The sequence below is a fragment of the Asparagus officinalis genome, chromosome 3 (assembly GCF_001876935.1).
Source record: "Asparagus officinalis chromosome 3, Aspof.V1, whole genome shotgun sequence".
Lineage (NCBI taxonomy): Eukaryota > Viridiplantae > Streptophyta > Magnoliopsida > Asparagales > Asparagaceae > Asparagus > Asparagus officinalis.
This window is the reverse complement of record NC_033796.1, coordinates 61,400,693-61,472,781: the sequence shown is the minus strand read 5'-3', so window position 1 is coordinate 61,472,781 and position 72,089 is coordinate 61,400,693. Positions and strand designations below refer to the sequence as shown.

The 72,089-nt window shown below is 37.8% G+C and overlaps 1 protein-coding gene and 1 pseudogene across 1 annotated transcript; both read right to left on the bottom strand.

Moving 5' to 3' along the window:
- LOC109835188 lies at window positions 47,302-61,572 on the bottom strand (annotated as a pseudogene).
- LOC109834231 (lysM domain receptor-like kinase 4) lies at window positions 63,737-68,566 on the bottom strand. Its single transcript, XM_020402210.1, has one exon. The coding sequence runs from the start codon at window positions 68,412-68,414 to the stop codon at window positions 66,492-66,494; it is 1,923 nt and encodes a 640-aa protein (XP_020257799.1). The 5' UTR covers window positions 68,415-68,566; the 3' UTR covers window positions 63,737-66,491.

Here is a 72,089-nt window from a genome sequence, read left to right as displayed (position 1 = left end):
GTTTCCTCTTTACGTGTTGCGTTTCAGCTTAGCACGTATCTGACCCTTGAGTCTACAGCGTTGAAGTGCATCGCCGACGTTCCTACGTGTAGTTATTCTTTCGAAGTTGGTTGCTGTTCGTCTGAGTCGTTCAGGGCTTTGGCTTTCTTGGGATTCTTATCATGCAGCTCCGATTTAAGAGAGGAAACAGAACAAAGGCAAACGTGTTCACATTTGTCCTTTTGCTTCGATGTTCTCATCGCAACTTCGTTACTACTTGTCTAAAACAAACGCGAAGGAGTAGATAGAAAGCCCAAAGGTCGAAGCCACAACCATCACGTTTCCTGACATTAAACATGACATCAGTGATCAGTTCTGTGTACACATAAACAATTTTTATTCCCCTCTTCATAATTGTACTTCTCCGAGTACCTGCCAAATTTTCGGTTTATTCAAAGATGTGGAGGAAAATATGGGTTAATTTAGCACTTAAGTAATACCCCCACTTTATACTTAACATACGTTCACTTGTTTTTGGCACATCAGTACCTCTTATTATGCAAACATGGCAACATGCCTCTGGATGTTCCCATTTTACACCACATACTAATATATCGTATTAGAGCTTGCTTTTGTCCAACTTTCGTTGAATTTACTACTACCTACTTCAATTATATTTTAAAATAAAATTAGTGTAGGTTTAAAACAAAAATCGAGTAGTTTTCTTAGTAAATTCAACAGCATTAGCATTGACATGTGAATATCATATGAGAAAATCTGAGAGAATATTCTCACGTTTTCCTAATCATACTTCCCTTTAAAGGAGAGAGTTAGTGGAAAATTTTTTCAGTGACTATATTACCCCTACTCTTTTTTAATATTACATTCTAATACTAATTAAACTAAATTAATTAACAATGTCACTTTAAATTTGTATAATTTGGTCTTTAAAACTTCCAACGTTTTTGTAAAATTCTACATCATATTAATTATTAGTAATGTATAATAATATATTAATGGATAATTGCATGTTAATAAAGTATTTATGGAAAGAGTAGAAAACATAAAATTATCCTAAAATTATACCATGACGCTCATATAGGAGACCTACAAAGAGCATTCTTATGTTTAGGTAACATGACAGAAGATACAAACATAAAATTCTAGAAAACATTAGGATATTTAAATGCAGCAAGATACGCTATCTAAAATAAAATAAAAATGTGCAGCAAGATACAAGTGGAGGTATATAAATATAACTTTGGTAAACTATAAGGTATTTAAGTTCAGTTATGTAAAACCCCAAAAATTTGAATATTTTATGATAAATAATAATAAATATGTTATATATTTATAAATAACATATTATGATATTTGAGTATGCTAAGAATTGGTTTGAGATCAATTCAATGTATAAATGTATATATATAAGAGCAAATGCACAACTCATGCTCGATGTATAAATCTGGAAATTTATGATTAGCGGAGAGATTTTGTTTTTTTTTCTCACAGATGTAGTTAGAATTTGGAAAAACTTAAAAGACAAAAGTTATAGGTATCTTCAAGAGATTTCCAACAAGTCTTAGATCACCTCATTCTGAGGTTGGATGCGAAAGTTATGACCAAAATACTGAAGGTTATTTTCTAGTTATTTTTTTCAGTTTCGGGTCTGTTCGGATTTCAGGTTTTATTTCGGGTTTGACCGCTCATATATAACATCTTCTACCCGAAAACACCCCTTTTTCTTCTGTTTTCTAAACCTTAGCAGCCCCCCTCTTCTCTCCCAAACCCTAGATCTTTTCTTGGCGATTTTGGAGGAGTTTCGAAGGATTTTCAGCGGATTTTTGGAGGGATTCAGCGAAGGGGATTGTTCTCCTGCAGATTCAGGACCCTTGTTCCCATCAGAGGCGAGTAACTTCTCGCCCAACTCCACATCCCTTTTGTTTTCATGCAAAATTTGAGTTTTTACTTGGTTTTATGAGCCAAAAAATCGTATTTTTGTAGATACAATAGATCCCTTATGACACATGATATAAAAGATAAATGTTTTCAGTTTGTAAACTCACCGACGAATTTTATGATAGAGATCTAGATCTGAATACGTTTTAAAAGGAGAAAATTTCTGTTCTATTGTTTTAACTATACATAGATCATGTTTAATTATGTTTGGGATCTTGGTAATGATTTCTAAATGTGTAAGCTTCCTTTATTTATCTGTTATATGACAATTTAAATATGCTATGTTGCTGCTTAACTCAAGGGAGAAAAGAAATTTTTAGGTTTAGAAGCTGACAGAAAACCCAGATCCGGGTTCTGTCTGCCTCGCGGTCGACCGCATCGGTCAACCGCTGGGCGCGCAGCAAGGGCAGAGCCCGTCTGCTCTTTGCGCGGTCGATCGGGGCGGTCGACCGCGACATCTTGGCGGTCGACCGCGCCGGTCGACCGTGAATGTATCTGCTGAACAGTGAGGTTCATATCCGTATGCGGTCGACCGGGTCGGTCGACCGCCGCCCAGTTTTGTGCACTGTTAGATTTGCTGTATGTTTCATGTGCTCGGGGGTTTTGCCTCGATTATCTAATACTAGTTTTGGTTTTTGCCATATATCTGAGCATGATAGATGACTTGAGAGTACTAAATTTAGAATCACATGCCGAGAAGCGTGTGAGACTTGTATAAGTATAACTTTTCACATATCTCCTCGATAATTGCTATTTGGTCCAGGTATCGGGCAAAACTACATTATTTCAGTCCTCGTGTTGGACTATAATCCATTAAAGTCCTCGTGTTGGACTATAATCCATTAAAGTCCTCGTGTTGGACTATAATCCATTAAAGTCCTCGTGTTGGACTATAAACTGTATTTTCATATACAACGAGCCCTATCCCTTGGGGTTGGTTGTGATGTTGCTCGCTAGCGCTTTGACGCTCGTTGTCCCTCCCCCTTTCAGGTAACGAGCCAGGAGCCCGGAGAGTCGCAGGTTGAGGGCGACACACTTTAGTGTCCAGTTGCTTATTTTTAGCTATGTTTTATTTGGAGCTCCACTTTAGATTTTTGTTGGTCATTTGAGAACTATGTCATAGATGTTGTAAAGGCGGTGTGCCTTGCTTTCCTTTGTTCAGATTTTATGTATTTGAATATTGTGGGAACTCCAGTCTATTTATTCAGACATTGACTATGTATTTCGATTTGTTGGATGATGAGATATTTATTTGATCATTATCAGTTCATCAGTCCTTTGTGTATTACTTTTTACTTGCTTTGTACCTACACCTGTTGTTGATTCAATTAGAGTGATAGTAATTGTGATGGTGAAACGTGTTATTGCACGGTGTGGTGCATGGCAGGTTTGATATTCCTGGTTTCACCTCGGACTGCAGCCTTGTGTGAACCCAGGGGCGTCATAGTTGGTATCAGAGCTCTAGTTCTAGTATCCTTAGGATCATCCTGTGTCGAGTCGTGGAGCTAGGATAGAGTTTCTTAGGATTCATGTATAGAGTCCGCTAAGGATTTCCTAGTATGAGTGAGGACGGTATATGCGTATATCTCAAAAAATTGAGAATTTTTTTTATGACAACTATTTTATGTTGATTGGAAAGGCTAATTGCGCTGAATTGATCTATGTTTTAATGAATTCGTATTGTGTAACGCTTTATAGATATATAATATATTATATAAATACTATATATATTTATATATATATATGTGCTGTGTGTGTGTGTGTGTGTGTGTGTGTGTTATGTGTGTGTGTGTGTGTGTTGTGTGGTGTGTGTGTGTTCGTGGTATTTTTTCTATTCACTTACTGTTGAAATTAATGCCTCTCCTTTTGATATTATAAATATCAAAACGAGGATGTGGTCGAGGTAAAACTCATACCTGGAGAGCTGGGCATGCAGAGCCGAGCCACAGCAGGCTCCACAGTATTTGATCGACTTCATGGCGCCGTTAGCAGCAAGATCTTACAACAATCGAGGAGCAAGAAGTGTATCCGTTTTCGTCAGCAACACCACTTTCAAGAGATTCATTACCGGTTGTACCCGTCGTGGAAGTAAAGATGAAATACCAATGAGTACACCACCACCACAATCAGTTGTTGATAGAGCCGCAGAGCAGGAGATTTAACTCTGAAAGGATAAGAAAAATATCAGACAGTATGAGCACCAAAATTTCAAGGCACACCAGTTTCAATTGCAACCTATAAGGAAAAGAGTATATGAAAGTTTCTTGAACATCGGCTAGGAACCAAGCAGAAGTCAAATATATATTCAGCATTTAGGGCCATCGCCGGAGGATAGCAACAACATCCAGATTTTTGACGAGACAACAATTATCACCTATTTGGGAGAATTTAGGTCGTTTCTTCATCAAACAATTACCACTAGTCTAAGTGAAGCAGGGAGATATACCCATAGTGAAGGAAGAAATCAAAATCCAGAATAGTGACAATGACAATGGCAAGAGAACCATTTCGAAAATCTAGAGAAACCTAACAACGGGAGAATGATTTTACCCCAGCAACAAGGACAAGATAAGAAAGGAGCACAATGTGATTATTTAGCTCGGATCTAGTTTGATTTAGAAATTCGCTTATCTCTTATCTTTCATACCTTCGTTGATAGGTTTCAGCTTGTAGCACATTCTTTAGATATTCCGTTGTAGGTCTCTACTCCTCTAGGGGGAGTGTCCCTTCTATCTGTAGGAGATGTGTCATCAGACTAGATGAGTCTGAATTAGTCATCGAGTTGATCGTGTTGTTGATATCAAATTTTGACATTCTTTCTTGGTATGGATTAGCTATCATCATACCATGTTAGTATCGACTATTTTACTAAAATAGTCAGCTTGTGAGCATTCGTTGGATTTGTATAGATAGTAGCAACCTTACAGGGTGACCGGAATGTGGAGTTATTTCTGGTATACGTCGAGTAGGTGATGCTGAGGGACCGGAGTACTGATTCATGTGAGACCGGAGTTGTCTCAGAGTATCAGGATGTATTTTAGGACATACCTAGATTTCCTTCAGTGAGAGAGGTTGTTTTCTGCATCGAGTTGTAGCTGAGCACAGTACCGATATCCCGAGCACCCTATCGTACAACACCTGCTGAGGTGAGGGAGCTACAGATAGAGCTAGATAAATGAGTTATTATCTTAGAGTATTACTCACTGGAGTATCTTTTATTTATGGGAACACTTATCCTCTTTGGGAGAATGAGGACGGTAACTTATGATTATGTGTAGATTTTTATAATGTGAACAAGTTCACTATCCGGACTTGATAGGATTTATGACTTGTTCGATCAACTGCGCGAAACGCAACATTTCTCGAAGATTGATCTTCGTTCTGGTTATCATCACTTGCGGATTCGGGAGATGGATATTCCCAAGACCGATTTTCTGACTCGATATGGATCTTTCGAGTTCATGGTCATGTCATTTGGGTTAACTGATGTACCCATGGTATTCATGGATTTGATGAATCGGGTTTTCCGTCCCTTCTTGGATCAGTTTGTGATTGTCTTTATCGATGATATTCTCATATATTCGAGATCGGAGGCAGAACACGAGTAGCGTCCCCGGTTAGCTTTGCAGACTCTACAGGAGTATCAGTTCTATGCCAAATTTAGCAAATGCGAGTTTTGGCTTTCAGGAGACAGATTTCTCGGCCACATCGTCAGCAGAGAGGGCATAGCAGTGGATCCGGCTAATGTTACAGCAGTTCTTAATTTGGAACCGCTGAAGACGGTGACAGAGATTCGGAGCTTCTTGGGTTTAGCCGGTTATTACAGGAAGTTCATCCAGGACTTCTTGAAGATTTCGACACCACTTACATGCCTTACGAAGAAGGGTGTACAGTTCATTTGGAGCACGGGGTGCCAGAAGGCCTTTGATACTTTAAAGGCTAAGTTGACTACAGCGCCGGTTTTGACTATTCCGAGCAGCGACAGGACATACGTTGTTTACACAGATACATCATTAGCAGGTTTAAGATGCGTCTTGATGCATACTCAGAGGGTAGAAGTATATATCTCATGGAAATTTAGGGTGCACAAGCAGAACTACCCCACTCATGATTTGGAGTTAGCAGCAGTGGTATTTACACTGAAGTCACGAGACATTACTTGTATGGAGTGCAGTTTGAGTTGTTCACCAACCACCAGAGTTTGAAGTATCTTTTCCCCCAGAAGGAATTCAACCAGAGACAGCGGCGGTGGATTGAGTTTATTGAGGACTATGAATTCGCGATTCAGTACACCCAGGAACAACTAAGATGTACAAGTACCTAAAGAGACACTTTTGGTAGAGTGATATGCGTAGGAAGATTTTAGAGTATGTAGCTAAGTGTCTTACCTGTCAGCAAGTGAAGGCGGAACATCAGAGACCGACAGGAACACATCAGCCTTTACCCATTTCGGAGTAGAAGTGGGCGGACAATTCTATGGACTTTATTGTAGGGTTATCGAAGTCGAAGAAAGAGAATAATTCGGTTTGGGGTGATAGTTGATAGACTGATAAAGTCAGCACATTTTATTCTAGGGAGGATATTTATTCAGGAGACTATTCAACTTCGTGGAGTTCCAGATACAACAGTATCAAATTAAGATGGATTGTCAGACGGAGAGAGTAAATCAGATATTCAGCTTCAAGGTAGCTGGGAGGATCATATTTCATTGATAGAGTTTGTTTAGAACAATAATTATCAAGTGACAATCGGTATGACCCCGTATGAAGTATCGTTCGGGAGGCCTTGCGATTGCCTGTATGTTGGGTAGAGCCGGAGAAGAGTTTAATGCTTGGGCCAGAGCTTATGAGACAGATTACTGAGGAAGTAATATTTACCAGAGATCGAATTCTAACCGTTTAGGGTCGGCAAAAGAGCTATGCTAATAAGAGATGAAAATCCTTGGAGCTTCAGATTGGAGATTCGGTTAGGCTGAAGGTATCGCATGTGAAAGGTGTTTAGCAATTCGAGAGATAGAAAAAGCTTACGCCGAGATACATTGGACCGTATCAGATTTTGGAGAGCATTGAAGCTGTGTCATACAGACTAGATCTTCCAGCATCGATGTCTAGTATACATAATGCATTTCATTTTTCTATGCGTAGGAAGCACTTTCATGATGTAGAACAGCAGCGAATGATGAACGTACTGAAGATTTAGCTTTAGAATGATCTGACTACGATTGAAATCCAAGTTTGTGCGCTTGCTAGAGAAGACAAGAAATTTAGAAACAAGATGTTTTCCCTTTGTGACAATTCAGCGAAACCGGAAAGGAGTTGAGGAGGTTTTTTTTTGGGAGCGCGAGGAGGGAATACATCGCGACTACCCACACCTGTTTGATCTAGTAAATTAAATTTTTGTATGACTTGTTTATGGCTTATGGTTGCATGTATGGCGATGTTTATACTTAACACTAAAATGAGAGTATTACCACTTATCTCCTAAGTACTTGGAACATATGGTATATATATGAGGGGTTCCTTGTTTGGATTTTTCACTCGATGTACTTGTTCCATTTAGTTAGGTGTTAAGTGGGGGGTATTTACATTTTAGATGGATAAGTGTAGACATCGAAGATGATTTTCGGGAGCGCAAATATGTTAGGTCGCGTGACTTTCTGCACCTATTGAGGAAGTGGATTGATTTATGTGTGCGATTATTTGTGTGGTTATATTTAGATTTAATGCTAGAATGAGGATATTTCTGCTTAATTCTTAATTTATTTTTGGAACACATGGTATATATATGGGGGGTTCATTGTTTGGATTTTTCTTCCAACGTACTAGTTCCATTCGATTAAGGGTTGAGTGGGAATATAGTCATCCTAGATTGTTAAATATAAATATCCCTATATGCTTATCAAGAGTAAATATTCTGAGATGTTTATGTTTGTGGGTTAAATTAGACCCTCTACGTGCTTTTCTACTATTATTATTTGCTGAAGTATGATTTCTGAATTTCGAGGACGAAATTCTTTTAAGGGGGGAAGAATGTAAAACCCCAAAAATTTGAATATTTTGTGATAAATAATAATAAATATGTTATATATTTATAAATAACATATTATGATATTTGAGTATGCTAAGAATTGGTTTGAGATCAATTCAATGTATAAATGTATATATAAGAGCAAATGCACAACTCATGCTCGATGTATAAATCTGGAAATTTATGACTAGCGGAGAGATTTTGTTTTTTTGCTCACAGATGTAGTTGGAATTTGGAAAACTTAAAAGACAAAAGTTGTAGGTATCTTCAAGAGCTTTCCAACAAGTCATAGATCACCTCATTCTGAGGTTGGATGCGAAAGTTATGACCAAAATACCAAAGGTTGTTTTCTATTTTTTTTTTCAGTTTCGGGTCTGTTCGGATTTCAGGTTTTATTTCGGGTTTGACCGCTCATATATAACATCTTCTACCCGAAAACACCCCTTTTTCTTCTGTTTTCTAAACCCTAGCAGCCCCCCTCTTCTCTCCCAAACCCTAGATCTTTTCTTGGCGATTTTGGAGGAGTTTCGAAGGATTTTCAGCGGATTTTTGGAGGGATTCAGCGAAGGGGATTGTTCTCCTGCAGATTCAGGACCCTTGTTAATGTTTTCAGTTTATAAACTCACCGACGAATTTTATGATAGAGATCTAGATCTGAATACGTTTTAAAAGGAGAAAATTTCTGTTCTATTGTTTTAACTATACATAGATCATGTTTAATTATGTTTGGGATCTTGGTAATGATTTCTAAATGTGTAAGCTTCCTTTATTTATCTGTTATATGACAATTTAAATATGCTATGTTGCTGCTTAACTCAAGGGAGAAAAGAAATTTTTAGGTTTAGAAGCTGACAGAAAACCCAGATCTGGGTTCTGTCTGCCTCGCGGTCGACCGCATCGGTCGACCGCTGGGCGCGCAGCAAGGGCAGAGCCCGTCTGCTCTTTGCGCGGTCGACCGGGGCGGTCGACCACGACATCTTGGCGGTCGACCGCGCCGGTCGACCGTGAATGTATCTGCTGAAGAGTGAGGTTCATATCCGTATGTGGTCGACCGGGTCGGTCGACCGCCGCCCAGTTTTGTGCACTGTTAGATTTGCTGTATGTTTCATGTGCTCGGGGGTTTTGCCTCGATTATCTAATACTAGTTTTGGTTTTTGCCATATATCTGAGCATGATAGATGACTTGAGAGTACTAAATTTAGAATCACATGCCGAGAAGCGTGTGAGACTTGTATAAGTATAACTTTTCACATATCTCCTCGATAATTGCTATTTGGTCCAGGTATCGGGCAAAACTACATTATTTCAGTCTTCGTGTTGGACTATAATCCATTAAAGTCCTCGTGTTGGACTATAATCCATTTCAATCCTCGTGTGGACATTTACCCACTTGACCATGTGTAAACCATTTGTTAAGTTATGAGTATGACACTTATCTGACTCAGGACATGACACTTATGAAGTTTTAGACCTTTGGCACTTATTTGGTTATGATAGGATGCAGTAGCTTATGTTCTGAGACGGGTTACTTTTCTCTTTATTATTGTTTCTGTATTAGACTTTGGGTTTGGTAATTAGGGGTTTACAATTTGAGATATAAGGTATATACATGAGGGTTTCCTTGTTTGGATTATTTCGTTCGACGTACCTATTCTCGTGTTGTAAATTTCTAAATACTAAAACCCTCTTTTAGTTAGATCAATGATTTTAGATCTATTATGTATTATCTGTATTTTCTCATACAACGAGCCCTATTCCCTTGGGGTTGGTTGTGATGTTACTCGCTAGCGCTTTGACGCTCATTGTCCCTCCCCATTTCAGGTAACGAGCCAGGAGCCCGGAGAGTCGCAGGTTGATGGCGATGCATTTTAGCTTCAGCTGTCTAGCTAGTTATATATTTTCTTTTGGAGTTCCACAGTAGACTTGTAAAGGCGGTGTGCCTTGCTTTCCTTTGTTCAGATTTTATGTATTTGAATATTGTGGGAACTCCAGTCTATTTATTCAGACATTGACTATGTATTTCCATTTGTTGGATGATGAGATATTTATTTGATCATTATCAGTTCATCAGTCCTTTGTGTATTACTTTTTACTTGCTTTGTACCTATACCTGTTGTTGATTCCACTAGAGTGATAGTAATTGTGATGGTGAAACGTATTACTGCACGGTGTGGTGCATGGCAGGTTTGACATTCCTGGTTTCACCTCGGACTGCAGCCTTGTGTGAACCCAGGGGCGTCACAAGTTAAGCCTATAAAAGATTTAAAACTTTTGTGATCCACAAACAATAGTATATGATCCCATTGATAAATAATATTCGTCATACAATACGAGGCCAGATGCTTAGCTTATAATTATATAGTAGAGGAAATGTGAAAAAAAAATTAAAGCACCATATTTTGAATGAGTTTCAAGATTTTGAATTATTTCCTGAAATCATATATTTCGCTTAGAAAACTTTAGAAGTTGCTTTCGAAGGATTGCTGCAAAGAGTCGGACATTAGATAAATATTGAACAAATAAATTCCATGATATCGAATTGAAGAAATCAGGGATAGGTATATAATATTGGGTGTCATATGAGATAATATTCATACAAAACATGACATTATAATATGAAATCTAACATATTAATGAATTTTAAACATAAGAATAAGCATCGAGATATATGCTTAAGATTTGGGAGAGTCGAGAGTGGAGAAATTTGGGAGAAGAATTGTGGCCTTTGTGGGTTTTGAGGGTTCTGATTTTGTTTTCCAAACACGATCCAAACACGATCCAAACCCGAGTCCATAATCAAATTAAAAATAATACGATTTTCTTGATATCTTCAAAGGGATATATCAAATCTTATATTCGGTAATGGTCGATGTATCAAAAAAATCACCAAACAAAAAAAAATATATAAAATATTATCGAGATAAAGTCCTTAACCTGATATATTGGCCGATATAGCAATATATCACTCGATATTTAATGCAATGCCTATAAGTACAAATATGTAAAGATTATTTAGCTATTAGTCCTTTGATTTTAAATATTCAATAATTCTATGTTGTTCCCTCAAAATTTTGTAATTACTCATAATTTTAAGGACTAATATTGAACTACTAAAATTTTGAGGGAAAGATTATAAATAAGCCATATTTAAAATAAGAGTTAATTTTTTAAAAAAACCTCTCTACGAGGGTTGTCTTAAAAAGCCCACTCAACTGATTCAATTTGACAAAATCCCTTTATTATGAGGGGTTTTATAAATAGCCCTGTTTGGTGGGAAATTTGTAGTGAAAAGAAAAATTAAAAGAAATATATTCGATTTGTATTCTCTCAATCTCAATTATAATTTGGATTTCCTGATTACAAAAGTGAAGATAATTGATTTGAATTCTCTCCTTTTTTTAATTCTAGGTTCTTCACGATCGCGATGAAGTGTCTCCCTCGAATGCCCACGTCGAGTTTGCTCTCCGTTGACGATCCAAACATCTTGATTCACTAGAACGATATCTTTTCCTCACGATTTGACGTTGTGAAGAACTTGCAAAGCAAGTTTGAAACTCTTAATGAGTTGATAACTCTGAACAAGTTTAAAACTCTATGAAAGAGTTGATTTAACCGAAATCGGTTTATAAGCCAAGGGAATGCTCCAAGAACTTTGTTGCTGTAGGAAGCTCAAAGATGATCTGCTGCAGGAAGCTCAAAGATGATCCGAAGAAGCCGATCTCTAGATCTCCCAGATACTCTAAGATCCAAAGATCCGAACTCAGTTGAGTTTACTCCTATTTATAGGGGATTAAGGGGTGTAACTGCCTCCTTAATTCGCTCCTAAGTGGGGCTGAATGGGGTGTAACTGCCCCCTTAAACTGTTCCCTAAATAATGGGAAAAACGATTTTGAAACCGTTCAGTTCGTGCTTTGAACGAGTCAAATGCTGAAAAATAGCATCTAGGGCCCGAACTCTGCGTTTTAGACTAAAAACACAGAGTTGGGCCTATTTTTGTGGGTAAACGCACAGGTCGCGCTGCGTTATAAATTTGAAACGCAGAGTTAGGACGCAGAGATGAACTCCACGTTTTGGACCTGAGACGCAGAGTTAGGCTCTGCATAAACTCTGTGTTTTGGACCTGAGATGCAAAGTTGGAACGTAGAGATGAACTCTGCATTTTGGACATGGGACGCAGAGTTAGGCTCTGTATGTACTCTGCGTTTTGAGTCCACGAACTCTGTGTCTGGACTTGAATGCTGGGGATGACCTTTACGTTTTCAACTAGAATGTTGGGCATGATGTGACGCCCCTGGGTTCACACAAGTCTGCAGTCTAAGGTGAAACTAAGAATGTCAAACCTACCATGCACCACTCCGTGCAAAAAAATGTTTCACCATCACAATTACTATCTCTCTAGTAGAGTCAAATAACAGGTATATGTACAAAAGCAAGTAAAAGATAATACAAAAGTCAACTGATGAAATAATAGAGATCAAATTAAATACTTTATCATCTAACATACTAAAGTACAAGTCAATGTTTGAAGTGAATAAACTGGAACTTCTCAATAAGTCTCAAATACAAATGTCTGAATAAAAGGAAGTAAGGCACACAACCTTTACAACTTCTAAAATAAACTCTCAAAATGTCTAAACAAATCCTACAGTGGAGCTCAAAAGTAAAATATAACTATAATAGAATAGCTGAAGCTAAAGTGTCTCGCAATTAACCTGCGACTCTCCGGGCTCCGGGCTCATTACCTGAAAGGGGGAGGGACAACGAGCGTCAAAGCGCTAGCGAGCAACATCACAACCAACCCCAAAGGAAAGGGCTCGTTGTATACAGAAAATACAGTTATAACATATATATAAAATCACAAATCCTATTTAGGTAATTACAATGTGAGCATAAGTACGTCGAGTGAAATAATCCAAATAAGGAAACCCTCATGTATATACTATGTAGCTCAAATTGTAAGTACCTATGTATAAGAGGATTTTAGTATTTAGAAAGTTACAACACGAGCATAGGTACGTCGAACGAAATAATCCAAACAAGGAAACCCTCATGTATATACCTTGTATCTCAAATTGTACATCCCTAAATACCATATATACCTTGTATCTCAAATTGTACATCCCTAAATACCAAACCCAAAATCTAATACAAGAAACATTAAAAAAAGAAGGCAAACTCATCTCAGACTTAATTACGGTGTCGTGTCACAACTCGAATAAATGTCGTATCCAGCCTATGTAAGTGTCAGTGTAAACTCTCAAGGTATAAACTGATGTAATTAGTATCCAACACATGGAGTGCATATGAAAACTGTCCAACACATGGACTGAATGTGATAAATATCCAACACATAAACTACACATCATAATTGCCCAACACATGGACTATATGAAATATATGAACAGGTGCATATTCACTAATCTCACACGTGACTCGGTGTGTAAACCTAAACTGGTGTCCGCATGACATCTCACATGAAGAGATGCGAAATAAAATCTAAAATGTTGAATGCCATATATTCGAGGTGACTCTTCATTCACATAAGAGCATGCAATAACAATAAACATACATAAGTAGTTTCAGTTGAACTGAAACAGACCAAACCATACCAAACAGATCCAAACCGAGGAAAACTGGAAAATTTCCTCGTCAGTCGACTCATGAGTCGACTGGGATTATTAGTCGACTTATCGATCGACCAGACAGAACAGAAAAACAAAAAAAAGGTTGCTGGAAATTTCCCGTCAGTCGACTCATTGGTCGACTAATAAGTTGACTGATTGGTCGACTGAGCAGGAAATCCCTTGTTTTCTACATACATAATTATTTGTAAAAAAAAATTAACCTAAAGATCATCTTCATCAGTCTTAGCAATGTAAACACGATTCTTACACACATGTATTAAACTAAAAGGAAATATTTGCATGATTATCTTGCATTAAAACCCTAAACATATTCACTCATGTTTAAAAACATTTTGAAAACAATATATCACAAGAAACCATGTTTAAAATGAATTCCAGATTTGGATCTAGGTTACAAAACATTGGTGAACTTTTATTAATTAAAACAATTGATTTCTCGCAGCAAATACTATAGAGATATACTTTTATACGTAAAATATTGATTTAGGCTTAATAAATCCAAAAAAAACTCAATAAGATATACAAACAGTGGGTGTAGGGTTGGGCGAGATGTTACTCGCCTTTGGTATGTTGACCAACTCCTGAATCCGAGAGAGAAAGATCTCCTATGCTGCACCTCGTCAAATTCCGCTGAAATCCTCCAAAAAATCCCCCAAAAATTGCCAAAAACAAACTAGGGTTTTGAGGGGAGAGAGGAGCTAGGGTTTCTCTGATAACTGATGGGTTTTCGGGTTGGTTTCGGGTAGGAGAGATTTTATATAAGTGGTCAAACCCGAAACAAAACCAACCCAACCCACAAATAAAAGAAAATCTGGAAATCAGCCCGTCAGTCGACTCATAGGTCGACCCATCAGTCGACTCATTAGTCGACTCATAAGTCGACTGAGCAGACACTTATTTCCAGATTCGTGCATGTTTTGTTATTCAGCCAAAACCAATGCACGAACTCTATGAAACCACACTTATACATGCCTAGAAACTTGTTACCAAGTATATCCATGACCTCAAGTCATTTACCATAAATAGAACTATTTATCACTAATATTTCACATATACTTCTAAAAAATACAGGGTTTTACATTCTTCCCCCCTTAAAAAGAATTTCGTACTCAAAATTCAGAAATCATAATCAAATCAATACATTACTCTAGATAGGCAAATAACGATATTTATATTTAACAATCCAGAATAACCATATTCCCACTCAATCCTTAATCAAATGGAACTAGTATGTCGGGCAAAAAATCCAAACAAGGAACCCCCCATATATATACCATGTGTTCCATGAGATTAGGAATAAAGCGGAAATATCCTCATTCTGGCGTTAAATCTAAATATAACTACACATATAGTCACATACATAAATCAATCCGCTTCCTCAATAGGTGCAGGAAGTTGCACGTCATATATATTCGTGCTCCCGAAAATTATCTACGATGTCTACACTTAACCATCTAAAATGTAAATATTCCCACTTAACCCCTAACTAAAAGGAACAAGTACATCGAGCGAAAAATCCAAACAAGGAACCCCTCATATATATACCATATGTTCTAAGTACTTAGGAGATAAGTGATAATACTCTCATTTTAGTGTTAAGTATAAACATCGTCATACATGCAAATCATAAATTATATATATAAGTCATACACAAATTCATTTTACCTGCTCAAACATGTGTGGGTAGTCGCGACGCATGTCCTCCTCGCGCTCCCAAGAAATCTCCTCAACGCCTCTTCGGTTCCACTGGACTTTTACCAAAGGAATTACCTTGTTTCTAAGCCTCTTGTCCTCTCTGGAAAGTATAGCAACTGGAATCTCAATAGTAGATAAATCATCCTGAAGCTCAATCTCAGGTGCATCCAATACTCTCTGCTGCTCCTCATCATGCAAGTGCTTCTTGAGCATAGAAACATGAAATACATTGTGTATACTAGACATCGATGCTGGGAGATCTAGTCTGTATGACACAGCTCCAATGCGCTCCAAAATCCGGAAGGATCCAATATACGTCGGTGCAAGCTTTCCCGCCTCCCGAATCGCTAAACGCCTTTCATAGGCGATACCTTCAGCATAACTGCATCTCCAACCTGAAACTCCATGGGTCTTTGTCTCTTATCTGCATAGCTCTTCTGCCGACTCTGGGCAGCTAAAATCCTCCCTCTGATCAATGCTACCTTCTCAGTAGTCTGTCTCACTAGCTCTGGTCCAAGCATTAAGCTATCCTCCGGCTCTGCCTAACATATCGGTGATCTACAAGGTCTCCCATACAATGCCTCATATGGGGCCATACCGATCGTCACTTGATAACTATTGTTATAAGCGAACTCTATCAGTGGAATATGCTCCTCCCAGCTACCCAGAAAGTCAATGACACAAGCTCGCAACATGTCTTCCAACACCTAATTCACTCTCTCCGTCTGACCATCTGTCTGTGGGTGGAAAACACTACTGTAAGATAGTCTCTTGCCAAACGAATCTTGGAAACTCCTCCAAAAATGCGAAGTGAACACTGAACCTCGATCCGACACGATCATGTCTGGAACTCCATGAAGCCGAACTATCTCCCGAATAAATATCCTCGCATATGCCTCGACGGTATAAGTAGTCCTCACTGGAATAAAATGTGCTGACTTCGTCAACCGGTCTACTATCACCCAAACAGAATCATTCCCCTTCTTCGACTTTGGAATTTCCGCTCGGATGGGTAAAGGCTGAAGTTTTCCTGCTGGTCTCTGATGCTCTACCTTCACCTGCTGACAGGTAAAACACTTAGCCACATACTCTGTAATCTCTCCACACATATCACTCCACCAGAAGTGTCTTTTCAAGTCCTTGTACATCTTAGTGGTCCCTGGATGTACTGTGTACCTAGTACGATATGCCTCATCAAATAACTCTCTCTTCAGCTTGGCACTGGATGGCATAATTAGCCTACCCTTCATTCGTAGACCTCCATCTGCTCTAATGGTCCAATCAGCCTTAGGCTCTTTGGAAATCTCCTCCTTTCGGATTTGAATTCAAGAGTCTTCCATCTGAGCTCTGACTACTCTGGTACTCCAATATAGCTGAACTGACACTGCTCCAAAAAATGCACTGGCTCCACCAATCTCGGGTCTAAAATCAAACTGGCTAAGAGTAAGAAGATCTCTATACAATGAACACCTCAAAGCTGAAACTCGATATCGACGCTTCTTACTCAAAGCATCTGCTACGACATTCGCTTTCCCCGGGTGATACTGAATCGCGAACTCGTAGTCCTTGATAAACTCAATCCATCTCCTCTATCTCTGGTTGAGTTCTTTCTGAGAGAAAAGATACTTCAGACTCTGATGGTCTGTGAACAGCTCAAACTGTACTCCAACTTCAGACTCTGATGGTCTGTGAACAGCTCAAACTGTACTCCATACAAGTAGTGTCTCCATGACTTCATGCAAATGCTACTGCTGCTAACTCCAAATCATGAGTGGGATAGTTCTGCTCATGTACCCTCAACTGCCGTGAGATATATGCTACTACCCTCTGAGCCTGCATCAATACACCTCCTAAGCCTACCAACGATGCATCTGTGTAGACGACGAACGTCCTGTTGCTACTCGGAATAGTCAAAACTGGTGTTGAAGTCAACTTAGTCTTCAAGATATCAAAGGCCTTCTGGCACTCCGCACTCCAAATGAACTGTACACCCTTCTTTGTTAGGCGCGTAAGTGGCATCGAAATCTTTGAGAAATCCTGGATGAACTTCCTATAATAACCGGCTAAGCCTAAGAAGCTATGAATCTCTGTCACCGTCTTCGGCGGTTCCCAATCAAGAACTGCTGTAACATTAGTCGGGTCCACTGCTATGCCCTCTCTACTGATGACGTGGTCGAGAAATCTGACTTCTGAAATCCAAAATTCATACTTTCTAAACTTGGCATATAACTGATGCTCCTGCAGAGTCCTCAAAGCTAATCGTAGGTGCTCCTCGTAGTCTGCCTCCGATATCGAATAAATGAGGATGTCATCGATAAAAACAATCACGAACTGATCTAAGAAGGGACGGAAAACCTGGTTCATTAAGTCCATGAATACCGTGGGTGCATTGGTCAGTCCGAATGGTATGACCATGAACTCGAAAGATCCATATCGAGTAAGAAAAGCGGTCTTGGGGATATCCATCTCCCGAACCCATAACTGATGATAACCAGAATGAAGATCAATCTTCGAGAAGAACTGTGCTCCCTGCAACTGGTCGAATAAGTCATCAATCCTAGGTAATTGGTACCTATTCCGGATAGTGACCTTGTTCAACTCTCTATAATTAATGCACAATCTCATACTACCGTCCTTCTTCTTTACGAAGAGAACTGGCGCGTCCTACGGAGAATGACTCCGACGAATAAATCCCTGAGCTAACAACTCGTCCAACTGGGTCTGAAGCTCCCTCATCTCAGCTGGTGCCATGAGATAGGGTGTGTAGGATATCGGGGCTGTGCCTGGCTGCAACTCAATACAGAACTCAATCTCTCTCATAGGAGGTAATCCAGGTATGTCCTGAAAGACATCCTGATACTCTGAGACAACTCTAGTCTCTAATAAATCAACACCCTGATCCCGTCACATCACCTCCTTGATGTACGCCAGAAATGACTCCGCAAAACGGTTGCCCTGAGAGGTTGCCACAATCATCTCAGACCCATTGGACGCCGTCAAATTGACTGTCTTCGCAAAGCAGTCAATACTAATATGGTAGGAAGATAACCAATCCATACCAAGGATGACATCGAACTCAGACATATGCAACACTATCAAATCGATAATGAACTCTGACTCATCTAAACTGATAGTACACCTCCTACAAACGCTCTCCAGAAGCGATATCTCACCTAAAGGGGTGGAAACTGATAAAGGGGTGTCTAATGGCTGAGCTACAAGCTGGAGTCTAGACATAAAATCATACGAAATAAAGGAATGCGAAGCTCCCGAATCGAAGAGAATGCGGGCGGGAAAAGAATTCACAAGAAACATACCCTCCACTACTGCTCCGCTAGCTCCATGATCACGAGGTACTACCGCATATACTCTGCCTGTGGTCGGAGACTGCTCTGCTACTAGTACTAGATAATACTGTACTATCTACCCCTGAGGAACCTCCTGAACTGCCCAAATCTACCCCTTAGTCTTTTGTGCTGCTGGCGATGCCTCAAGTCTCGCCTGCTGGCCCTGAACTCTGCCCTGCTGTCGCTGCTGCTGCTAGTTCGGGCCCTTGCCCTACTGAGCTCCTACTGGTACGTCGCGACACTCCGATGCCTTATGCCCGACATTGCGGCAGTTATAGCAAACTCCCTGGAACTTGCGCTGCTGATGCGCTCTCTGATCATGCTGGGGTCCCTTCTTATGAGGACCTTGCTGCTACTGCTGGGATCCAGAAAAAGGTCTCTTGTTCTTCCCCTTATCCCCGGTCTATCCTGCCTTGGTCTTCCCTTCTTTATCCTTCTAGAACATGGTAGTCTCAATCTCCTGTGAGGTGGCGGCTTCTACTACCTCTCGAACTGAATAGAACTTCCCCGAGATGAGGTAACGACGGAGATTAGGGCGGAGCCCTACTAAGAACATCTGAGCCTGGCGCTCTCCCGTCTGCCACATGCCCGTGAAGTGCAGCAACTCCATAAATCTACTCTAAAAATCTGCCACTGACATATCCCCCTGAGTCAGCAGGGACAACTCAAGCTCCTTCCCAGTCCGTGCTGTAGAAGAAATATACTGCCCATCGAAGAAATAAACAAAGTTCTCCCACGTGAAGGTCATCCGGTGCTCTGGAGTGAACTGAAGCCTATACCATCTCCCGATGTCTCCCTTCAGACTGTAGGACGCCAATCGCTGCTTCTGGACTGAATCCACATTAAGTATATCGAGGATGTTACTCACATCCTCCTTCCACTTATGGGCTGTAAGAGGATCTGCTGACCCCTGGAACTCCGGTGCTCTCATCTTTTGATACCTCTCAACCATACGGAGCCAAGCCTCCTGTTCTGCTACTCTATCTGGGACTGCTGATGGAATAACTACAGGTGCGGTCTCTGGGGGTCTCTCACTGATAGAATCTGCTGGTATCCCCTACGGCTGATCTGCTGCTGCTGGTGGTGGTGTCGGTGGTGGTGTCAGTGGCGCGATATGACTCACCACAAGCTCCTCAATTGCTGCCATCCTAACTACAATGGGAGCCATAAGATCAATAAGATACTAGGGAGCCTGCTGCGGCTCAGGTGGTGCCTGCTGTGGCTCGGGTTGAGCTTGCTGTGGCTCAGGTAGAGCCTGCTGCGACTCTGCTTGTCCAGCTCTCCGAGTACGAGGTCTATCACGTCCTGCTATCTCTCTCTGATCATAAGAAAACAAGAGTTTATGAGTCCAAATAAACATATACACATACATAGCATATCATAATATGATTTTCACAACAATTTAGTATTCACTCAAATACTTTAAGTTTACACAAAATAGTTGTCATAATAAAAAAAATATCCTTAAATTTTGAGATATACGCATATATCGTCTTACTCATACTAGGGACTTCTTACGGACTCTATACATGAATCCTAAGAAACTCTATCCTAGCTCCACGACTCGACACAGGATGATCCTAAGGATACTGGAACTAGAGCTTTGATACCAACTGTGACACCTCTGGGTTCACACAAGGCTGTAGTCCAAGGTGAAATCAAGAATGTCAAACCTGCCATGCACCACTCCGTACAATAACATGTTTTACCATCATAATTACTATCTCTCTAGTAGAGTCAAATAATAGGTATAAGTACAAAAGTAAGTAAAAGATAATACAAGAGTCAACTGATGAAATAATAGTGATCAAATTAATACTTCATCATCTAACATACTAAAGTACAAGTCAATGTTTGAAGTGAATAGACTGGAACTTCTTAACAAGTCTCAAATACAAATGTCTGAATAAAAGGAAGTAAGGCACACATCCTTTACAACTTCTAGAATAAACTCTCAAAATATCTAAACAAATCCTACAGTGGAGCTCAAAAGTAAAATATAACTATAATAGAATAGCTGAAGCTAAAGTGCCTCGCCATTAACCTGCGACTCTCCAGGCTCCGGGCTCATACCTGAAAGGGGGAGGGACAACGAGCGTCAAAGCGCAAGCGAGCAACATCACAACCAACCCCAAAAGAAAGGGCCCATTGTATACAGAAAATACAATTATAACATATATATAAAATCACAAATCCTATTTAGGTAATTACAATGTGAGCATAAGTACGTCGAGCGAAATAATACAAACAAGGAAACCCTCATATATATACTATGTAGCTCAGATTGTAAGTACCTATGTATAAGAGGATTTTAGTATTTAGAAAGTTACAACACAAGCATAGGTACGTCAAGCGAAATAATCCAAACAAGAAAACCCTCATGTATATACCTTGTATCTCAATTTGTACATTCCTAAATACCAAACCCAAAATCTAATACAAGAAACATTAATAAAAGAAGGCAAACTCATCTCAGACTTAATTACGGTGTCGTGTCACAACTCGTATAAATGTCGTATCCAGCCTATGTAAGTGTCAATGTAAACTCTCAAGGTCTAAACTGATGTAATTAGTGTCCAACACATGGAGTGCATATGAAAACTGTCCAACACATGGACTGAATGTGATAAATGTCCAACACATGAACTACACATCATAATTGCCCAACACATAGACTAGATGAAATATATGAACAGGTGCATATTTACTAATCTCGCACGTGACTCGGTGTGTAAACCTAAACTGGTGTCCGCATGACATCTCACATGAAGAGATGCAAAATAAAATCTAAAATGTCGAATGCCATATATTCGAGGTGACTCCTCATTCACATAAGAGCATGCAATAACAGTAAACATACATAAGTAGTTTCAGTTGAACTGAAACAGACCAAACCATACCAAACAGATCCAAACCAAGGAAAACTAGAAAATTTCCTCGTCAGTCGACTCATGAGTCGACTGGGATTATTAGTCGACTTATCGATCGACCAGACAGAACAGAAAAACAAAAAAAAGGTTGCTGGAAATTTCCCGTCAATCGACTCATTGGTCGACCCATCAGTCGACTGATTGATCGACTGAGCAGGAAATCCCCTGTTTTCTGCATACATAATTATTTGTAAAAAAAGAAATTCTAACCTAAAGATCATCTTCATCAGTCTTAGCAATGTAAACACGATTCTTACACACATGTATTAAACTAAAACGAAATATTTGCATGATTATCTTGCATTAAAACCCTAAACATATTCACTCATGTTTAAAAACGTTTTGAAAACAATAAATCACAAGAAACCATGTTTAACACGAATTCCAGATCTGGATCTAGGTTACAAAACGTTGGTGAACTTTTATTAATTAAAACAATTGATTTCTCGCATCAAATACTATAGAGATATACTTTTATACGCAAAATATTGATTTAGGCTCAATAAATCCAAAAGAAAACTCAATAAGATATACAAACAGTGGGTGTAGGGTTGGGCGAGATGTTACTCGCCTTTGGTATGCTGACCAACTCCTGAATCCGAGAGAGAAAGATCTCCTATGCTGCACCTTGTTAAATCCCGCTGAAATCCTCTGAAAAATCCCCCAAAAATCACCAAAAACGAACTAGGGTTTTGAGGGGAGAGAGGGGCTAGGGTTTCTCTGATAACTGATGGGTTTTCGGGTTGGTTTCGGGTAGGAGAGATTTTATATAAGTGGTCAAACCCGAAACAAAACCAACCCAACCCGCAAATAAAAGAAAATCTAGAAATCAGTCCGTCAGTCGACTCATAGGTCGACTCATCAGTCGACTCATTAGTCGACTCATGAGTCGACTCATAAGTCGACTGAGCAGACACTTATTTCCAGATTCGTACATGTTTTGTTATTCAACCAAAACCAATGTACGAACTCTATGAAACCACACTTATACATGTCTAGAAACTTGTTACCAAGTATATCCATGACCTCAAGTCATTTACCACAAATAGAACTATTTATCACTAATAGTTCACATATACTTCTAACAAAATTACCACAAATAGAACTATTTATCACTAATAGTTCACATATACTTCTAACAAAATACGGGGTTTTACACATGACCTCTGTGTTTTGACTCTGGAACGTGGATATGACTTCTGCATTTTGATGTTATAACACAGGGATGACCTCTGCGTTTTGATGGTGAAACGCAGGGATGACCTCTGCGTTTTTGATGTGAAGAGACCATCAATTTATGGTCTCTTTTGCTAGAGTGTTGCAAAGACCTTCATCTTGTAATCTTTATCTTGGCTCCTTGAAAATATGAGAGTCGTTAGATTGTAACTCTCGATGTTGATTGTGAAGGCTATTGAACTAGAGCTTTCATCGGTTGTTGTAAAGGTCGCCAGATTATAACCTTCATCGATCTACGTAAAAGTCTTTAAATTATAGCCTTCTGAAAATCGTCAGATTATAACTTCCACCATCGGTGTTTGATGGGAGATCAACTATCTGTTGTGATTTTTAGACAGTCTACAAACTCCTCTAAATTTTGGTGCAATTTTAAAAAACACCTTTCAACTATAGCGTGTCTCATAAAAACTCCTCTAATATTTAATACTTCCGTCGACAAACCCCGTTAACATAGTTACTTGAATATGTGATGTGGACAAAATGTCCTCTTAAAGAAAGAAATTTTTGTTAAAAAGAAACTCTCAACTGATAATAAAAGGACCATAATTTACAATTCTTTTTCCCTCTATATCACCTCTTTTTCTTTCGTCTGGCAAAAATCAAGGTAATTCTTTTATAATTGGATATTTTGGTCTTTCCAAGTCAAGTAATTGTCACATAATAGATAAAACTCAATGATATTAATTTTTAGAGGCTAAATTTAAGTGAGAAAAGTCCATAGGGGTTAAATTAATTTTTTTAAGTTGAGATAGATTACCTATAGAACACCCAAAACTTGCCAGAAATTTACTCGATTTTATTTATTTATTATTATTATTATTTTCAATCCCCATAGTTGAGGGGGGAATTTTCTAAAATTAACCCTTAAACAAAAGCACAACTTAAGGCACATATGACATCAATTTTACAAGAGTGGAGTTTATAGCAAGTCTATCACTTAGTGAACTGGTTTGAGTTATTTGTTCTTAAATTTATCCTACACATCAACTCTGAAAACCTTTTGCTATAAGATTCCTACGAGAAATTTAATATTTATTTGGGATATATATGTGATCCTTCTGATTCCCCTTGTCTTTCATAATTTGTAATAAATTATTTGACAAGATAAATTAAGTTGTCATTTTACATTACTCACATTCTTATAAATTTATGAAGCTCGTAGCTTGGATATGAGTATTGTTGTGGATATTGAATTCTTGTAACTCCTTAAGCTAAAATTTTGGATGTTGTTTGACATTGGATCGTTATGAATTATTTTGTTAAAATACAATCAATATAAGTGCATAATATGTATACATCATTATCAGACTATATTTTATAATTTTCTAAAACTAGAGAGTAACCGTTTTGACAGATCAATTAGTAGTTGGGAAGATGTAAAAAGAGTACAATATCAGATTTTGGAACTGATCACATAATTCATATTTTCTTTCTTGATTGAATTTGAACATTCTAACTTAGAAAATTCTAGAAAAAAGTTCTTGAATATCTATAGTACTCAGTCGTCGGATAAAAAATAAGTGGAAGTAAACATTAGGTGAAAGTGGTTTTTTATAACTGGACAAAATCCTTAATGACTAGATAAAACATATTCTTTTTCTTTGACGAATTCAAGAATTTATTTATTTAGTTAATAATAATATTTTTTTCGTATAGGGTCACTTACATTATTAATATTTGAAATGATACAATCAAATTACTAATTAATCTTAAATCATTAATATTTTAAAACCTTAGACGTCAATATTTATTTAAAAGACAAAATGTTAAAAGTAACAAGGTTTTACATATGGAAATATCCAAAACAATTTAATATAATATGATAATTATAAAGTTTTTTTGTAACCATGTTATAGTAAATAAATAAACTTAAAATAAATAATTAAATATTTAATCACGACACACGCATTCCAACTAGTATGAAAATAAGGATAGGATCAATATACCTAGAATTTTTGAACGAAATAAATAAATTATATAGTATATCTGAATCATTGAGTTGCACAGATGCAGAGTAAGCAAAGAGAAGTCCAATAAGAAGGGAACTCAGCAGATTCTAAGAGAGTGCCATAATCTTGATTTTGTGTAAGTTAGTTGGGTGTTTTTAGAGCTCTATATACCTCGTCTACTAGTTTGAGAAGATTCCAAAGGCAACGACTTCTTTTTTTTCCTGGATCAGCCAAAGTCAACGGCTTCTTGTTGGTGTAAGTAGGGATTGCAATTGGACCCTATTTACTCTCGAATTTTCCTGAGACTAAATTATTGGCTGAAAGCCAAAATGAGTCCCAACAGAAATAATAATTATGAAAAAAATACTATGTGTACTTATCATGATAAGAGAATATGATACAAAATATACAGACAAGACATAATTTCTAGTTGTAATAGAACTCACACTTCTAGACAAGACACGAGTCTGAGTGGGCCAATATTGGACCTGCACATACCTAGATATGAACTATCTTAAGACCACCTCGTAAACTTTAACGTGGATCAAACACTAAAAGTTTGAACAAAAAATAAAGTAGTTGAGTAGTAGTTTGTACCTTAATGAACATTCCCTAAGTTGATCTTTTGATGTTATGTGAGGAGGAGAGATATGATGAGGACTATAATCCTGTTGGACAATATGGCAGTCCACCACAATTTGTTTAGTGCGCTTATGAAACACTATAATACATGGATAACACCTTTATTGTCACAAAATAGAGGAACAAAAGAAGGAATAGAGACACTAATACTCTATAGAAGATGACATAGACAATGAATCTCAAGAGTAGTGTCTACCATAGCACGATATTCTACCTCAGTATTAGACCGTGAAATTCTGTGCTAGCATTTTCTATGCCAAGAGATAAGAGATGAACCAAGAAAGATGCAGTACCAAGTGGTAGATCGTCGAGTATCAGAATCATTAGCCTACCCAGAATCAGTGTATGCCAGTAGCGCTAGAGGTAAATCAGATGGAAATAATAAGGAGTGAGTCATACAACCCTGAAGGTAGTGAAGTATTCTGATCAGGGCTATATGGTGAATTGTTGTTGGTGTGGTCATAAATTGATTGAGAGTGTAAACATCATAAATATTTGGACAAGTAGGATATGAGTGAATTAAGGCAATGATAAGTTTTCAATATCGGGTGTGGTTCGATAGAGGATCACCATCTGACTGACGAAGCTTTAAGTGAAGCTCAATGAGAGTAGTAATAGGACAAGAAGTCACAAGGGAGGCATAAGTAAGAGTGGCTCCCTCAATAAAATATAAAATATACTTCCGCTGAGACAACTGATAGCTGCGGGAAGATTGTAATCTCAATCTCAAGAAAGTAACATAAATGTATGAGATCCATCTTCTCAAAATGACTCTAAAAATAACGGTTGAGATTTTAAATAGTACATACATTGTCCCCATTAGTAATCATACCATCGATAAAACATTGAGTAATCAGCAAAGATTTCCATAAATCTAATAGAGAGAATAGATTTTTGAAAGCACTTGAACCAATCACAAGGTGCCTGTTTGAGGCCATAGAGAGCAGGTCGAAGATGACATGCATGAGAGGGAGGAGCATGAAACCCCGATGGTGGCTATATGTAAATGGTCTCTATAAGTTCACCATTGAGAATGCAATCTTCACATTCACTTGATGTACATCCTAATGTCAACTAGCCGCAATAACAATAAATGTTTGGAATAGATGTGATTTTGGAAACTACTGCAAAAGCCTCCTCCTAATTAATACGGTACATCCGAGAATATGATACAAAGGACATGGACAAGATATGACTCCTAGTTTTAATAGAACCCACTGTTGAATATCATTTCTCCATGATAATGTTTTGATGATAACAATTTATATTTTGTGTGCACTAACTTTCATATGCAGATTTCAATATCAGAATATGTACAAGTGCAAGTGAATATCAAGGCATTTTGAAGTGAAGAAAATGAAGAACAAAAGATAATGTATTTGAATTTTTCTTTGCTTAGAATATTTGTACAAGCCTTGATCACACACACGCACACACACACATTTTTAGAATACACTAACACAGGCTTAGTGTGTTGGTTAACTATAGAAATCCCCTATGTTAACCATTAGAATAATAGTTAAAACTTAATTATAAAAACTCATTATTTCTGAATTTTTGATCTTAATAGTCGACTAATTAGGATAGTAGTCGATTACTCATGTATATAACTCAAATACAAGTTTCTGTCTTTTTACAGTATAGTCGACTAATAGAGATTATAGTCGACTACTGAAATGTTTGACAGAAACATAAGTTTCTGTCTTTTTACAGTGTAGTCGACTAATGACTACAGTAGTCGACTACTGAAGAAAAATATAAATTTTCAAGTTTCTGTCTGAACTCAGTGTAGTCGACTAATTATCATTATAGTCGACTACTGAGAACATTTTCCGAAAACACAGAGTCTGTCTGAACTCAGTGTAGTCGACTAATGACTACAGTAGTCGACTACAAGAGACAGTTTTTTCAGTTTTCAGATTTGAATATCTGACAGTTTTTGGCCGTTTTTAAACGTTTTCAAACTTTAAAAACTTGTCTTTTCAAGGGGTATATATAGGTTATTTGTTCAGAAAAATTGGAGAAATATACATACCCATAAGCTTTGATTCTTGAGCAATTTCCTAAGTGAAAAACATTCTGATTTTCTGAAAAAGAAGAGTTTCTGAAATTGCCTATATACTTTCATCAAAAACAAATCAATTAGGCAATTTTACAAAGATTAAAAGAATCCTAAGCCACTGCTGCACATTATTACACATTCAAGGCTTATAGGATCATTGTGTTCTTCTTCAACAAGTTTTCTCTCGGTTGTGAGAGGGTTAGTCTCTTGGGTTAGAGATTGGTGTTCAAATTGACAAGGAGTTTGTCAATTGGTGTTGCAATTTGCAGGAACTTGCAAATTGGTCAGGTTTGCATTTGATTTTGTAAGTTTATTCAAAATCATAGTGAAAACTCTCAAGCGGGATTTGCTTGGGGACTGGATGTACACCAGTTTGGTGGAACCAGTATAAAATCCTTGTGTTTGTGTTTGCAAATTTCTGAGATTGCCATTTTTTCTTTGCAATTTATTATCTACTTTGCAATAATTTTAAAAGAACACTATTCACCCCCCCTCTAGTGTTCAAGTGTATCTATTTCAGATCCTACATTTGGTATCAGAGCAAGGTGAAAGATGGCATTGTCAAATACATCACAATTCAAGGAAGGTCACTCTACAAATCGTCCTCCAATGTTCGATGGCACGAACTACAACTACTGGAAGTGTAGGATGAAGATCTATCTCCAATCTCTTGGCTACGAACTTTGGAACGTCGTTGAAACAAAATATGAGAAACCAACAACTCCTTTCGCGGAATGGACTACATCTCAAAGGAACAATGCGAATTTGGATTCTAAAGCAATGAATGCCTTATTTTGTGCACTTGACAAGAATGAGTTCAATAGGGTGTCAACGGCCACATCCGCATATGATATTTGGCACACACTCGAGGTAACTCATGAAGGTACTACTAAAGTTAAAGAATCTAAAATTTCTGTTCTTGTGCACAGATTTGAATTATTCAAGATGAAGGAAAATGAGACTATTGGAGAAATGTTCACAAGATTCACCGACATCACAAATTCTCTTATTGGTCTTGGAAAAACATATACTCAAGTGGAGATGGTAAGAAAGATACTTCGTTCACTTACTCCACAATGGGAAAAGAAAGTTACCGCTATTGAAGAAGCCAATGATTTGTCAACTCTTACGGTTGAAAATCTTATTGGTAATCTTATGGCATATGAAGTACAACTTGAAGATAGGAAGAATGATGAAGAATCTAAGAACAAGAAAGTTCTTGCATTTAATACTACTTCAGATAAAGAAGATTCAGATGATAATGATGAAGAAATGGGCATGTTTGCACGAAAATTTCGAAAATTCATCAAAAGAGGTAATTTTAAATTTAAGAATTCAAATTCAACTAACCCTCTTTGTTTTAAGTGTAATAAACCAGGGCATATGAAGAAAGATTGTCCAATGTTGAAGAATAAACAAAAATCAAGTTATTTCAACAACTTCAACAATATTCAAAATAACAAGAAGAGGAAAGCAATGGCGGTCACTTGGGATGATAGTGATGAATCATCCTCAGATGAAGAAATTGAAGAAAAGGAAAGTGCTCACATGTGTTTCATGGCACAAGATGATGTAAGTGAAAATGAAGAGCTTTTAGATGCTTTTAATGAATTATATGAAACTTTTATAAGATTAAAAATTTCACATAATTTTCTTAAAGGTGAGAATAAAAGGTTACGTGAAGAAATTTCAGATTTAAATTCCTCTACTTATACTAATTCTCAATTAGTTGAATTAAAAGAAGAAAATTTTTCTTTACTAAAAGAAAATGATAATTTATCTAATGAAAATAAATATTTAAAATCAGAATGTAATAAGTTAAATATTCGAATTAATAGTTTAGATAAAGATATTTCTTCTTTTAAATCAAGATATGAAGATATATGTTTAAATGTAAGCAAATTTAATAAAGGAAAAGAAAATCTTAATAATATTCTTTCTTTTCAAAGAGAATCACAAAAGACAAAAGGATTAGGTTTTCAAATTAATAAAAACAAATCAAAGAATACAATTTTTGTAAAACCTTCTTGTGATTTGCATGATTATAAATATGAAAATTTGTATAAAAAGAAATCAAAATTCTTTTCTATTTGGGTTCCAAAAGAATTATCTTCTTTTAATAAGAATTTTTATATTTCTGATTTTATTAAAAATATTTGTTTATCATCTAATTATTTAAGTAAATCAAACTCTTCATGGGTTTGGTTTCCTAAAGGCTAATTTAAAGGACCCAACATAGTATGGGTACCAAAATGTAAATGTTTATTTTTTCAGGTACCCAAGAAAGATAGGTGGATTTTAGATAGTGGTTGCTCTAAACATATGACTGGAAATATTCAATTGTTGTCATCATTTGATTTTGTAAGTTTATTCAAAATCATAGTGAAAACTCTCAAGCGGGATTTGCTTGGGGACTGGATGTACACCAGTTTGGTGGAACCAGTATAAAATCCTTGTGTTTGTGTTTGCAAATTTCTGAGATTGCCATTTTTTTCTTTGCAATTTATTATCTACTTTGCAATAATTTTAAAAGAACACTATTCACCCCCCCTCTAGTGTTCAAGTGTATCTATTTCAGATCCTACACCCACACTGTAGGCTGTCTAAAAATCACAATAGATAGCTGATCCCCATCAAACACCGATGATGGAAGTTACAATCTGACGACTTCCAGAAGGCTACAATTTGAAGACTTTCACGTAGATCGCTGAAGGTTACAATCTGACGACCTTCACGACAACCGATGAGAGCTCTAGTTTAACAGTCTTCACAATCAACATCGAGAGTTACAATCTGACGACTCTTGCATATCAAAGAGCTAAAGTAAAGATTACGAAATGACGATCTTTGCAAAACTTCGATAGAAAGAGACTACAAATCGACGGTCTCTTCAAATCAAGACGTGGAAGTCCTCCCCGCGTACCAGCATCAAGATGTGCCGCATTCATAGCCATGAACGCAGCTCAAATGCGGCTCCAAAAGTTGCAAACACAGCTCCAAAAGCTGCAAACGCAGCTCAGATTCGGCCGCCAACGCAGCTTCCAAATCGCTATAAACGCAGCCTTCAAACGTTGTAAACGCATGTCACATCCAGCTCCAAACGCAGCTCAGATCCGCTGCCAAACGCAACTCTTAAATCGTACAAACGCAGCTTCCAAATTGCTGTAAACGCAGCTCAGATCCGCTGCCAAACGCAGCTCTTAAATCGCTGCAAATAAGCTTTCAAACGCTGCGTCCGAGCTTCCAAATGTTGCGTTCAAGATTTTAGGCATTGCGTTTGGACACAGAATTCATGCCAGAACACGGGCCTGCGTTTGACTCGTTCAAACACGAGCTAAACGGTTCCAAAACCATTTCCCACGATATGAGGGGATCACAACTCCACTCAGGAGTGATTTAAGGGGCTGTTACATCCTATTAGCCCCACTTAGGAGCGAATTAAGGGGGGCAGTTACACCCCTTAATCCCCTATAAATAACTGAAAATCAATTCAGTTCGGGTGGGGCTGTTGAAACTTCTTGGTAGCAAAGGGGGAGATCTTGGAGCATCATAGATTGAGAGATCGACATTCATCTTTGGAGCATTCCTTGAAGCCTTTGGCCTTGGCTTGAGAATCGATTCTCGGTTCAAATCAACTCTTCTTCAAGAGTTTCCAACTCATTCGGAGTTCTAAAACTTGCTTCGCAAGTTCTCCACAGCGTCAAACCGTGAGGAGAAGATCATGTTCCAGTGAACCAAGACGTTCGGATCGTCAACGGAGAGCAAATTCGACGCAAGCATTCGAAGGAGGCACTCCATCGCCACCGTGAAGAACCCAGAATTAAACAAAGGGGAGAATCCAGATCATTCTCTTCTCTTTTATAATCAGGAAATCCAATTGTAATTGAGATTAAAGGAATACAAATCAAATTTTCCTTCATTGTCTTTTTACTGCAAATTTTCCCACAAACAAAAGATGGCGACTCTGCTGGGGAAACTAGCTTCTCTGATGAAGAAGTGGTGGCGCAATTCAATGTTCATCTCACTGGAACAACCGTCGAAACTCTCGTGGTAGAGTTTGATCAATCCAAGTTTGAGGAGGCTATCTCTTCTGGATCCCTTAGTCCCAAGGCTATGCGTAAGATCCACAAAGTTTCTAAGGAGACTAAAGCTCCAGTTGTGGCCGACTCATCAAAGGGCTGTCTACCCTGGGGTTGCACTGTTCATACAGTCCCCTCTATGAAGGAGAAGACTTAGATTCGGCACAACTCCAAGAAAGTCAATCCTCTAACCAACGCGTTTGTGAGCCTAAACGCGACCCTGAGCCCAAACATGAGCTTCGCGAGAACCAGACTGAACGCGGCCCTCAATGACGCGTTTTACAGCCAAAACGCGAACTTCAAGCCTTCGTTGAACGCGAACTTCAACTTCGTATTTCTAAGTTAAAACACGACCCTCGCGTCGACAATGAAGAACGCGACCCTCATGTCGCCAAACCAAAATGTGACCTTCGCGTTTCAAGTGCCAAACGCGACCTTCGCGTCTCAGGTGCCAAACACGACCTTCGCGTCTCAGGTGCCAAACGCGACCCTTGCGTCCCAAGTTCCAAATCCAAAGCCGCCCCCTGGACCCCCGGCTCACTGACCGGGCAGCGATACCCCCGAATACTCTGCGTAGCGCGACTAGATTGATGGACGGATATAAGAAGTTCATGGATTCAAGTCATCTCAACCAGATCCATGTTTACCAAGAGCCAGTCATGTCCAATCATGGACTGGGGGTTCCAATTCAAACCTTACGATCAGTGAGTAATTCTCCTCAAATCTTCATAATAGATTTGAGAGAGTTCATATCGAGAGCAAGACCGATGCAACAAGTCATTCGTTTATTCCAATATGAACGACTGATTTCTATGGTCCTCTCGGGATGTCAATGCTGCTCATATGCGGCCAAACCGTTGGTGTTCGATCAATTTACGAATGTTACTTTGCCCAACCAACGACGACGTTTCCACAGGAAGAAGTCTCCAGAGACCGAATATTCTGAGGTCACTATCAATGTGATCGGCAGAGGGAAAGACTCGGGTCCTAGTTCCGATGACTCTGAGACAAGACGTTCACCGACCGTCAGAGAAATCGCTAACGAGTTTGAAGGGATCTACCAACGCACTCGGACGCGAACAGGAGCAATTCCCCCTATCAACTATCTGAGGTTAGCCCAAGGAACTAATTCCGATGATGAACACTCAGCCATTGTGGAGTCTCAATCATCAAGCTCTTTCATTGGGCATGAGAGCTTCACCCACATGGCAGAACATTCTGAAGATCTTTCAAAGAGGGTTGCGGAGCAAGACGCCATGCTCAAATTATAGCAGAAGACCCTCAATGAACTCCTAGACCTGTTGTCTCAAATTGTCACAGACAAGGCCAAATCTCAGAAGACAGATTCGCCACCTAGGCAAGAATCCTCCCGGAGAGGAAAAACTTCTTCATCCCGACCTCACACAAGCAAAGGGAAGGAAAAAGTGGTTGATGACACGGCTTCTGACCAAGAAGCCCACAACCTAGAATCTTCCTCTGATGAAGGAAGAGAGACTGAGAACGAGTAGAATCTCCAATCTGCTAAAATGGAAGAATTAGAAGCCCGCCTCAATACCATTTCTAATAGAAGCGAGCTCCAAGAAGAGGGAGTTGTCAGACCCTATCCTGCCGAATGGGATGCAGCCCCTTATCCTCCAAAATTCGAAGTCCTGATGCTACAAACTTTTGACGGCACGGGATCACCGAACCAACATATCTATCATTTCAAGTCACAGACTGGGAATGTGATATCAAACGACGCCATACTGGCTCGATTATTCATTGGAACCCTCAAGGGAGTTGCCTTTGAATGGTTCAGGAAACTACCTGCCGGATGTATCCAAAGGTGGGCAGATTTAGAGAGACTCTTTCTGTCAAGATTCTTTGAAGAGGATACAGAAGTCTCCATCCATACCCTTCTCGCCACTAACCAAATGAAGAGGGAGTCCGTCAAAGCCTTCGTCAAGAGGTTCCGAACCATGGCTCTCCGATGTTCGTCAGGTATGACACAGTCTACTTTAGTAGAGACCTGTCGACACAACTTGCAGACCGACCTTCTAGCCAGAATCGGAGTTGCAGAATGTCGTTCTTGGAGACAACTAATCGCTCAAGGCGAACAGGCCCAAAAGATTATAGTAGGCAGGATCAACCTGAGCAATCGGACCAAGCCCAACCTTCTCCTGAGCAATCGGACCAAGCTCACTCTTCCCAGTCAGAACCGGAAGATACTACGGCCACTAAAGCTAATCCTCCTCTTCAGTAGGATGGCAGGTCCAACAACTATCACGTTAACAATTACCTCTGATAGTCAGCCTAATTAGATAGTGGCCCGTTAGGCAATGTGCCATGTCCACCCTTTTTCTCTCTGCACTTGTTCAAGACTGGGGGTTGGTTTATTTGTAGTTCATTGAATTATGAGTAACAAATTTTCTGAGTTGTCATGTTCAATAGAATACCTCTGTCAACCATGAAATCTGCTAAAACTATCAAGTTGGTGGGTCCACCATAACTATCATGTTAATGATCACCTCTGATAGTCCTTTTCCTCCAAATTCCCCCACCAATCCTCTTCAAGTAGGATGGCGGGTCCACTAAAACTATCACGTTAACCGTCACCTCTGATAGTTTAGTTTCTCCAAATTCTCCCACCAATCATCTTCAAGTAGGATGGCGGGTCCACCAAAACTATTACGTTAACCGTCACCTCTGATAGTCCTTTTCCTCCAAATTCCCCCACCAATCCTCTTCAAGTAGGATGGCGGATCCACAAAACTATCACGTTAACAGTTACCTCTGATAGTCAAACTCATCAGATAATGGCCTACCAGGTGATGTGCCTCTATTCCGACTTCATGGATAGTGCCCCACTAGGTGATGTGCCTTGTCTATTTCTTTTTATTCCCCTGCTAAGTCTTAATCAAGACTGGGGGTTGGTTACTTGGAATCCACTGGATTAAGAGTAACGAATCTTTCACATTGTCGAGTTAATATTATACTTCTAACGATCATCACCCCCACGGAGTATGAATTCAGTTTGCATCACTCCCAATTTGTCACGTTAACAATACACCTCTGACAATCAACTTATCAATCCTTGTCAATAGGATGATAAGTCCTCAAAATTACTCAAATCGCAATCTTCCCCAACAAGACACTAAGTCTTTAAAATCTTAGTATCAAAATTCATCGCTTCTGATGATAAACTCACTTAGCAATTCTCCCCAGCGAGACGCTAGTCCCCAAATTCTTGTTCAAATTACAAGTACACAATCTTGTCACGTTAACATTATACCTCTGACAACCCACTTATCAATCCTCGTCAATAGGATGATAAGTCAAAGTTGCTCCGATCGCAACAAATTCTCGTCATGTTAACACCAAACCTCTGACAATTAACTTATCGACTCTCCCCAATAGAGCGATAAGTCCTCAAAGTTGCCCTGATCGCAACATCTTCCTGTCATGTTAATATCACACCTCTGACAAAATTCCTCTAACAGTCAAACCCCCCAATGAACTTGTTAATCCTTTTTCAACAAGAATAGCAAGTTGTCATTATAAAATCCCCAACGGATTAAATATTTTCTGGAATTATCCTAGTGATAATAAAGAAAATTTCTGAATTTCACTCTAAGTGAAAATTCATGCTAAGTTAATATTACACCTTTGGCGCTTCCAACTTTCTTTCAGTGTTTCAAGTAACACAGGAAGAAATAACGACAAAGTCTACGTATTCAACATTGTAGCACCAAAATCCATGCCTTTTACGCATGGGGGACTTTATCTCGATTCCTAATTAGAGATAAGCCTACGCCTAACACGCATTGCCGGTTAGTCTTTTCCCGTGAAAATGACAAAGTCTATATATTCAAAATCATAGCATCAAGTCTAGGAGGGTTCATTCTCTTAGCACAACGTTACATTTGGAACGGACTTAGACAATCCACATGCTAGCGCGATTCAAACGGTAGTCGGTAAAGGCTTATCAAATCCGTTGATGGCTGAGAGTTTGCCAAAAATCCTATGCACGTTTGCAGGTCCATCAGCTTAATGGATGTGAGCCGAGACTTAAAACGGATGAGCCAAAGACAAGTCTTAAAGATTTAGTCAAAAATACACGAAAGCCACTTCTATGTCTTAAGTCAAAACGTTGAGGTCAGACCCGCGATGCAAAAACTGAACGCCGAGGTCACACCCGTGTTCCAAATTCAACATGCAAGGGTAAGACCCGCATCTCAAGTTCAAAATGCAGGGTCCACCTCCACATTCCAGAAGCAGGATTATGGCGCATACCTTCACACAGGTCCTACGTGGCAAATCCCTTCAACCATGATGCCTTCGAAGCAAGTGCAGAGAACAAATCCTTTACCACAAGGAATCAACAGCTCCAAGATCAGAGTTGAGATCCAAAGTATTCCGAAAATTCGTCCCAGTCAACCACGAACTTTCGAAAACTTTGGAGGGGGTTCTGTAGGCTGTCTAAAAATCACAATAGATAGCTGATCCCCATCAAACACCGATGATGGAAGTTACAATCTGACGACTTCCAGAAGGCTACAATTTGAAGACTTTTACGTAGATCGCTGAAGGTTACAATCTGACGACCTTCACGACAACCGATGAGAGCTCTAGTTTAACAGCCTTCACAATCAACATCGAGAGTTACAATCTGACGACTCTTGCATATCAAAGAGCTAAAGTAAAGATTACGAAATGACGATCTTTGCAAAACTTCGATAGAAAGAGACTACAAATCGACGGTCTCTTTAAATCAAGACGTGGAAGTCTTCCCCGCGTACCAGCATCAAGATGTGCCGCGTTCATAGTCATGAACGCAGCTCAAATGCGGCTCCAAAAGTTGCAAACGCAGCTCCAAAAGCTGCAAACGCAGCTCAGATTCGGCCGCCAACGTAGCTTCCAAATCGCTATAAACGCAGCCTTCAAACGCTGTAAACGCAGGTCACATCCAGCTCCAAACGCAACTCAGATCCGCTGCCAAACGCAGCTCTTAAATCGTTACTCAGATCCGCTGCCAAACGCAGCTCTTAAATCGTACAAACGCAGCTTCCAAATTGCTGTAAACGTAGCTCAGATCCGCTGCCAAACGCAGCTCTTAAATCGCTGCAAATAAGCTTCCAAACGCTGCGTCCAAGCTTCCAAATGCTGCGTTCAAGCTTTTAGGCATTGCGTTTGGACACAGAATTCATGCCAAAACGCGGGCCTTCATTTGACTCGTTCAAACACGAGCTAAACGGTTCCAAAACCGTTTCCCACGATATGAGGGGATCACAACTCCACTCAAGAGTGATTTAAGGGGCGGTTAAATCCCATTAGCCTCACTTAGGAGCGAATTAAGGGGGTAGTTACACCCCTTAATCCCCTATAAATAACTGAAAATCAATTCAGTTCGGGTCGGGCTGTTGAAACTTCTTGGCAGCAAAGGGGGAGATCTTGGAGCATCATAGATTGAGAGATCGCCATTCATCCTTTGGAGCATTCCTTGAAGCCTTTGGCCTTGGCTTGAGAATCGATTCTCGGTTCAAATCAACTCTTCTTCAAGAGTTTCCAACTCATTCAGAGTTCTAAAACTTGCTTCGCAAGTTCTTCACAGCGTCAAACCGTGAGGAGAAGATCATGTTCCAGTGAACCAAGACGTTCGGATCGTCAACGGAGAGCAAATTCGACACAAGCATTCGAAGGAGGCACTCCATCGTCACCGTGAAGAACCCAGAATTAAACAAAGGGGAGAATCCAGATCATTCTCTTCTCTTTTGTAATCAGGAAATCCAATTGTAACTGAGATTAAAGGAATACAAATCAAATTTTCCTTCATTGTCTTTTTACTGCAAATTTTCCCACAAACACACACTTTTAAAGAATTTTATAATCTATGTTTATCTTGAGTGGTTTAATAGGTTATGCTTATGAATTCTAGAATTATTATCTAGTTATTGTTCTTTTCATGAATATTAATTTTACTTTGATAATAATATGATAGATTATACTTTTTTTAAGTGGTTTGATAGTCTATGCTCAATAAATCTAAAATAAAATATGATAAAAAAGAGAATAGTTCATACTGTATAAGCGAAATTGGCTAGTGGATTCAATTCTAGATTTCTCATATCTCTAATTGAATCATCTATCTTTTACTTTCTTGATTTTTCTTTTTATTCTTAACTTTTTTATTTGTTTCTTGATTTTATTTTCCTTTATTTTCTTCATCTTTCTTCCTCCCCTATTAATCTATTTTTGTTTTATTTGCATAGAGTCACAATCACTCTTTTTATTTCTCTACAATTACTTCTATCACTCCTAATTGTCACACACACAACTTAAGAATCAAATTTTGATTATTTTCTACAACCCCTTCCTCATTGGATCAACATGTTTCTATACTATAGGTTGATAGTTGTGTGCTTGTAACTTGTCTATTATTTACCCCTATCATTAGTAGAAATTTTAGATAGTTGTTCATGATATTTAAAACTTTACATAGGATGTTTGTTATAAAAGGAACTATCACGGGGCTTGTTATAAAGGTTTCAAAGAGCTATTTGTAAAATTATCAAAGGGATATTTAAAATTTAAAAACTATTAATGGGTTGTGTGTAATGTATTAAAGTGATTTTTTATAAAATTTCAGGGGGTTATATGTACTTTTAGACTTATCAATGGGCTTTTGTATTTTTTTTTATTTTTTTACTTTCTAGGAGTTGTTTGTAACCTATGGATTTTAAATGGGGCCAGTTTATAATTTAATTTTTTTGAATTTTACGAAGCAATTTATAATTTTTGGATTTTTAGGGGTTTATTTATAGTTTTTGAATGTTAAAGGGCCATTTGCTAATTTTTTATTTTTTACTAGCCTTTTTGAAAACTTAAAATTTTCAAGATGCTATTTCCAATTTTTGGATATTAGAGTATAGTTTATAATTTTTGGAGTTTTATAGGCTTGCTTGTAATTTTTAGATTTTCAATAAGATAGTTGATAATTTTGTAATTTTGAAAAATCCTTTTATAAAGAAGGGCTTTGATCAATAAAATTTTACAGTTATATGTAGTTTTAATTTGATAAGGATCCTTAGAACCTAAGGATTAGAAAGGATGATTTTGATTATTAGAATTTTTTTATTATGGATAATTTCAATTTTATAGGATCTTAGGATTTGATGTTAACTTCTCAGTTTCTAATCAGATAATCTTTAGGAGCAACAATTTATATACAAAGGATTGACATGATAATGAGATTTTTTAATTATGGATAGTTAAAATTTAAAGTAAAATAAAATTAGAAGATGATATTAAATAGGTAGAGGTTGCCACTTGTACTTGTGAACTCTTGACTTTTGTATATTTTTTTACTTTCTAGGGATGTTTGTAATATATAGATTTTAAAAGGGGGGCGGTTTATAATTTTCTAAATTTTGTGATGCAATTTATAATTTTTAGCATTTTTAGGGGCTTATTTGTAGTTTTTTAATCTTAAGAGGTTGTTTACCAATGTCTAATCTGTTACTAGACTTTTTGAATATTTAAATATATTAGGAGCTATTTCTAAGTTTTGGTTCTTAAGGCACATAATTTTTGGAAATTTATAGGATTGTTTGTAATTTTTAGATTTTTTATAGGAAATTTGCTAATTTTCAAATTTTGAAAAACCCTTTTATATAAAGTAGGTCTTTGATTGATAAATTTTTTTCGATTATAGATAGTTTAAGCTCGATAAGTATTCTTAGGTAAAGAGGATTAGAAAGTTGGATTTTGATTATTAGAATTTTTTTAATTATGGATAATTTTAATTTCAATAGGATTCTTAGAATTAGAAGTTGACTTGTCAAGTTCTAATAGGATAACTTTCAGGAGCAATTTTTATACAAAGGAGGGATATGATTATGAAATTTTTTTAATCATGGATAATTATAATTTGATTAGGATTAGCAGATATTTGATTATCAGAAATTTAAGGTAAAATAAATATTAGAAGTTGATCTTAAATAGTTACAGGGTGCTAGATGGAGATGGTGTGAAACATTTGCACAACAAATCAAAAAAGGTTGGGTGTGCGATTAGAGAGGGATCAGTTGGAGCTGGACTTTTTTGATGTATGTATGTATTTATGTTGGAGTACGCATATTTGTTCCGTTCAGTTTTCCTTGTAGTTCGTGTATTGTATGTGTAGCGATGTAGTTTTTGATCATCTATGCATATTATAGATGCCAAGGGGATCAGTCGGAGCACATAATTCCGACTATGCAATATAGTTTTCCGTATGTAGTTCCGTAGGGTCGTATGTATCGTTTTCCACGTGCAGAAGTCTTCAAGCCTCCTCGACAACAGTCACCCAATCTAAGCGAGCATCCAACCTCCTACTTCATCGCTCTTCTGAGCTCGGCGATGAATGCTGTTTAGCGATGGTAGATTAACTGCCTTTAATCCTTCAATCCAGCCGATGTGGGACAAAAGGAACTGAACCCGTCTGCAAATGCAGTACGATAGTCTCTAACCAACCCTAAACCGTAATTTTAGCGATCTCCTTCTGAAGCTAGGAGTCCTAAAGAAGAAGATCACGGCCTCGAACACGCTAGATCCCAAGCGATCCATCAGAGGGAACCCCAAAGGAAATCGCTAGTCTATGTGAGTTGCCATTTATTTTTATTTTATTTATTTATTTTTAATTTTTTTGGGGAAATTTACTGTGGTGTAGTTAAAATGCATTAATCTTTTAGGTCAATTTACTGCGGTTTCTCATTCTAGCTACAAAAGCTTGAAATTTCCATTGGATTTCTCCTGATTACTCCTTGATTTTGTTGGACGACGACGATGTTTATTTCTTGATTGCAATACAATAATTACCAACTCAAACGGTTATTATTTCCGATATGTATATGTTGATTCTAGTAATTATGGGCAAAAATATCAAATTAGTATATTTTCTTTATCCATAGTGACAATTTGGTTTTTTTTTTCGGCGACTATATTATTATTTCTCTAGCGACATATTGGTATATTATTTGTTCTCTGGCGACAAATGGGCCTCAAATTTGGACGGACTCAAATTTCTGACGAAATTATTCACGTGACACCTCACATGATGCGAACGTGGCTGCCAGCGTGGCTCCCAGTGACAAATAATTGCAACCAATCTCATCCAAAACCATCCCCTTCTCCATAAAAAAACCTAGAAATCAAGGTACTAAAGCTCACTACATTGAAAATTGAGGGAGGATTTGAAGAGGTTGAAGGTCTGGGAGGCGTCAGAGAGGCAAGAGAAGCGGAGGAGGGAGGAGAGGGAGAGGTGGAGGAGGAGAAGGAAGGAGATTGAGGGGTTAGAGTTTGGGATTTAAAGCTGATTTATGACGCTGGAAGCCACGTTCGCACCACGTGAGGCGTCACGTGAGAAATTTCGTTGGAAATTTGGGTCCGGCCAAATTTGAGGCTCATTTGTCGCCGGAGAAAAAATAATATACCAATATGTCGCCCAAAAAAAATATAGCAAACTGTCATTAAGGGTAAACAAAATATACCAATTTGGTATTTTTGCCATGTAATGATTTTTGAAGTGTGATATTCTACAGTTGAAGTCATAACTCTCATAGCCATTGTTAATGGGCACTTAGGAAGAAAGAAAAATACATACATGATGAAATACAAATAAATTTCTCACTTCGTTACTCAAATCAGTGATTGATAAAAGAGAGGTGGAATTGCAAAATCACTGTGAGTGCAACATCTTATTCAAACCAGAGGCGGTCTCTACAACAGAACCTCAACCCAATCTCAAAACAAATGAAGTTGACAGTACGATGACTTTGTTCACCTTTGAACATCATAATCGTACTACTCAATTGTTGGTTGTTTTGTTGGCCCAATAAGTTGGCCCGTTACTCTAAATGCCCAGCTCCCCCATTTGTGCCCTAGCCCCTCTATTTTCTTCACCTACCCGATGGTTCTCACCTCCTCCTAAGTCTTCGTGATCTGATGGCCGCCGCTTGCTCCCATCCGTAGGTCGGCTCCCTCCTTCGTTTTCTTCCCTAGCTCCTCTCCCGTGTCGGCTGCCCCCTTCCCTATATATGGGTAATGGGTTGGTAGTAGCTCGGTAGAGGGATGAAGAAGAAGAAGAGATAGTGAGGTGAAGATCTGAGCTTGAGCTCTCCTCTGCTGTGTGCGATCTCCCCCCTTCTGTGAGTTTTGTGCTCCTGTGAGCTTTGTGCTCTCACCCCCTTTTCTGCGATTCTCTTTGTGAGTGACGGGTTGAAGGAGATCGACGAGCTCTCCTTTTGGTCCTTGGTGGTGCACTGTGAAGGAAGAACATGACTGGTTGAGCAGGTTTCTGAGCCAAACGACAACGCAGATACTCAACAGTGGTATCAGAGACTTCGGTGACTCGTCGTCGCTCAAAACCGCCGGTCGCCGCCGCGGTGACTCGTCGTCGCTCAAAACCGCCAGTCGCCGCCGCCAGTCGCCGCCGCCGGACAGCCGCAAGGGTAAGGTCGAAACCCTCCCCTAGGGTTTCGCTCAGGTGAGGTGACGGAAATCTGTTTCTGTAGTTATTAGCTTGATCTTGTCTGCATCGCCATTTTTGCTGTTCCTCTGCATTCAATCTGTTTGAATAATTACAGTTAAGTTCCTGTGCATTCAATCTGATTAATCTCTGGCTTTGTTGAAAAATTACAGTAAATCTTTGGGAAAAATTTTGGGTCTGTTAATTTTTTTGGGAAATTAAAATACTGTTTTTTGGGAGTGCTCGTGTGAAAGATCAAAGAGATTGAAACAAGAACTTTGTGCTCATCGTTCTTCTCATTTGTTCGTGCTAGTTGCTTCACACGTTTCGAGCCGGATAATTACCAAAATCGTGCTATTTTTTGCTATTTGTTTTTCTGTGTGAAAAATGTCCGCTGCTAATCAATATAGTATGATTCAATATGGTATGGCTCCGTTCAACGGAAAATCTGATTTTAGCATTTGGAAACAAAAAATAAAATGCATCTTAATTCAATAGAAGTCCGTTAGGGCTGTTGGTCAGACTTATTTAACCTCTGACACTGAAAATAAACGAGCGGAAATGAACGAAAATGCTTGTTCCATAATTTATTTGAACTTATCTGACTCTGTGATTAGAAAAGTTGGAATTTTGGACTGTGCTAAAACTCTTTGGGATAAACTTGAAGAACTCTATACTGAAACCTCTTTGCCCAGTAAAATGTTTTTGCTTGAAAAAATTTTCAAATTTAGATTGGATATGTCTAAGGACATTGAGGAGAACCTAGATGTTTTCACAAAACTTATTTCAGATATTAAGTTAACTGGTGATAAACATATAGATGATTATACTCCTATTGCCCTTCTAAATGCTATTCCTGACTCATATAGTGATGTGAAATCTGCTATTAAATATGGTAGAGATGAGGTTACCCTTGATGTTGTGGTCAATGGTCTTAAGAGTAAGGAATTAGATTTAAAACATTCTGGGGGAAATAAAAATTCTGGTGAGGTTATGCATGTGAGGGGTAGGCCTCAGAATAGGTTTAATTACCAAAAGAATGCTAGTAATGGGGAATCAAGTAAGAAAAAATTTGAAAATGGAAGAGGTAGATGTAAGTCCAGGTTTAAAGCTAAAAAATGCTATAATTGTCATGAAACTGGTCACTTTATTAAAGATTGTCCTAAGCCTAAGAAAAATCAGCAAAATGAACATGCTAATATGGCTGTCTGTGAGGGAAAAATGGGTGAGATTTTCATGATTAATAATCTGTGTGATTATGCATATTTGAACTCTGTGTTATCTGATCCTTTGTGTAAATCAGATTGGTTAGTAGACTCTGGTTGTACTTTTCATATGACTCCTTTTAAAACCTTGTTTTCAAACTACAAGAAAATAGAGAATGGCTTTGTGTCAATGGCAAATGAAAAGAAATGCAATGTTTTAGGAACTGGTGATGTATGCCTTAGGTTTTCCTCTGGTTCTGTGTTTACTTTGAAGGATGTTAGGCATGTTCCTGATTTACGTTATAACTTGATTTCTTGTGCATCTCTAGAAAATGATGGTTTGGAGGGAAAATGGGGTAAAGGGGTTATGAAAATTCAAAAAGGGTCTCTTGTTGTTTTTACTGCTGAAAAACAAAACAATTTGTATATTTGTCATGCTGAACCTGTGCTTGATTCTGTTAACTCTGTGATAGGTGATAAATCTGTTTTATGGCATAATAGATTAGGTCACATGAGTAATAAAGGATTAGAAATTTTGCATAAAGGAGGTCACTTTGGTAGTGATAAAATATCCCCCATCCCTTTCTGTGAATCTTGTGTGCTAGGAAAACAACATAGGGTTACTTTTCCTACTTCTTCTTTTCCTAATCAGTCTAAGTGCACTAGTATTCTTGAATATTTGCATGCTGATATGTGGGGTCCCTCTAGTGTGCCTACACATGGAGGGAACCAATATTTTCTTTCCATAATTGATGATTATTCTAGGAAAGTTTGGGTTTTACTCATGAAACAAAAATCTGAAGTTTTTGATAAATTTAAAAACTAGAAAATTATGATTGAAAACCAAACGGGAAAGAAAATTAAAACTCTTAGGACAGACAATGGTCTTGAGTTTTGTAACAAACAATTGAATGATTTGTGTACTACTTGGGGTATTAAAAGGCATAAATCTGTTCCCTATACACCCCAGCAGAATGGGGTTGCTGAAAGGATGAATAGAACTCTCTTAGAGAGGGTGAGGGCTATGTTGGCCACATCTGGGCTCTCCAAGAAGTTCTGGGGAGAAGCTGTTTGTACTGCAGCCTATTTGATTAATAGGTCTCCTTCTGTTCCCTTAGGAGGGAAATGCCCTGAATTTGTGTTCACGGGCAAACCTCTTGATTTAAATAATTTGAGAATTTTCGGGAGTGCTGGCTATGTGCATCAAAAGATTGATAAGTTAGAACCTAGATCTAAGAAATGTGTTTTCTTAGGATATCCTGAAGGGGTAAAAGGTTATAGGCTTTGGAATAAGAGTGAACCGGGGTTTAAGGTAGTGATAAGCAGAGACATTGTCTTTAATGAAAATGAATTTCCTTGTTTACCTTTACATGTTCCTATTCCTAAAAATGATGCTCCAAATGAGGTGGAGCAAAACACTATTATTAATCAACCCAAATCATTTCCTGAAGAAAAATTGAATGATATAATTATTGAAAATCAAGATGAGATTATTCCAAATGAGGTGGAGCATGATATGCAGGAAATAGATAACATGCATGATTTGAATGATTATCAACTCACTAGGGATAGAAATAAAAGAACCATTAGGAAACCTGAAAGATATAGAGATTGCAATTTGATTGATTGTAATATGTCTGAGTTTGCCTTTAATGTGTTTGAATCCCTTGAGTGCAATGAACCTAAGACTTATAAAGAAGCATTAAGGTCAAAATATTCTGAAGAATGGATTAGTGCTATGAAGAGTGAGATGGAATCCCTAAAAATTAACCAAACATGGAAACTTGTTCCTAAACCTGCTAGTTGTTCTGTAGTGGACTGTAAGTGGCTGTTTAAGGTGAAACAAGAATCTGAAAGTGTTAGGTTTAAGGCTAGGTTAGTAGCTAAGGGATTTACTCAAAAGGAGGGAATTGATTATGCTAAAATTTTTGCTCCTGTTGTCAAATTCACTACTGTTAGAATTATGCTTGCTTTAGTTGCTCATTTTAATTGGGAATTAAAATAAATGGATGTAACTACTGCTTTCTTGCATGTTGATCTTGATAAAAATATTTATATGCACTAACCTGAGGGCTTTGTGGACCCTAAATTGCCTGATCATGTGTGTTTGTTAAAAAAAGGCTTTGTATGGTTTAAAACAATCACCTAGGCAATGGAATATTAGATTTGATCAATGCATGCAATCTTTAAAGTTCAAAAGGAGTTCTGCTGATCATTGCCTATATTATAAGAATATAGACTATGTGCCTGTATTTCTTGTAATTTATGTGGGTGACATGTTGATTGTTAGTCCTTGTTTGAAGTCTATTGAGCATGTTCAAAAATGTCTTTGTGAAAATTTTGATATGAAAGACTTACGTGATGCTAAAAGAATCCTAGGCATGAATATTATTAGGGACAAAAACAAATCTACTCTAGTTTTAAACCAAAGTTCATATGCTGAAAAAATTTTGAGTAAATTTGCTATGTCTAATGCCAAATCTGTGAATGTGCCTCTTGCTTCTCATTTTGTGTTAAGTAAGGATCAATCTCCCAATACTGAAACTGAAATAAATGATATGAAGAAGGTGCCATATTCAAATGCTATATGATCTGTCATGTATCTCATGGTTAGTACTAGGCCTGACATTGCATATGCGGTTAGTTGCTTGAGTAGATATATGTCAAACCCTGGTATGCCTCATTAGAATGCCTTGAAATGGCTTTTAAGATATTTGAAATCCTCTGTGGATGTAGGATTAACCTTTTCTAAGTGTTCTGAAGGTGTCAAACTTGCTGGCTATGTAGATTCCAATTATGCAAATAATAGGGATAATAGAAAATCTACCACTTCCTATGTGTTTACTTTGTGTGGCTCTTGCATAAGTTGGAAATCCCAATTACAACCCATTGTTGCTTTATCTACTACTGAATCTGAGTATGTTGCTGCCACTGAAGCTTTCAAAGAAGCTATCTGGCTTAGGGGCCTCATATCTGAAATTGGTTTTCTTGATAAAAATGTGGTTGTATTTTCTGATAGTCAATCTGCTATTCAACTTTGCAAAAATCCTGTTTTTCATGATAGAACTAAACATATTGATGTTAGATTTCATTACATTCGGGATATAGTTGAAAAGGGTATTGTCAAGTTAGAGAAAATTCCCTCAGAATTTAATCCTGCTGACATGGGTACTAAGTGTTTGCCTGCTGAAAAATTTATATCGTGTCAAAGAATCTTGAATTTTGATTTTGGGTAATTTTCCTTTGCTTTGTGTGTTGCCTTTGTGGCCTATTAACTTGCTTTGTGCTTGTTAGTAGCTTTGTGATTTTTTCCCCTTTGAACTCGATGACCGTTTGGTAGAGTTCGGTCCTTTGTGGACTTGGTATGCTTGGTGATTTTACCCCGATCTTTGTGATCTGAGTTTACTTAGTGTATTCTCTTCCATTGCTTGTATCTTCTTTGTGATTATACAGGTAATAATTTGGCGATGATGAGTCCTGCAGTTCCGTGTTTTTTCTATGTGCACTACCTTGGGCCAAAGGTGGAGATTGTTGGTTGTTTTGTTGGCACAATAAGTTGGCCCGTTACTCTAAATGCCCAGCTCCCCCACTTGTGCCCTAGCCCCTCTATTTTCTTCACCTACCCGATGGTTCTCACCTCCTCCTAAGTCTTCGTGATCTGATGGCCGCCGCTTGCTCCCATCCGTAGGTCGGCTCCCTCCTTCGTTTTCTTCCCTAGCTCCTCTCCCGTGTCGGCTGCCCCCTTCCCTATATATGGGTAATGGGTTGGTAGTAGCTCGGTAGAGGGATGAAGAAGAAGAAGAGATAGTGAGGTGAAGATCTGAGCTTGAGCTCTCCTCTGCTGTGTGCGATCTCCCCCCTTCTGTGAGTTTTGTGCTCCTGTGAGCTTTGTGCTCTCACCCCCTTTTCTGCGATTCTCTTTGTGAGTGACGGGTTGAAGGAGATCGGCGAGCTCTCCTTTTGGTCCTTGGTGGTGCACTGTGAAGGAAGAACAGGACTGGTTGAGCAGGTTTCTGAGCCAAACGACAACGCAGATCCTCAACAGTGAACCTCGATTCTGCAACTAGCATGGTGGAAGATCTTCCGGAGGAGGTAATATGGACTCTTCCGGCCCTTTCCCATTCTCGACCACGAACGCCATCTTCAGTCCCCACATTGTCCCACATTGTGTGCAGCTCCAGATGACAATGCATGAACCAAACACCTAAAATCATCAAAATATTTAGCAATGCGACAAGCAGTAGTAGTTGCTGCGTTATTACATAAGTGAACATTTCACCTGGATTGTCAGCTCGAAACCTGATCACGGTCCAATCCCCTGGAGGAACTCCGACAGTGTTCCTCTCTGGTGGGTCAACCAAGTTAAACTTTGCTTGATCTTTCGCAGGATCAAAGTTTCCTACTCCCCTCCCCACAACGAAGAAATTGAATCCATGGAGGTGGAAGGGATGCGACTTGACTGTCAGGAGATTTGTATCTTGAAGCACCAACTCGACACTCGAGTTGAATGCCAACTTGCTAAGTCTCGTCCCTAGTGAAGTGCCCAGATTGGTTGTCAGTGGTGCACCGAGTGTAGTTGAAGGGCTTTGGTGGTTTGTCTGGAAAATCTAGTTTGAAAACCCCGTTAATATCAAAATAATGAGCTTGAAGCAGTCCAATCTTCGGCATCACAAAGGTCACATTGTTCATCGATGCAGTGAGTCGTTGAGGCAAGTTTTGCACGGGTCCATTCCTAGCCCGACCGTGTAAAACAAATGTCTGTCGATGCTTTCAGGAACATTCGCAGGGAACTCCAGTGTGTTCAGACTCCGGAGACTGTCATAATATGTGTCGACGAATTTAGTGTCGTTCTGTGCCGGAAGTCGAGGCAATGTCGGAATGACAGTATTCGGTATGCCTTTGTAATGGAGTATGGCCGTCGCAGTTTTTTTGTCAACAGGAACAGGAGCATCATTGAAATCCCTGGCAGCCATGAAGTATCGGCCTGGGGCTTGGTTAGCCGTGACAAGAACATTCATCGTCTGACCAGGGGTGACAAGGATAGCATCAGTAATGAATGGCTTGCAGTAAACTCCATCGATCTCCACCACTGTCATGTTATGTCCGGCGATGGGTAAGAAGAGTTCGTCATTGAGTGCAGCATTGACGATTCTCAGAAGGTAAGTTTTTCCCCATTCAACTTCTGTGACGAATGTGTCTGATAACCACACATATATAGCGTTGAGTTCTTTTAACATGCAACAAGGCATAAAAATCTAGTTGGCAGTGATTACTTACGTTTATCTGAACAAGGGAAGAGAGGCCCAGGCTTCCCATTGATCGTGTGAGCATCGGACATGTCAGGTGGCAACCCAAGTGCATTTCCTTGCTTCACCAATTCCTCAACATCAGAGTTCCACCATTCTCCTGAAAAACACAAGCTAAAACAATATACATACAAGTTTCCGCGTATTATTGGCTTATTCGTCAATGATATTCTTTCTCACCTAAGATGAGAACAGTTTCTCCATGGGGTTGAGGGAATGGAAATAGAACTCCTTGTTTAGGCATGATCACAATCGCACCATAAACAGTCGCACGAAGCCACAATATGTGTGCATGCCACCACAAAGTCCCTCTCTGTCCTGTTACAGTGAAATCGTAGTTGTATGATGTGCCTGTTGGAGTTGTAACTTAAAACTTGGGTTTGTAGAGGAAAAGAGGAAAACTTTAGTCCCACATTGGAAAAGAGATGGGAAGATAGGCTCTTTATAAGCCTTCCCTTTCTCTCCTATGCCTAGAAGAAAACAAAGGTTATGCTCCACACCACACACGCGCGCGCCGGCCGGGCCGGGTTCGGGTCGGGTGGCGCGCGCACACGACTTGCGGACACGAATGCAGCTCCGGACTGAGGGGCTCTTAATTTGCTACATTTTTATTTTTGAATAATTAAAATATAATTTTTATTTTTTAACAATTAACATGTGATAAATATTTTGTAACAGAAATATTTTGTAACGGTAAACATTTATTAGTGTGATTAAAAACGTGATAAATATTTTGTGAATTTATTATGTAACGGAAGCATTTTTTAATAACGGCTAAGTTTTATTAACGTGATTAAAACGTATTAACTACGGGTTTATGTATAACGGCTGTTTAACCCTATAAAAGGACCAAAACCCGAATAGTTTAATACAATGAAAAATCAGCAGATCTCTTCTCTCCTTCTCTTTTCAAAATAGTTCTCTGTTTACGCTGGTTCCCTGAAAGTCTAGAAGAATTCGCAAAACCTTCTTGAAGCTCGTGCCGACGAGAAGGAGGTCGCCTGACCGAGGGTCGTCGTATCTCCGAGATCTATTGCCGCGTAACCCTGTACGAGAGGGGGCAATTAGTTTCTTGGGACAGTGCTTTGCACGCTTCGATCATCAGGCTGTATTTCTAACTCTGTTTCTTTTTAATTTGATATATATTTCTTATATCTGTGTTATAATAGTGTTTATCTGTTAATTATTAAATTGCTTAAACTGATTTTCGTTATTGTCTAAACAACTAATATTTCCAACAATCCAAGAAACTAATATTTGTGCTGTTTAGAATAGTAACATAACATGATTAGCATTCTGGTGTTTATGTTAATGTTGTCTGCAATACTTAAAAACGAAATGTTACACTGCATGATAATTCTGTTGAGTGAATGCTTTATATATTTCTGTTGCATTATAATAACAAAACTATTCATTCATCATCAGATTATGGAAACAAGTGAAATCATGTCAGCTAAGCCAGAGAAGTTCGATGGGAATAATTTCCGTCGTTGGCAAAACCAAATGAGATTTTGGTTAACAACTTTAAATCTAATAACTGCTATAGAACCCGACAACCCATCTTCATCTAGACCAACTACTAGGCAATCTTCCTCATCTTCCTCCTCAGATTCCATTCATATTCCGAGAACACCTCAAGAGATAGAATATCATTGTCTACACAGAATCTTAGGAGCCTTATCTGATAGGTTATATGATATATATTATACTATCACTAATGCTAAAGTTCTGTGGGAAACCCTAGAGAAAAAGTATGGTTTAGATGATATGGGAATTAAAAGATTTAAAGCTTCTGATTTTAACAAATTTAAAATGGTAGATTCTAAACCAATGAATGAGCAAATTCATGAATTCGAACATATAGTTCACCAATTAAAAGTGAATGGATCTATCCTAGATGAAACATTTCAGATAGCATGTCTTATAGACAAACTTCCCGAGTCCTGGTCAGATTTTGCCAAAAACCTTAACCATACCCAAGGAGATCTTACACTAGAACAAGTGTTGAATTCCATTAGAATTGAAGAGCAACATAGACTCAGGGAGAAAAATGTGACAAAATCTGAACCCAAAGAACCCAAAGTAAACAATGTTGAATCCAAACCCTTTCCCCAACACAAGAAACGTCCCTTCCACCAAAATCAAAATAAAACATTTAAGAAGAAATCCTTTCATCAAAATAAGAACCCTATCCACTTTCAAAAGAAGGAAGGAGCTGAACGTCGAGCCTGCTTCGTTTGTGGAAGAACCAACCATCTTGCTAAGGACTGCTTTTTCAAGAAAACTGAACCACCCAAGCCTAGGAAGGGAGGACCTCCACCTAATAAGTCACAAGTAAACATGGTGACTTCCAGTCCAGCTGAGGCTGCTTTCAGGTCTGTTCTCTTCACTCCTGAAGTAAACATGACCTTTCAAGCAAATGATTGGTGGATTGACACTGGAGCTAATATTCACGTTTGCTCTAATCAATCTTTGTTTTCCACCTATCAGGTCTCAAGTAGAGGAACTGTGACAATGGGAAATAATAATGTGGCTCCTGTATCCGGAATAGGTCGGATCAACCTAAAGCTGACTTCTGATAAGACTTTGATCCTGCAGGATGTCCATCATGTACCAGACATTAGGAGAAACTTAATTAGTGGATCTTTGTTAGTGCAACAAGGCTATAAGCTTGTTTTTGAATCAAATAAAGTTGTAATAACTAAGGGTTTGAACTTCATTGGAAAAGGTTTCTTATGTGATGGTCTTTTTAAATTGAATGTTAAGAATTCTACTCTTGCATCTCCAATAGCTTTGAATATTGAACCTTCCATCACTTGGCATCAAAGATTAGGACATGTGAATTATAATTCAATTAAAAGATTGATGCATCTCAATATAATTCCAAAGCTTAATATAAAAGATGATGAAAAATGTGAAATATGTGTAGAAGCCAAACTTCCTAAGAAACCATTTAAAACTATTGATAGAGATTCTGAGATATTAGAACTCATCCATAGTGATGTTTGTGATTCAGGAAGAACAACTAGAGGGGGTAACAAATATTTTGTAACTTTTATAGACGATTGCTCTAAATATTGTTACCTCTACTTAATTAAGACTAAAGATGAAGTCATAAACAAATTCAAAATATACAAAGCAGAAGTTGAGAATCAGTTGGATAGGAAAATTAAAATACTAAGATCAGATAGAGGTGGTGAGTACACTTCTAATGAATTAAAACAATTCTGTGAAGAGAATGGAATTATTCATGAAATAACTGCTCCATATACACCTCAATCTAATGGAGTAGCTGAGAGAAAGAATAGAACACTAATGGACATGGAAAACTTAATGTTAATTAATTCTGGTGTGCCAGAAAATTTATGGGGAGAAGCTCTCATGACTGCATGTCATATACTAAATAGAATTCCATTCAAGAAATCTGATAAAACCCCTTACACAATTTGGAAGAATAGAAACCCTAATTTAGATCACCTAAAAGTGTGGGGGTGCTTAGCAAAAGTCAAAATACCTGAGAATAAAAGAAAGAAGATTGGCCCTAAAACTGTAGATGGAATTTTTATTGGCTATGCTTCTGATAGTAATGCAAATAGATTTTTAATAATCAACTCTGACATTAATGAGATAGCCAACAACACCATATTTGAAGCTAGGGATGTACATTACTTTGAAAATATTTTTCCTTACAAGACCAGAGTAAACAACACAGGCCCTAGCTCTAGTAATTCAGATCCTAGTTCTAATCAAGGTGAAACTAGTTCTAAACAAATTAGACCTCTAGAAAGTCCAGAGGAGCCTAGGAGAAGTAAAAGAACTAGAATAGAAAAGGTCCATGAAGATTTCTATGCATTACTTGTAGAAGATTCTCCAGTTACATTTGAAGATGCAATGAAATCAGTAGATGCTCCATTTTGGAAGGAAGCTATAAATAATGAGATACAATCTATAGTTCAAAATCATACTTGGGAACTAACTGACCTTCCTTCAGGTTGTAAAACTATAGGATGTAAATGGGTATTTAAGAAGAAACTCAGACCAGATGGAACAATAGATAAATATAAGGCCAGATTAGTAGCTAAAGGATATACCCAAAAATCTGGTATTGATTATTTTGATGTCTATTCTCCAGTAGCTAGGATTACTACCATTAGAGTCCTTATAGCTCTAGCATCTATTCACAAATTAATAATACATCAAATGGATGTTAAAACTGCATTTTTAAATGGAGACTTAGATGAAGAAATTTATATGGATCAACCTGAGGGATTTATAGCTTCTGGACAAGAAAAGAAAGTATGCAAGCTTATTAGATCACTATATGGTCTCAAACAAGCCCCAAAACAATGGCATATGAAATTTGATGAAATTATACTATCTTATGGATTTGTAATTAATCAAACAGATGAGTGTGTATATCATAAAATAGATAAAAACAACAAAATTGTGATATTATGCCTATATGTTGATGACATTCTTATTTTTGGTTCTGACATACAAATCATAAATGATATCAAACACTTTTTATCACAAAATTTTGACATGAAAGATTTAGGTCAAGCTGACCTAATTCTTAATACTAAAATCATGAAAAATGAGAATGGATATGTGCTATCACAATCACATTACATAGAAAAAATCCTCAAGAATTTTTATGATCCAAACTGTCAACCTGTTTCCACTCCATATGATCCTAATGTACATCTAAAGAAAAATACAGGTCATCCTCAATTACAAAGAGAATATGCACAAATAATTGGATCATTAGGATTCCTAACAAACTACACCAGACCTGACATTGCTTATGCAGTAAATAGACTTAGTAGATATACATCAAATCCTGATAAGAGTCACTGGGATGCTCTAGAAAGAGTTTTGAGATACCTAAAAGGAACTATGAATTATGGTTTACACTATAAAGGTTATCCATCTGTACTAGAAGGTTATTCAGATGCAAATTGGATTAGTGACTCAGTAGATGTAAAATCCACCACAGGATTTGTGTTCCTTTTAGGAGGAGGAGCTGTGTCCTGGAAATCTACTAAACAAACTGTAATGGCTAGAAGTACAATGGAATCAGAAATGATAGCTCTTGATACTACTAGTATAGAAGCTGAATGGTTGAAAGATTTACTAACTGAAATTCCACTAATGCAAAAACCATTACCAGCCATTTCTATTCATTGTGATTGCAGGTCAGCGATTGACAAATGCCATCAAGAGAATGCAAATGTGAAGATGAATCGACACTTGAAAGTGCGACATAAATCCTTGAGATATAAGATGAAAAACCATATAATAGCCTTAGATTTTGTAAGATCAGAGAAAAATCTTGCAGATCACTTAACTAAAGGCTTATCTAGGGCAGTGGTCCTAGAATCATCGAGGGGGATGGGGTTAAGCCCATAAGAAAAATCACTGCAGTGGCAACCCAACCTCGCAGAGGTTCAATGGGTAGAAACAAACTGAATGAGTGATTAATTGTGAGGAGCACTGAATTTATTTGCTCCCATCCCTAGGGTGATCAGTGCTCATAAAAAGCAAGTGAAAGGTTGAGTCTAACTCTTAATGAATCCAAGACCCATGAGGCAGGATGCTTACTTGCTCGCATCCTTATTAGGATTCACCTATATGTGTGTAGTTGTGAGGCCGCGACTATGGGATCAGGGCTGCTCCCTAGTAACACACATGAAAGATACCTGCGCAAGGCCGATAATAGCGCAACCCGTTTAGAATTCTTCAAAACTGTACTATGTGTGCTTTCTGTAGAAATCCGATAAATGAGACTGGTTCAAGGCGAAGTCCACCAAGCTCTCACGGATCTATACAACTGTCACTAAGTGAAGGTTCAAACCGAAAGGTACCTCCACCTATTACATAGTATAAGGGAACCAGCAATCGTATTTATTTCTTTTATTGTTATTTCTGAACTATTTTAAGTTTTAAGTTATGTGGGGGATTGTTGGAATTATATAATAAAAGATAACTTAAAACTTGACTTTGTAGAGGAAAAGAGGGAAAGTTTAGTCCCACATAGGAAATGGGATAGAAAAAAGGGGTCCTTATAAGCCTTCCCTTTCTCTCCTATGCCTAGAAGAAAACAAAGGTTATGCTCCACACCACACACGCGCGCGCCGGCCGGGCCGGGCTCGGGCTCGGGTTCGGGTCGGGTCGGGTGGCGCGCGCACACGACCTGCGGACACGAATGCAGCTCCGGATTAATGGGCCCTTAATCTGCTACATTTTTATTTTTAAATAATTAAAATATAATTTTTATTTTTGAACAATTAACATGTGATAAATATTTTGTAACCGAAATATTTTGTAACGGAAAATATTTATTAGTGTGATTAAAAACGTGATAAACATTTTGCGAATTAATTATGTAACGGAAATGTTTTGATAACGGCTAAGTTTTATTAACGTGATTAAAACCGTGTTAATTACGGGGTTTATAAGTAACGGCTGTTTTTCCCTATAAAAGGATCTAAAATCCGCAGAGTTTAACACAGCGAAAAGCAACAACCTCTTCTTCACCTTCTCTGTTCTTCTCTTTCAAAATACTTACTGTTACAATTTGCTGGTTCCCTGAAAGTTTACGAAGAATTCGCAAAGCCTTCTTGAAGCTCGTGCCGACGAGAAGGAGGTCGCCTGACCGAGGGTCGTTGTATCTCCGGGAGCTTTTGCCGCGTAGCCCTGTACGAGAGGGGGCAATTAGTTTCTTGGGACAGTGCTTGCACGCCTCGACCATCAGGCCGTATTTCTAACCTCTATTTACTTTTCATTTGATATATTTCTTATATCTGCGTTATAATAGTAATTATCTGTTAATTATCAAATTGTTTAAACTGATTTTCGTTATTGTCTAAACAGCTAATATTCCCAACAATCCAAGAAACTAATTGTGTGCTGTTTAGAATAGTAACATGATTAACATTCTGGTTTTTATGTTAATGTTGTCTGCAATTCTTAAAAACGAAATGTTACAATGCATGATTATTCTGTTGAATGAATGCTTTATATATTTCTGCTGCATTATAATAACAAAAATATTCATTCATCATCAGATTATGGCTACAAGTGAAGTTATGTCTGCTAAACCAGAGAAGTTTGATGGGAATAATTTTCGTCGTTGGCAAAACCAAATGAGATTTTGGTTAACAACCCTACATCTAATAACAGCCATAGAACCAGATAACCCATCTTCATCTAGACCAGTTACTAGGCAATCTTCCTCATCTTCCTCCACAGATTCCATTCCTATCCCAAGAACACCTCAAGAAATAGAGTATCATTGTCTACATAGAATCTTAGGAGCTTTATCTGATAGATTATATGATATATACTATACTATCACTAATGCTAAAGTTCTGTGGGAAACCCTAGAGAAAAAGTATGGTTTAGATGATATGGGAATTAAAAGATTTAAAGCTTCTGATTTTAACAAATTTAAAATGGTAGATTCTAAACCAATGAATGAGCAAATTCATGAATTTGAACATATAGTTCACCAATTAAAAGTGAATGGATCCATCTTAGATGAAACGTTTCAGATAGCCTGTCTTATAGACAAACTTCCCGAGTCCTGGTCAGATTTTGCCAAAAACCTTAACCATACCCAAGGAGATCTTACCCTAGAGCAAGTATTGAATTCTATTAGAATTGAAGAGCAACATAGACTCAGGGAGAAAAATGTGACAAAATCTGAACCCAAAGAACCCAAAGTAAACAATGTTGAATCCAAACCCTTTCCTCAACACAAGAAACGTCCCTTCCACCAAAATCAAAATAAAACATTTAAGAAGAAACCCTATCATCAAAATAAGAACCATGTTCACTTTCAAAAGAAGGAAGGAGCTGAACGTCGAGCCTGCTTTGTTTGTGGAAGAACCAACCATCTTGCTAAGGACTGCTTTTTCAAGAAAACTGAACCACCCAAGCCTAGGAAGGGAGGACCTCCACCTAATAAGTCACAAGTAAACATGGTGACTTCAAGTCCAGCTGAGGCTGCTTTCAGGTCTGTTCTCTTCACTCCTGAAGTAAACATGACCTTTCAAGCAAATGATTGGTGGATTGACACTGGAGCTAATATTCACGTTTGCTCTAATCAATCTTTGTTTTCCACCTATCAGGTCTCAAGTAGAGGAACTGTGACAATGGGAAATAATAATGTGGCTCCTGTATCCGGAATAGGTCGGATCAACCTAAAGCTGACTTCTGATAAGACTTTGATCCTGCAGGATGTCCATCATGTACCAGACATTAGGAGAAACTTAATTAGTGGATCTTTGTTAGTGCAACAAGGCTATAAGCTTGTTTTTGAATCAAATAAAGTTGTAATAACTAAGGGTTTGAACTTCATTGGAAAAGGTTTCTTATGTGATGGTCTTTTTAAATTGAATGTTAAGAATTCTACTCTTGCATCTCCAATAGCTTTGAATATTGAACCTTCCATCACTTGGCATCAAAGATTAGGACATGTGAATTATAATTCAATTAAAAGATTGATGCATCTCAATATAATTCCAAAGCTTAATATAAAAGATGATGAAAAATGTGAAATATGTGTAGAAGCCAAACTTCCTAAGAAACCATTTAAAACTATTGATAGAGATTCTGAGATATTAGAACTCATCCATAGTGATGTTTGTGATTCAGGAAGAACAACTAGAGGGGGTAACAAATATTTTGTAACTTTTATAGACGATTGCTCTAAATATTGTTACCTCTACTTAATTAAGACTAAAGATGAAGTCATAAACAAATTCAAAATATACAAAGCAGAAGTTGAGAATCAGTTGGATAGGAAAATTAAAATACTAAGATCAGATAGAGGTGGTGAGTACACTTCTAATGAATTAAAACAATTCTGTGAAGAGAATGGAATTATTCATGAAATAACAGCTCCATATACACCTCAATCTAATGGAGTAGCTGAGAGAAAGAATAGAACACTAATGGACATGGTAAACTCAATGTTAATTAATTCTGGTGTGCCAGAAAATTTATGGGGAGAAGCTCTCATGACTGCATGTCATATACTAAATAGAATTCCATTCAAGAAATCTGATAAAACCCCTTACACAATTTGGAAGAATAGAAACCCTAATTTAGATCACCTAAAAGTGTGGGGGTGCTTAGCAAAAGTCAAAATACCTGAGAATAAAAGAAAGAAGATTGGCCCTAAAACTGTAGATGGAATTTTTATTGGCTATGCTTCTGATAGTAATGCAAATAGATTTTTAATAATCAACTCTGACATTAATGAGATAGCCAACAACACCATAATTGAAGCTAGGGATGCACATTACTTTGAAAATATTTTTCCTTACAAGACCAGAATAAACAACACAGGCCCTAGCTCTAATAATTCAGATCCTAGTTCTAATCAAGGTGAAACTAGTTCTAAACAAATTAGACCACTAGAAAGTCCAGAGGAGCCTAGGAGAAGTAAAAGAACTAGAATAGAAAAGGTCCATGAAGATTTCTATGCATTACTTGTAGAAGATTCTCCAGTTACATTTGAAGATGCAATGAAATCAGTAGATGCTCCATTTTGGAAGGAAGCTATAAATAATGAGATACAATCTATAGTTCAAAATCATACTTGGGAACTAACTGATCTTCCTTCAGGATGTAAAACCATAGGATGTAAATGGGTGTTTAAGAAGAAACTTAGACCTGATGGAACAATAGATAAATATAAAGCCAGATTAGTAGCTAAAGGATATACCCAAAAGTCTGGTATTGATTATTTTGATGTCTATTCTCCAGTAGCTAGGATTACTACCATTAGAGTCCTCATAGCTCTAGCATCCATTCACAAATTAATAATACATCAAATGGATGTTAAAACTGCATTTTTAAATGGAGACTTAGATGAAGAAATTTATATGGATCAACCTGAGGGATTTATAGCTTCTGGACAAGAAAAGAAAGTATGCAAGCTTATTAGATCACTATATGGTCTCAAACAAGCCCCAAAACAATGGCATATGAAATTTGATGAAATTATACTATCTTATGGATTTGTAATTAATCAAACAGATGAGTGTGTATATCATAAAATAGATAAAAACAACAAAATTGTGATATTATGCCTATATGTTGATGACATTCTTATTTTTGGTTCTGACATACAAATCATAAATGATATCAAACACTTTTTATCACAAAATTTTGACATGAAAGATTTAGGTCAAGCTGACCTAATTCTTAATACTAAAATCATGAAAAATGAGAATGGATATGTGCTATCACAATCACACTACATAGAGAAAATCCTTAAGAATTTTTATGATCCAAACTGTCAACCTGTTTCCACTCCATATGATCCTAATGTACATCTAAAGAAAAATACAGGTCATCCTCAATTACAAAGAGAATATGCACAAATAATTGGATCACTAGGATTCCTAACAAACTACACCAGACCTGACATTGCTTATGCAGTAAATAGACTTAGTAGATATACATCAAATCCTGATAAGAGTCACTGGGATGCTCTAGAAAGAGTTTTGAGATACCTAAAAGGAACTATGAATTATGGTTTACACTATAAAGGTTATCCATCTGTACTAGAAGGTTATTCAGATGCAAATTGGATTAGTGACTCAGTAGATGTAAAATCCACCACAGGATTTGTGTTCCTTTTAGGAGGAGGAGCTGTGTCCTGGAAATCTACTAAACAAACTGTAATGGCTAGAAGTACAATGGAATCAGAAATGATAGCTCTTGATACTACTAGTATAGAAGCTGAATGGTTGAAAGATTTACTAACTGAAATTCCACTAATGCAAAAACCATTACCAGCCATTTCTATTCATTGTGATTGCAGGTCAGCGATTGACAAATGCCATCAAGAGAATGCAAATGTGAAGATGAATCGACACTTGAAAGTGCGACATAAATCCTTGAGATATAAGATGAAAAACCATATAATAGCCTTAGATTTTGTAAGATCAGAGAAAAATCTTACAGATCACTTAACTAAAGGCTTATCTAGGGCAGTGGTCCTAGAATCATCGAGGGGGATGGGGTTAAGCCCATAAGAAAAATCACTGCAGTGGCAACCCCACCTCGCAGAGGTTCAATGGGTAGAAACAAACTGAATGAGTGATTAATTGTGAGGAGCACTGAATTTATTTGCTCCCATCCCTAGGGTGATCAGTGCTCATAAAAAGCAAGTGAAAGGTTGAGTCTAACTCTTAATGAATCCAAGACCCATGAGGCAGGATGCTTACTTGCTCGCATCCTTATTAGGATTCACCTATATGTGTGTAGTTGTGAGGCCGCGACTATGGGATCAGGGCTGCTCCCTAGTAACACACATGAAAGATACCTGCGCAAGGCCGATAATAGCGCAACCCGTTTAGAATTCTTCAAAACTATACTATGTGTGCTTTCTGTAGAAATCCGATAAATGAGACTGGTTCAAGGCGAAGTCCACCAAGCTCTCACGGATCTATACAACTGTCACTAAGTGAAGGTTCAAACCGAAAGGTACCTCCACCTATTACATAGTATAAGGGAACCAGCAATCTTATTTATTTGTTTTTATATTACTTTTATTTCTGAATTATTTTAAGTTTTAAGTTATGTGGGGGATTGTTGGAGTTGTAACTTAAAACTTGGGTTTGTAGAGGAAAAGAGGAAAACTTTAGTCCCATATTGAAAAAGAGATGGGAAGATAGGCTCTTTATAAGCCTTTCCTTTCTCTCCTATGCCTAGAAGAAAATAAAGGTTATGCTCCACACCATACACGCGCGCGCCGGCCGGGCCGGGCTCGGGCTCGGGTTCGGGTCGGGTCGGGTGGCGCGCGCACACGACCTGCGGACACGAATGCAGCTTCGGACTGAGGGGCCCTTAATCTGCTACATTTTTATTTTTGAATAATTAAAATATAATTTTTATTTTTTAACAATTAACATGTGATAAATATTTTGTAACAGAAATATTTTGTAACGGTAAAAATTTATTAGTGTGATTAAAAACGTGATAAATATTTTGTGAATTTATTTTGTAACGGAAGCGTTTTTTAATAACGGCTAAGTTTTATTAACGTGATTAAAACGTATTAACTACGGGTTTTTGTATAACGGCTGTTTAACCCTATAAAAGGACCAAAACCCGAATAGTTTAATACAGTGAAAAATCAGCAGATCTCTTCTCTCCTTCTCTTTTCAAAATAGTTCTCTGTTTACGCTGGTTCCCTGAAAGTCTAGAAGAATTCGCAAAACCTTCTTGAAGCTCGTGCCGACGAGAAGGAGGTCGCCTGACCGAGGGTCGTCGTATCTCCGAGATCTATTGCCGCGTAGCCCTGTACCAGAGGGGGCAATTAGTTTCTTGGGACAGTGCTTTGCACGCTTCGATCATCAGGCCGTATTTCTAACTCTGTTTCTTTTTCATTTGATATATATTTCTTATATCTGTGTTATAATAATGATTATCTGTTAATTATTAAATTGCTTAAACTGATTTTCGTTATTGTCTATAAACAGCTAATATTTCCAACAGTGCCACTCTGGATTGGGCACTGTGTTATGTAGGCTGGACCATCGGCCCATCCATTGCGAAATTGCTTCAACCCATGCCTATTTTTGTACAGGAGAACAATTAATCATTTGCACTTAGAGGAGTACATATTGATCGACATAATTTGACTGTTGTGTTTTATATACCAACGTATGGACACGGAATATTGTGCATGGTTTGTAACATTGATGATGATTCGATCCCCTTCTCGGGCATAAATGGTTGGCCCAGGGAACCTACCGTTAACTGTGACGATTGGTTTGGGATGGCACAGTCTACGTACATTCTTCACTACAACCTGATCAGTTTCAGAAAAAAAATGAAAAAGATGAGGAATCAAGAATTGATCAGCACAAAGAATATAGTTTGATCACAGACATCCATTAGGCTACTCACATCAAACTGGTACTTTTTAGTTGCAGTTCAGCAGTAAAGAAGTGAAGCGTTGCACAGAAAGAGGCAAACAAGAGATAAGAACACACAGATGAGACCATCTTTTTAGCCTTTATTTCTTAGAAATGAATATTTGTGAGATGAGAGGATAAGCTTTACATTCTTATTCTTATATATATGACATTCATACGTCAGTTTGTTAGTGTTGGTGGCTTCCAATGTGGTTGAATTTGCAAGGGTTTCATACTGATGCTTGGAAGCGGATATGGACCGTGACATTTGAGAGCAATATCGAGGAAGAAGTATTGATCATAGAGAAAAGGATATCTCTTTGTGCATGCTTGAAAGGTATTGTAAGCCAAGTTTAGTAGCATAAGGAGGGACCTTTGTCTTTAAGACAAAGGAAAAGTTCTATTGGGGTGGGTTTTCCTCACAAAAACCATTATTCTTTTTGTCTGATTTTGCTTTAAAATGCATTTTCATTTGGAAAACTACACAGTAGAGTTTGTGTAAAACGAGTGAAGATATGTTTGGTGGTTGTTGATAGGTCAACTTACTAACCTAACTACCTATCAGATATTACCATGTATACATAAAATGTTGAGTTTAATTTCATTTGCATTCAGATTTTGCAACCTATAAGGAACCGAGGTTATTTGCGAGCAAAGTTTACCTAATTCAAACCCATCATTGTCTATTGTGATTCTATCTTAGAGCAGATTCAAGCCAATGTTTCAACATCACCATGTTTTCTTATTTTGACATAAAAGCATCCAACATTTAAAAAAAAAATACTTTTTTTTTGGGTGGGGGGGGGGGGGGTGTTNTCATAATTGAATGTTCATTAGAGAGTTTTTAACTTTATTACTTTTCACTATAACTTGCTTTACATCGTTACAGTTGGTGTTGGTCCATAGAAAAGAGACTTGTATCGGACTTTTGCCATGTTTCTCTTTCTACCCGGACTTATAAACTCATCAGCTCTGAAGCACGGATTCACCCCCGGAGGCCATGAATCCGTGTCCGACTCGAATTGGGCACGGATTCGTCACAACACGTGCACGACACATGTCGGACACGATCAATACGTGTCCAACACGGGTCAACGGTCAAATTACGCTCGGACACGGTCAAATGAGCTCGGACACGGTTCGGATTCGCTGAAAGCCGATTCATTCGGGTTACGGGTTTGGTTATTAAAATCCAACCCAAACAATTCGATTAAAAAACACATCCTTATTTCTCAAATCTCTCGTTTGATTCGATCCTCACCTGACTTAAACGAAAGAAAAAAAGAAAAAACCCTAACCCTAACCCTAATCCTCTCTCTCAATCTCTCAGCTCACTCCTGTTCGATTCGATCACCTCCGTTGTTCCGATCCGATCTCGCCGACCGATCCGTTCTTCCGACCCGATCCTTCCCACCGACCGACTCCTCCTTCCTCCGACTCCTCAAGTCTACCCTCCATTTCTCCTCCCCGTCCAGCACAACCACCACCAATGTCATCATTATCTCCTCCGATTTTTGAGTTCGAGCAGCAGCCCAGCATCATATTATTATCATAAATCTGATGGAGAAAGTTACTCATTTATACTAAATTGAAATTTTCGTATTACGTTCCATCTATATATAATAATAATTAAAAAATGTATCCTCGTATCCTATTTTTTTAGATGTTGTTGTATCTCGTATCTGTGTTCGTGTCGTATCTGTTTTTGGGTCCTTTTGTTTTGATGATGATTTATAAACAATTTACATCTAACGTTGTTTGTCTGGTTGTTTGTCTAATGTTTGTTTTGTATTTATTGCAGACAAACAACATGTTGGAGGATAGATAGAATCGAGCATTCACGATCATATCGAATGAAGGTTGGCGGAATATCGGTATGAAGCAATACAATTCAAGTTCAAGATCCAAGTTCAAGCTTCATCTGTAAGTTTACCAAGAAGAGCTTCAATGAAGATCTATCAAGCTTGGGTAATTTAGTTTTAGGTTTATACTTGTGTGTAGATACTTTAAGCTCATATTAATCACACACACGTATTTGTTGATTTTATCAAAATATAGGTGTTTTTGATAAAATATTATTTTATTAGTTTATAGACTTTAATATCAGTTTTTACATATTTTATTAAGTCTATAAAATCAATTTATAAAGTTTTAAAACATGGTTTAGTCAAAATGTCAAAACAAGTGTGTTTCATTTTCATGTTTTGGACTATTTTGAAAAATGAAGAGTTTTCACATTTGGGAAGTGCTTTTTGAAAACTAGTTTTTGTAACATGTGTATTATCATGTCTACAATCATTTCCCAAAGTTGCAACACCATATGACTAATGCCAGAAATAGGGACAAGTCTTCATTTGAAATGGTCATTAACCAACAAATATTATATATGTAAACTTGGTCAAAAGATTTCACATATCCTTCATTCCACTACTAATACAAGTCTTGATAGGAAAGGCAGCCAGAGGTTTCCAACCAAAACTAGACGGGATTGTATTGTGACTTACGGTTGATGTAGAATTTATATAAATAAACTATACTTCAGTAGTTTAAGGCACAACATATTGTATATCCTCAACCCATATCTTTAATTAGGTGCAAACCTCAATTAAGGTTTTGATGTAAAACTTGGATAGAAGTGGTATAAGGTCTAAGGAGGTATAGAAATTTGCGGAAAGTTGGCTGCTTCATCTAGAAGTCAGCCTGGTATAGCTTTTCCTTCTTTTCTGCACCAGATCATATAGTCAGGCTGGGCTGACCGAACCAATTAAAGATGTTTCATGACAAGTCCAGATCATATAGTTGACATGTTTTGTCTTCTTATATTTGAAAAAAATAAAAGTGATGGATTAATTAGTATATGCAAGATGATTATAAATTATTGGATTTTGTTGGCCTCTATGGCTACCTGCATCAGATTATAACTTAGTCTATCATCGCAACTATTACTTTGTGCATAGTACGTTGATTGTAGGATGTCATAGGGGGTGGCTAATGTCTTCAGCTATCTTTTAATATTTGTTCAGTCTTTCAGTGGAGGGTATCAGAGCAATTACGCAGGTGTGTATATATATATATATATATATATATAAACTCATCATCACAGGGGAAATGCATATACATATATGTTAACATGGGAAGGTCATTCAAATAAATTTACAACTGGAGACGAGATTTTGTGAAAGTTACAAGGTATAAAGATTTTTCCCCCACCTTTTCCTCAAAGGGCATGTTTGGTTCATTTCCTTCATTTTCCAAAAACCATTTTCCTTCACTTTTTTGTATTTCCTCACTTTCATGAAAATTATTTCTTGTGTTTGTTTCGCCAAAAAATATGGGGTGAAAGTACTTTCCACCATTTTTTTAGTTTGGTTCAACTTAAAAAAAAGAAGAAAACAATTGATGTGTGAATAGATTCCCTCATTTTCTAGTAAAATTGTGGAATGAAAAAATAAACTAGTATTCTGTGCCTGGTTTTGTATAGCGATGCTAGCAAATTAAAAAGCAAATATTATCTAAGTGACTTTCTCAATGCAGAGTATATCAATCTCAGGGATGTTTTTTAAATAAAGATACAGTCATGTATGTTATTTTTGAAAACAAATTGCGATCATGTGTAACTGAGTAAAACACTTTTAATTAGTTTGGGATTTTCTTTTCTTTTGTCCATTTTGTAGCAAATTTTAGAGAGAACATTTGCATGTTTTGATAGCCCATGTATAATACTAATTCCATTGCGGTCATAGACTAGGGCAAAGCAGAATCACCAGCAGCTTCCTTGCTTGTTAGTGTGGTTATAGACTTGCATTATTAGGATATAATCTCATGAAGTTTGTAACACATTGATAATTGTTTTCCTTGCATATTAATACATGCATATACTTTCATGATTAGCAGATAATTTCATAAAATTTGTCATTAGCTTCATATCCATATCAGCTTTATTCTCATGTGGCCAATGAAATGATCCAAATATGAAGCCTTTACCCTATTAGATTCATTAGAATTGAATGATATTTTAGCCTTTCTAATGCTACGATAAACACCATGGTATATCCCCTGAAGGTGGCTGCCATGTTGGAGCCTGCATATCTTCACTGCTTCTTGCTTCCATTTGGCCTTGTACCGTAACAACTTTCTGTACTTCAGCTGTCATGTTTTTTTTTTCTTTTTTTCCCTTTAATCAAACATTCAACATTTATTTTGTGTATGATTTAGTCAACTCGTAGTCATAAGTATCTTTGATTAAGTACAATATTGAAATGAATAGACACCCACCAATTAATAATGAGATTAGGAAAACTTTGGGAATTAGATTAGGAGAATCTTATAGAATTAAGCTATATTTTTCTTTATGATTTCACCAATTTATGCTGAGTTCATTCTTCCCTGTCAGTGTAAGCTAGTTCATTCAAATATATTACAGGTAGTTACTGCAGAATTCTGCAAATAAGCTGAATCCTCTAGCAGTTACTGTCATAATATATAAAATTAAGAAACCTGTTTCATTTTCATGTTACATTCTAATTAGATCTACTGTAACTAGGTCACAGCTTTTATTTTTTTCTCCTACTACTTGGAAAACGCCAGCGAGGATGTAGCTAGCAATGCATTATGCCCTATCTCATAGCATTTGAACCATGAATGCATTTTCAATTCAGATCCTAAGCAAGGGCTCAATAGAAGAGGAGGAGGGAAAAAAAACTCTGGATTTGATTTTTTTAAGAAATTTGGGAGTTTAACCTGATACAAGCACAAGCCACTGGCAGTAGAATCACAAATCAGTTGTAGGACACAAGAACCAGTGCAATAACAGAATGACAAACCACAAGCATATAATCAAATTCGCTACAATGAACAAGAAAAGAATGACATAGTTTTAGCCTACATCTAAAGTGGAAGAGTAAAGATTTAGTTTATCAGTTACTTGAAGATGGTTCTCAGGTCTGAAGATGTTTCCCAATTCCGAAGCTTTCGCATGTTGACAGAATTCTTGAAGAAGAATTGCTCAGTTAAGAAGCAAACAATTTCGACAGAGACTGTACAATATCTCCCATGTTCAGCCTGCTTGCAGCCTCCTTTCTCAAGCAACCTTCGATCAATCTAGCTACGGAAACTGCTGACTCCAATGGAAACTCCCTTTCCATTAGTGGATCAATAAAACTCCCAATCTTTTCTCTTACCTTTTCTTCTTCTTCTTCTTCTTCCTCCTCTGTCAGTACTGCAATAAAGTCTTTTACTGAGAAACTATCCTCACCTTTTTGCAAGCTTGAAGCATCTCTCCCTGTGAAAAGCTCCAACATGACAACACCAAAGGAATATACATCAAGCTTTGGAGACACCAAACCGTGCTCCAGATACTCGGGGGCCATATATCCTTTAGTCCCGATTATATGCCTCGTGAGCTCAAACTCGCCTTCTTTCCCTTCTGCTGCTCTTGCGTGGCCAAAATTAGCAACCTTGGCTCTGAAATTCCCGTCCAAAAGAACATTACTGCTTTTGACATCCTTGTGTACATAAGGAGGGTCGGTGTAACTATGGAGATAATTGAGGCCATTAGCAACATCTAGAGCTATTTGTACTCTCCTTATCCAACTCAATGCCATTGTACCGCTTCTATCAAATATCCAATTGCTCAACGATCCATTTTGAGCATACTCATATACAAGGTACCAGCGACCGTGACTTGAACATAATCCAGAAAGCCTAATCAGATTGAAATGGTTGATCTTTTTTAGTATTTGAATTTCTGTTGATATCTCTCTGCTCATCATCTTTACAGCAGCAAAGTCTCCATTGAAGACTCCTCGATAAACTGATCCTTCGATCTTACAGTCCTTACTAAAATTCTTAGTTGCCAACTGAAGCTCCTCAAATTTATAAACTTTGAGAGACTGTCCAATATCTGAAATGCTCGAAAAGAAATTTTCAGACGGACCAAAATCTATGAACAATTCTGATGAGGATTTTTCAGATGGTTTTCCACATATTACTCCTGCGCCATTGGCGAGACTGATTTTTCTGGCCTTTTGCTTCTTCTTGGCCTTGCGGAGAATGTAGAAAGCAATCAGAGAGAGAATCAAGAGAGACAAAACAATTGCAATTCCGACACCCACATATACCACTGTTTGATTTGATTTCTTTCCATTTGAAGGAGAAGAAGAGGGTATCAGAGGAGGAGGAGGAGGAGTCGAAGGCTTTGAGACCTGAGAAGCATTAGGCTGAAGTTCCAAGGGAATGAGAAGAGTTGTGAAAGGATATATGTTAGCATTTGTTTGAGAGAGACCATTAGCATCAAGAATGGAAGTAAAATTGACACCAAACTTTTGCCCAATCAGGAAGACCGTGTCCTCTGCATCCACCAAATAACTCAACAGGTATTTAACACCATTGTCTCTCTGTGCAGGAGTAGGACACGCGCACCTCAAAGGAACAGTGATCTCGTTACCCGAAAACAAATACGAAGAAGAAGTGTAATTATTCTGTTGATGAAGAGCTTGACATGTAGATAGACCTTGAAGAGTATTGTTCGCAATAGTGAAATCCGTATCGAGATGCTTGACAACGTAGGAGGAGTTGGCCTGGTAGTATGCACCTGAGCAGGAGCAGGCAACGGGGACGATCACCTTCGTGTTTGTAGGGAAGGAGAAGTCGAGGGCGACAGAGTTGAGTTGAGAGATCTGAGATGGGTTTGAATTGAGGAGGGTTGAGATGGATGAGACTGATTGATATGGGGGTCTAGAATTGAAAGTGAGGAAAGATTGGCAGGATTTGTAGCCATTGCAGAAGTAACCAAGGAGAGAGGTTGAGTTGTGTTGGTTGGTGCAGTCTGAGATGCCCAAGCCTTCATATGGCTGCTGAGACTGGAGAAATGATGGGGGAGAGATTAGGAAGAAGATGAAGAACAAGGAAATTGCATGATGACTGGATTCCATCTATGTAAAAAATAGTATGCGTTCCTGTAAATTGTTGGCAGGGCTTTAATTGAAGGGGTTGTTGGTTGTTTGATCAATTCCTGCTTCTTCTGTCCAATGGAGCAAAAGTCTATTGAGTTTGTTTGCACTTTGCATGATGCGAATGAACAAGTCAGCACATCTTATAAAATGTAGTCTTAGTTGTATACGTACTCCTTAATTCATTTGTATTTGCAAAATTACCTCCCAAAGCTTAGTATTTGCGAAACTATCCCTAATTCATTTGATCATTTCTATTCAGTGGATGGTTTCAGGGTTAGATTGCTAAGTTGACAAAGGGGTAAAGCGGGGGAAAAAACCTAAACTGTTTGATAAGTAACACAGTTGATCATGGGTGTAATTTTTTCCAATTGAGACGATTAAAAGATAATTTTGTAACTACTGAAATTTGGAGATAATATTGCAAATATGGGGGTTTTAAGAGATAAATATTAGAAAACCTACAAAAAATTGTTTAGTAGGAATTGAGATAGATTTGAGTAACCTCGTCTCATTTTGCTGCAATATAACTTGAATTTGGGGGTGTGGCTGAATCTGAATTATTAGTGGGCCAATTATTTTAGGAACTCATACGCTTTGACTTGGCTCAACGAAGGATTTGCTTTTATATTCGTTTGATATATTATTATAGGATAAAAGGCAATGATATTATTTTTATCCCACGGTTGGAGTAACGATAAAGACGTTGAAGTCAATGATATGGATCAAATTATAAATAAAACTCTTATTTCAATTTCATTATACTCGTATTTTATTTTTATTTTTCTCTTTAGATAAAATGTTCTCTCTCTGTGTTCTATTAACACAAAACAGATTGTAATTGATGTATGGTTTTGTTATGTGCAGAAATATAATACATCGAAATGAATAGTACGCAGGTGATATTTCCATGTCCGCTCGTTTATGTCGCTTGAGTTCGTCCATTTTGACAACTGCTTCAATTTCTGCTTTGCATAAACTAATCAAACATTTACAAAAAGTCACCAGGCCAAACTAGTAAACAGAATAACAGATACTGTTAAGAAAAATGCAGGCATATAGTAAGATGCTGGGGAAATACAAACAAAGTCAAACTGAATCTTAGTTTAAATGAGACAAAAAACAATATTAGAAGATACCTGAATTCAGCTAAATCGAAACATTGAAGTAAAACTCCATAAAAAAAGCAGTGTAAGTGTAAGGTTGTGATTACTTGGTATCCACAGATTCCAGTAACCCAACAATAGTATTAAAATGACTTCATAATAATCATGGAGGCAGAATTAAACTTTGCATGAGATGCCTACAAGAAGCCAAAGGTAAAATGAGAAAGAAAATATGTAATGAAGTAGAAACTATGGACAAATTTCTCCATAACAAAGGTGTTGTATCTGGATAAAGTTGTGGCTCGCACGATACAAATTATATTAATTTGTTGTGGTATTTGAAATTCTTATTCTATAAAAGTTGCGGTGGATTAAGATAAAATCATATCTAAATAGTTTTCCTAGTGGATGGAGATTGTTTTTAAGAAGTCTTATCTTTTAAGAATTCTAGTTATAACATAAGGGTCATAGCCTAGCCTATAAATACATCCATAATTCCTCCATTAGATTTATCTCTTTCTGTATTTTTTTGTTTTATTTATTTTAACAGTGATCTAACTTTTATTCTTTGTTTATGTATATGCTCAGATTATCTCTGAACTAATTTTCTGAGCTACAGATTGTTCTAGACAACAATGGCTCGAGATATTTTTTAATTTAGTTTATTTTCGCTGCGTGATCTATATTTATTTAGATTATAATTTTTAAGAAAAGGAGCATAAGGTACAGCTAACTCAGTAAGCAATATTATAGCACAACAGATGACAACCCAGAGTACTAGAAAGAAGCAAAAAAAAAGTCGCATGTAAGCGCCCCATGCAGTGCCGTAGCTAACGCGTTAAGTATTCTGCATTGTGGGGTCAAATTTGTCTATCTAAATTATTGTTGTACACGGCGGCCAAAACCGATAGGGTGCCGAGAACAAATATTAATGCCAAGAGAGAAAGCCAAACAATCCAAAATAACGACACAAATCAAACAAATTAATTTACATGGTTTGGCAAGTTGCCTACGTCCACGGGGCAAGAAGGGGATGGGTTTTCACTAATAGAGAAGAAGAGTACAAATAGAGATTACAAATCAACAAACTAATCTCTCACACAAAGCTCTCAATCTCTCAAACAAAACCCTAACCAATAGGTCCAGAAAAGACTATTTATCTGTGCTCAAAACAACCCCAATTCACTGCTCTAGAAACACCAAAATCGTGTTTGTATTTATACAAAACGCAAATCCCAAATAGAATAGGAAAACTAAATTTGGGCCTGACCCGACTGGCGGTCAACCACAGAAACCATCGCGGTCGACCGTGGCAAACGATAGAACCCAAAATTCAATTACAGGGTTTGGCGGTCGACCATGACGGTCTACCGCAGCAAGTTTAGATTTATATCCCTTGTATGTGCACGTATTCGGTCGACCGGCCTAGCCTCATGGTCGGCCAAATATCACCAAAAATGTTTCCCTGCTTCCAAAACCTGTTCTTCTCCAATTTCTTCACCAATTCTATTATTCTCTTCCTCGGTAAAGTCTTCACAAAACTGAGCTAACACTAATACCAACCAAACGTCCCACTTGTTGCGTCCAGTATGAAGTAGAACAAATCCACGACAACAGACTCAATCCACAGCAAGTCAAGAACCCAAACGAGAATGCGAACAAACTTCAAATGTCGGTATCAACTCACTAAATCGGCTACATCATAAAATGACTGCTTACGTATCCTCTTGCCTAAAGGAATCAAGCATTCGCATAGTTCACCAAATGGCCTCCAAAGGCTCTCAATCAACTAAAAGGGTTTTCAACCCTTTTCCAACATCACCAACAAATGTGCAACTGATAACTCTCCCAATGGCCCCAAAATGAAACGAACCAAACATCTCCACCTAAGATGAACCAACGGCCATAGCCAAATCAGAACCGTGTCCACTAGCTGCACTCGAATCAACAAACTCATCATCTATATCCACATCAACATGATCCCTAATCTGTGTCACCTCAGCTGGAATCCCAAACAATACAGAATAATCTGGAGTACGTAGAGTAATCTCCATCCAACGTAGAGTAGCATCACTCTCCACCCGCTACGATATCCTAACGATCTGTCTAACACTCTCCACCTTCCAAGAGTCAAATGTGACATAGCTACTCAGAACAATATCAGAGTCTCATAGTTGATAAACAAACACGCATCTGAATTCTAAATGTGCGCTCAAATCAAATTTCACATCCTTGATGTGACCATATCCTAACGATCTGTCTAACACTCTCCACCTTCCAAGAGTCAAATGTGACATAGCTACTCAGAACAATATCAGAGTCCCATAGTTGATAAACAAACACGCATCTGAATTCTAAATGTGCGCTCAAATCAAATTTCACATCCTTGATGTGACCATATTCTGGGCAACCAAATATCCGAAGCAACCCAAAATCTAAAGCACCTCCACCAGATCCAAATACTCCAATCACGACAGTCGACAACCTATGACTAAGATGGCTCCAATATATCGAAACCTCAACACCAGAACTCCTTTGCAAATCAATGCTC

Bases quoted from the DNA above. Each gene is read 5' to 3' on its own strand.
- LOC109834231 (XM_020402210.1), bottom strand. From the start codon at position 68,414: ATGGAATCCAGTCATCATGCAATTTCCTTGTTCTTCATCTTCTTCCTA.